This window comes from Cupressus sempervirens, chromosome 2 (genome assembly GCF_028749045.1).
Source record: "Cupressus sempervirens isolate cs-2001-9-10 chromosome 2, ASM2874904v1, whole genome shotgun sequence".
Lineage (NCBI taxonomy): Eukaryota > Viridiplantae > Streptophyta > Pinopsida > Cupressales > Cupressaceae > Cupressus > Cupressus sempervirens.
The window spans coordinates 15,708,059-15,769,048 of record NC_143119.1 but is presented as its reverse complement, the minus strand read 5'-3'; the positions used below and the strand labels follow the sequence as shown (position 1 = coordinate 15,769,048).

Here is a 60,990-nt window from a genome sequence, read left to right as displayed (position 1 = left end):
GAAGTGGTGCGGGAGAGATAGAGGTAGAACATACTACAATATTTGTAAAATGATCTTGTCAATATTTTATAAAAGAATGCAATTAAAACTACATGCAGTATACATATATATAGTAAATACAAAATAACATGGATTACCTTAATAAATGTATGTCAATCGTGTGTTTTCAACCCTGGCCCAAATTCACTTTTCTTTGATATAAGATTGTTTATGCTTGCAGCAAATCTTGTGGGAAATCGTATTTTTTTTATGACTTCTTTTATAGAATTTCTCTACTTGCTCTAACAATAACCAACTAAGGGAACTTATATCAATTTGGTCTCCATTGTTATTTGATTGAATGCCATTTTTCATTGCATGGTTGGATTCTTCAATATCACTACAAGTTTTGACAATTTGGTCTTTGTCAAGCCTTCCATCCAAGATTTTCCATAATGTCTCTGTTACATTCTTTCCAATATGCATAGGATCAAACAAATGCACAATTGGGAGTTTCTCATAGCATCAACCTAGTAAATTGCATAGGATAAAAATTTAGTCCTTTTGAAAGTTGGTCATTGATGCCTTGATGACCTTCACAAGCATCAATTAAATCATCAATAAACAAAACACAATATCAAAATATAAATTTGAAACAAAAACCATCAAATGGAATGACATTACCTCGATGATTTATTTTATTGTATGCCAATTTCCATAGGTGAGATGTCATTCTCTATGGCTTTGATGTAGTCTCTTCTTTCCCATTGAAAAGATATTTTTCAAAAATTCGGTACTTATGATTTCTATGCAAAAAGTGTCTATTCTCATCGAACACCTGCTTTCTTAAACTTTTTGAATGACAAGATTTCATCTTTGGACCACAAAATGGACATGCAAATTTTCTCTTTCTCTAAAGACCTACAAGATCATTTATAATTGGATTAAATGTGTTAACTTTGACATACCAAAAAAAAGGTGTCAAGAAGAGAACATACCACAAAAATATATTAGCCCAAGGGCATCGTGTATTGTCCATACAAGCATTGCATGAAATTGAAAATGTCTTTGTCCTATTCATCTATAGATGTCATACATAGTAACCCCATTCAATAACACCATCAACTTGTTGATAAGGCATTCAATATATACATTGATATCTTTAACTTGGTACTTACCTAGTTGAACGAACAAAAATATTACATTATTATTATGACCATTTTGATGGATTAGCAATAACAAATGAATTTAGATGACCATTAAATCAAAAAATACCTGGAACAATCAGTGTCAACATTATGTTCTCTCTCTTTATGGACAACCAAGGAGGTATGCTATTGTTGATAAAAAAAACAAGCCAGACCGAGTAAGTGGATCTCATCTCTCCAAAAGTATTGACACCGTCTACTGCCAATGAAAGCTTGAGATTACGAGGTTCTTCTTTAAAGTGTGGCCATTTTCCCTCTATTTCCTTAAATTCCAAACCATCTATAGGCATTTGCATAATGTCATCTTGACTTTTATTGTGTGCATGGTAATCCATAAATTGTGCCTAGCTATTGCACCTGAATAATCGTTGTAGAAATGGAATAATGGGAATATGCCAAAGAACCTTGCAAGGCACCTTTTTTATTAATTGATCTAATTGATATCTACTAATATGAAAAATAGGGAATTTTGTTGCAAATTCATGTTGTTTATGATATATAATATGATCGTTCAGACATGCATATATTCTTTGATACTCCATTCCAATATCTTCCATGATGGCAGATAATTCTTAGTATGAGCGAGGTAGAATGTTTGATGGTGGTAACAAACACTCACTTATCAACCTATGACCAAAAATATAATTTGTTAATTTAAAGAATAGTAATTGCTATACAAACCTGACATTAATTGTAAGGGAACTATAAGTAAACTAATGAAAGAAGATGGCATACCTTAACATACATGTCATTGCTACGTTAGATAAACCATTCATAACCTTCAAGTTCACCAAAAACAATATAGTGGCAAGAAAATTTGTTTTGTAGCCTTCATATAGGGACTCGTGTGCCTTCTCAAGTATATTTACATCAAGCTCTATGTGAACATCATCATCATCATCATCATCTTGATCATCGTGATCATCATGATCATCTTGATCATCATGATCTTCATCATCGTGGTCTTCTTCCATGGTATCATTACCTTCTAATTCAATATTCACACCTCTATGTTCCCTCATTTGGAAATCCACATTCTCTGAATTGTCATGGTCCATAACATGAAACTCAGGGACGTTGACCTATATAAAAATGATGACCTTATATTAACCATGACCGTGATGTCATCATCAAATCATGTCTTATGTAATTTATAAATTATTCAAATACATACCAATGAATGATATTTGTTTCCCCCTTCACTGTGACCATGTTGCCTACAATGTTCCTTAGCTATTTTGATTAGATATCTTTGAGTCTTTAAACCCTTACAAATTTTGCAAGGACAATAACATTTTCCATCACCTTTTCTTTTTAAGTTAAACCATATTCTAGCAATTGTCTCCCTATTTTTTTATGTGTTGATATCATCATACATGGTCTTTCTTGAATGGAATGGCTTGTTGGTGGAAGAAGGATGATTTGTTTGCAACCTACAGATGGAGTAGTAAGAGGAAGACACATATAGAAATGAATACTAAAGTGAGATAGATAGAAAGAGGTATAGATAGAGAGATAGATTGATAAAGAGATAAAGAAATATAAAAAAATGAAAAGAAACAAATACTTAGTTGACCTTCCATAACTCTATCTCTACCTATTGCACTTGCTACATACAAGCACTTCCTGAGAAAATGAGCAGCAACAGCCAAGAAGGGAATAGGAGAGTCCATTTGGTTCAAGAGGAGGAAGCACAAAGTGACCATGGGGCAAGAGAAAATGTTGATCCAGAGAGAGGAGAGTCTCCAATGTTCAATAAAACCTTGCTGAAGACTGTCACAGAGCAAGAACCTCCCAAATGAAACACATTATTTAGAATTCCTTGCAAGATAAGAAGTAAGATCTGCAAAGTTATTGTAGGTTCTGGTTCAACTGATAATATAGCCTCAGTAGAAATGGTAGAGAAGCTTGGATTGAAGAAGTTGCCTCAACCTAACTCTTATAAGGTTTCAAGGCTAAATAAGGAGCAGCGGGTCATAGTAAATGAACAAGTTCATGTTCAATTTCAAACAGGGGAGTACAAAGACAAAATTATTTGTGATGTTGCAGAAATGGATGCTTGTCACCTATTGTTAGGCAAGCCCTAGCAATTTGATGTCAATTCTAAGCATTATGGAAGGAGCAATGTTTACATCATCTCCAAAAATGGAAAGGAATACATCATGAGACCATTGCCAAAAGATAGGAAGGAGATCCAACATGCATCTAGTGTGATGATGGTTGGAGAGAAGGAGCTTTTGAAGACCCTTAAGGTGAAAAAAACCCCTTGCTTTTCCATAGTAGTAAAGCCAAAACTTAGAGAAAAAGGAAAGGAGTTAGGTTTGTGAACCAAGTAGGAGTTAGGACATGCTGGAGTGGGGTTAGCCCAAGATATTTTGGCATATTCAAGAACCTAGTAAAGGGTATTTGGAAAGGTGAAAATAAAAAATTATTTTTACAACTACAAAGGAGGAATCAAGGGCATTATAAATAACAAAGAAGAAAGTTAAATCCATACGACTTCACCTCTATTTACAATTTGACCTTTCTACATGTGAAATATGACAATATACAAAATTTCCAATCACATTTTCACGTAAAAAAGAACACCAAATATACCTTTGGTACAATATCTTTTTCAGATTCTTCACTATCAGATTCTTTAGAACTGCAAGCTCTTGTGCAAAAAAAAGATGAGATGTACTAAGTAATTTTTGATGGGAAATATTTAAACAAATCAACTATCAAAAAAAAAAGTTATGAAATTTAGTTTCTTTATTATGTATTGAAGACTTGTCTTAACCATCGAGTACCTCATCAAAAGACTCGTCCTCACTTGATTCTTCTTTACCATTTTTTAAAACTACAACTAACCCATTCTTCACTACAACTGAGTTATTCTTTCCCAAAGCACTTGGTTTTTTATGTGTTTCCTATAATGCACATTGAATAATATTAAACACAAATTTCTTATCTCTCTTTCAAAAAGTACCAAAAAATTTGATAAAATGAAAAATGTCACAATAGTATAGCAATATTTAAAGATAAAAAACAAATATCTATTAATGTTATGCTAGAAAAGTACAATGAATGTCTTTATCATTTAGAGAGCACCAATTTTTTAATTTTTTTTTCAATTTGAAATAAGGCATTTCAATTAACCATTTGTTCACTATTGAACATCAAAATTCCATAAGCTTGTGATTCCACTGAAACATGATTCTGTTCTACAGATAATTATCCACAACAAAATGACTAACCTCCTTAGAAGAAGAATCGACATGCTAGAATCTTTTGTTGGTAGCTTCTTTGTGATGGAAATTTTTTTTCTTATAGGATGCTTCACCTTTATATATAGAGCATTAACACAAAAATGAGTACCATAAAGTCAAAACATATGTTATATTATCAATATTATCCCAAAAAGCAACAAAATAACTCGCATTCTTCAGATCTGGTATTTTTTTCAACATAAATGTTCTAGTTTGGTCATTTAAAATGTCAGTACGAGGGGTCTCAAAATAGTTATATATGTTATTGAAACCAAACTCGACCCTTTAGGAGTGATCATGACTTTCCAAGTCATCAAAGTGAAAAAAATACAAAAATTGTCAATGACAACTTTGATAGCAATATTAGGAAGTCACCAAGACATGGTTGGGGATTGATGAAGAAAGTTGGTACTTGGACAATAGAGTTATATAAGCTCATTTGAAATCATTTTGAAGGGTTGGAGTTCCTAGTGTATGAAATATTGACTAATAAAGCAAATTGTTTGATGAATCATTCCAAGTAATTTCTTAGTGCATTAATTAAGTTCCCATTTTATGTTTTGTTAGTTGTAAATAATTTTTTTCCTTCTTGGCTAGTTCATTAGCCTAGGTAGAGTAGTTGGTGCAGGAGCCCCACACACAACTAAGCCAATGGTGTAGCTTATGAAGACCACAAAGACAGCTAGAGGAAATCAGGGAATTAATTGGCAAGTTATAAGAATTAGACTAATATGATGATTCAAATATTTGTAATGTCCTTAATAGGACTAAATTAAATTCTAATGGACTGTCATTGTCAAAGCACAAATAATATTGGAGTGTTTAGAGTCTAGGAATGTCAGTGATCATAAAAGATAAAAATTTGGTTAATGGTCTTTTTGTTTAAAGGGATTCCATAAAATATATGTCGACATTATTTTGAGTTTGTTCTATTTTTAAATCAAACCATTCAATTAACCAATGACAGTTGTATTAGTTTTGAGTTAGTTTTAGGCATTTCTATATTTTTGTTTTGAGTCTCTGTTATAAGAGAGACAGTCGGGTGTACAGACAGAGGAGAAAGACATCAATAAGAAAACTCTATACTTTGCAATTGATTTCCATTACTTTGGATCTCTAATTGATTGGTTTGTATTAAAAAGACTTTGACAAGGTATTATGCATGAACTATTATGTTTTATTGATATGTTTCATAACATTGTAGGCTTGTTGTCATACCAATCTTGACTTAAAATAGTTACTCTTGATTTCAATTTGCTGTTGCAGTAACACCTTAGGTAGAATGAGGATCATCCCATGAATGTAGGGGCCTAACTTTCATGAGATGAAATTGTTAACATGTATTATAATCCATTAACAGTGCATATGCAATTTTGTGGGGTGCATAAGTGATCATAGGTTGAAGATATATTGGAATTGAAGGCCATATATAGTAGGGAATATTTTTCCCAAATGTGGAGTGAATCCTATGTTGGAAAACATATAACATATTGAATTTGTGTGTGGAGGTAAGAGTTTGAGGGAACTCTAGTCAAATCGGGTTTGAGTCAAGATTCAGGGACTATGGTGTTGCAGGGCCTGATAGGTCAATCATTTATGAAATGTGATCATTTGTAGTCATCTCATGACTCTAGTGTGAGTTTGGAGAGATAAGGATAGTAGGTGTGATGTCCCTTATTAAATTGATGAATTGTCATGCAAAGATGTGGGGTACAATTATGTATAATCCTATTGGTCTATGGTCACCATATACAATCCTTTGCTATGTTATAAAACTCTTTAAAAAGGGTATTAGGAAGTTTCTTTAGATTGTCAAAATTTTTGAGGAAAACCAAAGTTTTCCCCATTCCAAACATGTAGCAAGATTGACAAGTAGGGTATTGGGCATTTGAGCCAAATTTGTAGAAGTATGGTATTGTCCTAGAGTCTTAAAGATCCCTGTACCAGTTAATTGGGTGTTTAAGAAACCAAGTCAGCATCTAGGAATATTGTGATATACTTAAACAAGTTAATTCCTTGAAGAATTTTAAGTTTTTAATAGGCACAAGTATCTAAGTCTCTTAAGTTTGCAACTATTATTGTGTATTTAATACCAACCACTCTTCCTCTACATCAGTAGTTATTGTAGAAATTGCTCTAATTTGATTTATAATTGTTGGAACACAACAAACTTTAGGAATCTATTAGGAAACTATATATAACTTGGGATCAATATGAAATGATCTTCTATTTTTGGAATCAATCTCTAGGTGGATTCAGGCATACCCGACAAGGTGACATGATGGTTATAGGGTTTGGATAGAGGAGTAGTTTGATTGGTTTGTGCCAATCAAGCATTAGAGTAGGTATAGAAATATCTAAAGGTATAGTTTCCAAGAACTGAGAAGGATTTGAATCTTTTTGTGTTCATTTTGAATCTTTGTAAGGCCTGTCAACAAGTAAAGTCTTAAAACCCTTGTAAGTAGGCTATTTTATAGGAATGAGTTATATGGAGGGGTTGAAGAACTAAAACCTTGAAAATATTCAAGCTCTTTAAAACCATAACTTAATTGGTATATTCTTGAGTTTTTTTTGAAATATTTTCAAAATGGAAAATTTGGAAGCCTAATTAGGGCAAAAGGCTACTAGCCCTAAAATAAGGGTTTGAGGAGATTGATAAGAAACCATGGAATTTTCTATGAAAGAACACTTTGAACCTAATCAAATAGAATTGTATGGGATTCCTCCATCCTACTACAATACTAGTCAAGACCTTTCTGAGTTGAATTAATCTTGATGCTTTGAGTCTTGCATCTTGTTAAAGTGGAATATTGAAGTAGGAAATTGGTAGAGATATCCTTGGAAAGAATAGGAGGATTAAGTAAAGAATTATCCTAGTGTGGGGTCTTGGAGTAAACCCTAAGAAGGCTTATTATGAGCATTGTGAGGTCCTAGTAAAGGTTAATTAGTATTTTCTTACCATTATGACAAGCTGACAACTATAAACTTCTAACAACATTCCATACATTTTTTTGGCCCTAATTCATAGTTGTCAAATTATTTTTGTAAAAAGAGAAGTAGTCAATCTATTCAGCAAGAGAAGAGATTCAACCAATTTACTTCATTTCTTTACATTATTTGTAAAGATTGTAACTTCCAGATATATTTGAGATTGTTAATTTCTTAAGCTTTAATTTTGTTTCTTTATGTGAACTCTACTGTATAGATTCTCAAATGTGATAATAAAAGCATTCAAATTCAATATGTGCTTCAATCTTTTAGTGAAGCTTTCAATACTTACCTCATAGCCACTAGAGTCTTTGGAGGTCTTTGAGCTCCTATTTCTATCCTTTTCCATTTTAAACCTTACGAAGATAGTGCAAATGTATACACTTCAGAGAAGTTGATGGAGGTCATCTAAACTATCAAATTACTATTAAAATGGAGTTCAATTTATTACGATATAAGGTAGTTGACTTCATGTGAAAAATGCATCTATGATGACAATAAAATACTTAAGAAGAATTCATTACAGACACTAATATAAGAAAGACAATAAACTTATAAAGTATAAATCTCATATAACTACAAATTATACTTACTAAATAGTGTAGAGACAATTCTTCTATAAATTGGGATTTACACAGAGCAAGCTTTTGAATAAAAGAAATCACTACATGTGTAGGCTTAAGGATTAAGGTTTGTGTGAATTATATATTTCCTCTAGTATTGAACTTTGAAACAAGGAATCACCATTTGGCCTACAATATACACCAAGAATCATGCACTCCTTGAATTTAACATAGAGTTTAGTAGAGGAGAAGCACTACAAAGGAAAAAAATAATTCCATATTAATTACATAATACTTACTACCTAGCATAGAGGAAGCTCTTTTGGAAAAGTTCTACAAACCTCAATTAAAAATTTGTGAATGGCCCATTTCCTTCTACATAGACTCTTTCAAGTTAAAAGGTAATCAACCAAGTTGATTTGATAAAATTCATCATCGATTATGCAAATAAATATAAGCCTGAGATTTAATATCTAATATATACAAAAGCCAGTATAACTCCTATTAATTTAATAAATATACTTACCCATTAGTGTCATAGAGAAAATAAAATACTTGGATAAAGTACTACTGCCATTCATATATCAACCCAAAGCAAAACATTCAGAGTCATCTTTTTACAGTCTCCATGTAAAAAATTATAATCACGGCTCCATATGACCAAATTAAAGAAAAATGTGGCAAAATTCACAAATCTTAAGATAAGAAAGACCAAGACTCAAGTCACTATCTATCCGAGTTAAGCACAAAACAAGTTCATGTAGAATCATCAGTCATCCAAGCCTCCATATTTGTTTCAAAATACTCACCAAAATGCAAAGACAAATTCTTAAATAAAGGCCTAATACACCATAAAATCCCTTACAGTATCTAGAGACATTAGTGAACTCAATGAGTTTTGTGCGAATGATCTCTCCTATTGTGCGGTATTCTTTGGAAATAAGGTTTGACATCAAAGGAATTAACTAATTTTTCTCCCAAACCATGAATTTTGGTATTATTTTGGTCAACTGATCTTAGTTTATGTCTCAACTTACAAACCCTCCTATTTAGGCCCTCATAACTAGGGCTTCCTCAAACTACACCTTCCCCCAATCAATCCCCAATCAATGATTGTTTAAACAAGAAGGTATCAACTCACCTATTCACCTATTCACTAGTTGTGATGTGAAGCCAGGCAAGTTTGTGTATGCTTGAATAGTGGCCAACAGTTCGAGTTTAGGGTTGCAGTAGATGGGTTTCCAAATGCTCCAATGAAATGCTCCAAGGATGAAGAAAGCTAGAAATCCTCAGATTATCTATGTATGATGCTCGATTGGTGTGGCACTCAAGTGAAATGCTCAGATGACTTGCCACTCAAGTGAAATGCTCAATTGACATGCCACTTTTTTTTTGTCTTTATGTTGCTGTGTTGGTCACAATTGAGACCAACACAAAATAGAAAGCATTGGTCACAATTGTGACCAACATAGACATGTATTTAAAAAAACAAAAGTTTCCTTTATAATGACAACCAACCAAGCCATTTAAAAGAGTTGGTCAAAATTTAAGGTTAAAATTTAGGGTTTAATGTACTAGTGAAAACTAAAAAAATTACACCATGTATGCTTATATAGGCTAGGATTTTCAGGAATATGAGTTGGTCATGTAGTTCAAGTCTATAATTTATTGTGGTCAAATCATAACAATTTTCCTCTTGATTTCTCACATTGTGACTTGTGAAGCTAGCATTTTTTCTCTAAAAATCTTAATTATGAGTGGTTTTTAGTAAAGTTACCATTTTCCTGTATTCATTTTTTATTGTTGCATCTAATAAATTTGTAGTTTTAATGCAATTTTCTTTTAATTGGGTAGACTACACTTCATGAGGAAATGGAATTTATACATATGAAGTCATTTTCTTAAAAGTTTGGAAAGCTTGTTTAACAATTCCATCTTATGCATTTTGTGAACGCATCTGGTGTAATAGTTTATGTCACCTATATGTGGTTCCTTGTTTGCATTCCATTTTATGCATTTGGTAGGCAGATTTTATCTAATCATTCATGTTCTATGTTTGTGATTCATCATTTGCATTCATGTTGAGCTAGGTAGTTATACCAAGATTTAAGACAACATCAATTTGGCCTTCATTTGTTGTGAATAAATAAAGACATTTCTAAGAATTGTTATCCCTTGGTTTGCAATGATAAATGGTCTCGCAATAGGAATGAACTCATAGGTGTGGAATAATTTTTATAAAAGCTTTATAGTTTCATCATTCTCTATCAAAATGATGGCATCCAAAACAAAGTATTTGAAGAATGTTTTTGAAAAAAATATAAAGAAAATATGATTGGTATCTATAATGCTATATCCTATAGCTAGTGTCAATAGGCTCCCAACCTATGCAAATTCAGAAGCTTAAAAAATGTAAGGAAGCAAAGGTGCATAGAATCACTTCCTACACTAATATTGAGAGGATGATTATGCAACTTATGCTAACTATTACATAGATTCAATGAACAAATAAACATGCATAAATGAAATATCACAATAAGCACAATAATTACTGTGGGGAGACCCTTATAGGAGAAAAACCCCACCCTCCAAAACCCGCACAATGTATTATCAAATCAAGAAGATTACAATAGAATTGTAATGCAAGTTCTTAAAGGAGTGCATCACCATAACTCAAACTCAAAGAAGCTCCTTCTAGCACCCAGTCTTGCAAATGGAACTTGATAATCCAAACACCTCCCTAAGCCATCCTTTTATAGTGATTTACAACCTAGAAACTATTTGTGGTTTTACAAAACCATGGGATAAAACCATCGCAAACCCAACCATGCTACATGTTACTCACTTGTCATTTGTAACTCCAATATGAAAAAACAATCAAGTTAAAATAGCATTTTCATCCATAATTTTGTCCTCTAGTTTAGACCCCCATAAAAGTCATACAATGAGTTGTTTATACTCTAAAAATGAACCTCTTATATTCTACTAAGGACAAGGCACATTTTTAACAACTCGAACACCTTTCTCCAACACATAAACATATGGAGAATTACCACAAAAAAATTATAGAATTTTATGGAAAAAGCTTGCAAGGTTGACACACAATTCTCAACATTCTCCCACTTTTCAAACACCTTGCAAGAGTGAGGGGATCTAAAGTGTCATGAAATTAATTTTTAGGGATCAAGAGGCCCATAGACTTTGAACACCATCTGAATTTCTTTGTGCTCATAGACTTAGTTAATGCATCAACAAAATTCACCAAAGTTTCTACCATCTCTAGCTTTACCTTTTCATCTTCAACCATATCTCTCACAAAATGATATTGTACATCAATGTGCTTGGTTGTGGCATCAAATGTCAAGTTCTTCACTAGGCAGATTGTACTCTGACTATCAATATGGATTGTCATTGCACCCTGTTTGAACTCTATAATTGAACACATTCTCTTTAGCCAAATGGCTTCTTTGTAGGCATGAGTATCTACCATGTAATCTACCTATGTAGTGGACAAAGTGATCACAGCTTGTCTCTTTCTCATCCAACCGATTGCACCACTGAATGATGTAAACACATATGCATTGGTGGATCTTCTTCTACCAACATCACCAACCTAGTCTAAATCCACATAGCCTTAACTATCCAAGGAATTCTCAGTTCATAATCCATGGAAACATATAGAGTACTCTTAGGTACTCAAAAATTATTTGAAAAATCTTTTTTACTACATCCCAATGTGCTCTTCATAAATTAGACATGTAACAAGAAAGTACTCCCACTACTTGGGAAATGTCTAGTCTTGTATAGACCATAGCATACATCAAACTTCCAACAACACTCTGATATGATACTTGACTAATCTCTTCCATCTCCTATGGGGATGTAGGACTCTGTGAGCTAGAAAGATTTGTTCCTATAGTATCAAGAACACTCAATGGTTTGGTTGTTAGAATATATAGTCCATTGATATAACTGGAGGGGGGGGGGGGTGAATCAGTTATCCAACTAATATGATAAACATCAACCATAAAAAAACTTAAGCATATGAGTAATATAAATTGAAACCACGACATGATACTCATACACAATTAACTCTAGATATGTTAACTAGGGAAACCATTGATCAAAGGGAAAACCCTGGTGAGGATGGTACCCACAAGATGATGTACTAATATAAATATTCCTTGTTAGAGGATAGAACCTATTAGGAGACTATTACAACATTCAATGCCTATGAGTCCATGCTAGGAGACTTTGAATCCCTGTTGGGAGATTCCAACCTGATTAGGAGTTGTGAAAGACAGTTGGACCCACTGCCCAAATAACTTCGAGCTTAAAACCAATGAACCCACTTTCCAAATGATCTTTGTATTATTCATTGTAGAATAATAGAACTAAAATGTATTTCCTTCAGCTATCTCTATCTTGTCAACTTGAATTATGCTCTTTTAGATCTTGTAACTAGATCTCACATTCAATAATCCCTTGGATTGCTTGCTCACATTTAGTAAGCACTCAGCTCCTTTTTGCACTTTGCACTTCACTTAATTGTGCTTCATACAATCCATCCACATTACAAAAAAGGAAAACAACTTTCCTTTGTACCATATCTTCATAATAATTCCTTGACTCGACCTTGAGTCTTTCACAATTAATTATAATAAGATAATTAATTAAATTACAATTACAATAGCACTATCAGCTCATAGTTTATACAAAAATTCACGCGTGCAATACTGGAGCTTGCACACTTTTTGATGTCACCACATGACTATCCTCTATCATTGTGTGACTATATACTTCTTCATTACATCTCAAATAAAAGATAGCAATCAAACATTAGAACATTGTTCTTCAATACATTGTTTCTGTACTACTCTCAATAAATCACTTAACCACATCATTGTGACATAGTCTAGAACATGTCCTTAACTATGTATCATCAAACAATCAAACCATTGTTTGTACCAGTAAGATCTCTAACTGTTGTTCTCCCAGTCTTTACAAAAACTATGCTATGTTGACATCAGTAACAAACACAATCATGAATGCAACATATCAATACTCTCAAATTCTTAAGATACTCCCCCAATGTAGTATCATCATTATTCATGCTAATAATCTCCCCCTTTGGTATTGATGGAAACATAGATGAAAAAAATCTAAGTTCCAAGAATACCAAACTATACTTTATTGTTGTTGCTGACAACTTCTCAAATTCTCTTCACCAATCTGAAATCCTCTAGATTCTAGAACATGCATTGGTTGTTCACACACTAAAAGATCTCAACACAATAGATGAAAATCCTTTGTTTGGATAGACATCAATTATTCACTTCACACTAAAAATTCATAATACATCATATGCACATCAGGTGCATACTCTTGCTTCTTTTACATGAATCTTTCTAAATCTCCCTAAAGAGATATCTCTTCCTCATACATACTTATGAGTTCTTCTCCCCCGTAGCTTAGGAGATGTTTTTCATGCAAATTCTCTCCCCCATTAACATCAATGCCAAAGGCCTCAAACAAATATAGAATACCAATTGTTACCAATTGTTATAACTACATCTTCAACTCTTCAATTAGCTCAAGTGTCCAAAGACATTGTTCAATACCAAATACCAAATGCCAAGATTCCTCAGTTACTTAGTACATACCAGATACTCCCCCATACAAGAAGCATCACAATTTAGTCGAGTCTAACCATAGTGCTCTGCACCACTAGATTGATGAACTCTCTGCATCATCTACTTAGAAGTAGGCAAAGGCATAACATCAAGCATACCTCTTAGGTACTCAAAAGTATCTTTAGGAAAAGGCTTCATAAATATATGAACAATCTGATCTTTAGTACTTACATACTTCAATCTAATTTCCTTTTCTATTCTCTTCTCTCTCAAAACATGATATTTGATAGATATATGTTTTGTCTTAGAATGAAATACGAGATTCTTAGACATACTTCACTATACTTGTGTTATCATAGTAAATGATAACAAGTTTTGTAAACTTAATCATAATATCCTTCAATATTTACTTCATCCACATAACTTGATTATAGTTATTTGTTGCTACAACATATTCTACCTTAATTGTACTCTATGAAATATAGTCTTATTTTTTACTCAGCCTAGAAACCAATCTTCCTCCAAGAAAGAATGCTTCATTACTGGTGCTATTTCTATGATCCATACTGCCTTCCCAATATGCATAAGTATATGCGTACAAAGTAAAATGATATGATTTGTCATACCAAATCCCATAATTAGATGTTTGTTTCAAATATCTAAATATCCTCTTTACTACCACCTAATGATACTCTATAGGATTTTCTTGAAATCTAGCTACAATCCCAACTACATTTTCTATATCTGGTCTAGAATGGGTCAGATATTGCAATCCTCCAATCATAGATCTATACATTTTTTGCTCAACTATAGTTGTCTCATCTTTGCTAGATAACTTATGACTAGTTATCATGGGTGTACCAATAGGTTTACAACTCTCTAATCCAAATCTTTTCAACAAATATTTTAGATACTTTTCTTTTCAATTGAATATCCCATCAGTATTCTTCACAATTTGCAATCCTAGGAAAAACTTCATTTCTCCTATCATGCTCATTTCAAACTCATTTTTCATCTTTTCAACAAACTTATCACTTTCTTTATCATTTCCTCCAAATATTATGTCATCCAAAAATATTACAATGATAAATAAATCATTATCATTTTTTCTCAAATGCAAATTACCATCCTTATCCTTGATAATCCAGGTGTTCTCTGTGTACTGCAATTGATATCCCTTGTCCACCAACTGTCCAACACTAAAAAAATTGTGTTTCAAGCCATCAGCAAAATAATAGTGTTAGTCCTTCCATCTAAAGTAATGGATCCAATCCTTGTAATATGATAGGCTGCATTGTTACCAACCCTAACAATACCTCCATCATAGTTTTTGAATTTAACAAATTTATTCATATCACCACTCATGTGATGTGAACAAATACTATCAATTACCCAATCAGACTTATTTTTAATTTGAGAAATTAGAGCTCTTTCTTCTCTAATTTATTTATCAAGATTATCTTCCTTGATAGCCATAAACCCTAATTCATCACCACTTTCACTTTGACCTCTTTCATCAGATTCTTCATCCTCATTAGCATACAAACAATTTTTATCTCTATCTCTTCCAGGATTAAACTTTCCCTTATACTTTTTATCTCTCTTAGGACATTTAGATGAACAATGACCAAATTCATCACAAGTCCAACATTTAAAGATTTCCTTACCATCTTTCTCTCTTCTCACAAGAAGGGATATTCCTTCCTCAATCTTATTGTCTCCATTAGATCTATTGCTACCAACAAAATCTCCTCTTGTTCTTGTATTGCTAGATAGATTGGGTTGAATGTTTAGAGCACTAAAGGTTGTCTTAACTCTAGCTAGATCTCCAAATTGTCTCGGTTCTACTTCTGTAGACTCTAGTCTTCCAAACAATGTTTCCTTTGTGAAATCTTTAGTGCAAGGCATTACTAGCTGAATCATTTGAGCTATTTTCTTGAATGGTGGTGTCAAGCTTTTCAAGATCTTCCATATAATTTCATCATCTTCTTTAGTTCCACCAAGAAATCAAATTCTTGCAACAATTTCTAATATTCTACCAACATAACTTCTCATAGATTCATCTTCCATCATCTTAGCATCTTGAAATGTGCAAATTCAATTTTGCAATCTCATTCTTTTTGCATGATCATCACTTTCAAAAGTAACTTCTAATGATTACCAATTTCATAAGATGTTTGAAGTGATTTTACCTAATTGTATCAATTCTCTAGAAGAGCTAACAACAAGGCTTCTCTAGCTCTCATGTTACACATGAATATATATCTTTCTCACTCACTACACTCCTCGAGCTTTCCTTCATCGATAATTATCTTGTTAGCTTTTGTCAAAAGAAAATATCCTAGACCCATGCACAATAGATGAGTCTTCATCTTTTCCTTCCAACTATCATAGTTGACCCCATCAAATCTTGGACTATTTTTTCTGAACACATTCATGATTGATCTCCCAAAGTTGTTAAACTTATTCTTCAAGGACCTAATGCTCTAATACCAATTGTGAGAATATATAGTTCACTAATATAAGTGAGATGGGGGGTGGAGGGTTAGTAGTTATTCAAATATTATCATAAACATCAACCTTAAACAAACCTAACCATATGAGTAATATAAACTGAAATCACAACAAGATACTCATACACAATTAATATGAGATATGTTAACTAGAGAAACCCTTGATCAGAGGAAAAACTTTGGTAGGGATGGTACTCATAAGATGATGTACTAATATAAATATTCTTTGTTAGAGGATAGACCCTATTAGGAGTCTATTACAACATTCGATACATATGAGTCCTTGTTAGAAAACTTTGAATCCCTGTTAGGATATTTCAACCCTGTTAGGAGTTGTGGAAGATAGTTGGACCCTTTGCCCAAACAACTTTGAGGTTAAGACCAATGAACCCACTATCCAAATGACCTTTGTATTATTTCTTGTAGAATAATAGAACTGAAATTTACTTGCTGCCTCTATCTTTTTCCTATCAACCAGAGTTCTGCTCCTTCAGATGTTGTAACCATATCTCACATCCAATAACTTTGCACTTCACTTAGTTGTACTTCATATAATCCATCCACATTACAAACAAGGAAAATGACTTCCCTTTATACCATATCTTCATAATAATTCCTTGAGTTGGCCTTGAGGCTTTCCTAATTAATTATATAAAGATAGTTAATTAAATTACAATTACAATAGCACTATTGGCTCATAGTCTATACAAAACTTCATGCACATGCAATACTAGGGCTTGCATACTCACTAAAATCACCACATGATTGTCCTCTATCATTGTGTGATTGCACACTTCTTCATTACACACTTCTTCATTACATCTCATATGAAAGATAGCAATCAAACATCAGAACATTGTTCTTCAATACTCTATTTCTGTACTATTCTCAGTAAATCAGGTACAACTGTCATATGCCATTGACTTAGACTCTGTGCACTTAACCACATCATCAATACATAGTTTGGAACATGTCCTTAACTGTGCATCACTAGAAAATCAAACCATTGTCCATATCAATAAGATCTCTAACTATTTTTCTCCTAGTCTTTACAAAAACCATGTTATGTTGACATCAATGACAAATACAGTCATGAATGCAACATATCAATACTCTCCAATGCTTAGGTTACTCCCCTAATGTAGTATCATTAGCATTCATGCTAACACTGGAATCCTATTGTCATGACCCCTCCTAAAAGGGAATCCTACAATTATAACTGAAACATTAACATATATACTATCATCAATTATTCACAAAAGGAAACATTATTGACAAACTATATAGATAAATATTTATAGTCCATTTATTCTAATTAATTATTAATTTATATTATTCATAATAATATAAATTTATATTATTCATAATAATAATAATTATACGAATTATTAGTAATAAACATTATTAAAGATACCTAACCGATTGCATTGCTATTATAGACATTTAAATATAAACCAAATAAATAAAATACTAACAAATATACTAACAAAATACAATTAATGCATACACTAATCCTATTGCCGAGAATATTGAGGGACATGTCCACTCAAGGAAAGATAAGTAGTATTAATGTGGAGTCAAAAGGGACAAGGGGGAGATATGTCACATCATTAAGGAATCACACTAGCGTAAAGAAAAGACTGAAGCATATTCAAACAAGGAGGTACAAGCATCACCGTCAGCTAAGGTAAGTTGATTGCTGACTACCAAGGACCCATGAAATTGGGTAATGTGTTGATCGGGCATCACAGCCAATCAGTCCTAACTATCCAATGTGCACAACTATCATACAAGTCTATTGTATAGACCCACCAAGATACGGGCAAAGCATAAATAGGGGTGGCTACCACATAAGCAAGAGAAGTATGCCCAAAACAATAACATCATCATCAGACAATGCAAGTAGTTATAAGGTTGATAAGTAGGAGGTTAAGTATCTATAGGAATATATTGTTCATATGTATATATAATGGTTATTTCATTCTTTAGGGATGATAATAATAATAATAATAGTATCATTATCAAATTAGATTATATAATGTAAAGTATATTTAATTATTTTATAATAGTGCTATTACTAGTATATAGTAATAGTATTAGTATTAATCTATTTTATACCATTTAAATATGAGAATTGTTAAGATCAATTAAATTATGACTAGGATTCACAATAAAGGTGAATATAAAGAATAATAAATGTAAATTATTTTAGGAAGAGTATTGATTTACATTAAACATTTAATATGAAACTATTGAAGGGATATGTAGTAGATGTGTTAAGATGATCTTGTAGGTCTTTGAGGGATAATTTCTAACTAATTGAGGATCATTCTGAGGAACCTAGAGGGTCTTCCCAAAGGATTATGAAGCCTGACTTGAAAGGTAGTTTCAAGGAAGAAGGCAAAATAATCGAAGGTTGTTCCTCATGAACATAGGGGATCCTCCTAGAGAGTTAGGATGCCAGATTAAGGATCCTCAAAGATGTGTAGAAATGTCATAATCCCTAGTTATCAATCACTAGAATTGAATTTAATAATCTATACTTCTCATAATTTCTATATAAATTTGTCCTAAGAAGTGGGGACATTACACTTGCATATTGAATCTTCTTAGAATAGTACCAACATACTTACTCTGGCCTAGCCAAACCTTTTTGTTTTTCCTATCTCTTATAAGCTCCATTCCTAGAATGTGCCTTGCTACACCAAGATCTTTCATTTCAAACTTTGCTAAGAGCTAAGATTTTAATTTTGTAATCAAACCTTTTCTTTTGCCAATAAATGGCATGTCATCAACATATAGGGCAATAACCAGGAAATAATCACCACCAGACTTGTAATATATACAATGATTAGATTTAGATCACACAAATCCCAAGCTCAATACATATGTATCAAAATTTTGGTACCACATCTTAGGACTTTGTTTTAAACCATACAAGGATTTCTTCAATTTACAGACCAAATGACTTTTAACTTTCACCACAAAGTGCTCTGGTTGTGTCTTATAAATTTCTTCCTCTAAATCTCCATGAAGGAAAGTTGTCTTCACATCCATCTGCTCAACTTCTAGATCATAAGCTGCTACAATAGAAAGTAAAAATCAAATGGATTTCATTTTTGCTACAGGAGAAAATTTTTCACCATAATCAACTCCTACAACTTGAGAGTAACCATTTGCAATAAAATGTGCTTTATACTTCTCAATTCTTCCATCTGAACCCATCTTCCTTTTGAACACCCATTTATAACCAACAGGCTTCTATCCTTTAGGCAATGGTACAAGGTCCCATGTCTCATTCCTCTTAAGGACTGCCATCTCTTTTTCCATGACTATTTTCCATGACTTTGAATCATTCATACCAAGAGCCTCTTTTATAGATCTTGATTCATCAATATTAGAATTCAAAGAAAATATACATGTCTAATCATTAGGAGAATATCCATACCTTTTTGGTGCTTTCCTCTATCTACTAGACCTTTTAAGAAGATCTGGTTTAGGCTCCCCCTCTTCTTTTGATGATTTAGAACTCATAGAGCTCTCCTCAACATCTTGTCTTTCTAAGGGCCTTGATCCAAATTTCTTAGGTGTAGCAGGAAGTTGAATCACATTTTTCTTTTCTTCTATCTATTCTGATTGCACTGTAACAGAAGAAGGCTTAGTTTCTCTAAAAATAACACTTCTAGAATAAAATACCTTTTGTGCAACATGATCCCTGAGCTTGTATCCTTTAGCACCATAACTATATCTGATGAAGATACATTTGACAACTTTCTTGTCCAATTTTGTCCTCTTCTCCTTTGGCACATGAGCATATGCCTCACGACTAAAATTTTTGAGATTTCTAAGCGGAGGCTTGTGGCTCGATCATGCTTCCATTGGTGTCTTATCAACAAAAGCTAATGTAGGAGACTTGTTTATCAGGTAGCAAGTAGTGGCTATAGCTTCGGCCTAGAACTTTTGTTCTAGTTGAGCTCCACTTAGCATACTCCTAGCCTTCTCCATCAAAATCCTATTCATTCTTTCAGCAACTCCATTCTATTTTGGATAATATAGAGTCATCTTCTCTCTTTTAATACCACAACCTTTACAAAATGTGTCAAAATCATTAGAAAAATATTCACCATCATTATTGGTTCTCAAAAAATTTATCTTCTTTCTAGTTTGCAACTTGAAATGTCCCTTTACTGATTTTATATGATATTTCATGCCTCTAATTAGATTTTCAAGATCCAACAACTAATATCACAAAGATCCACCAAATTTCTCAAGAAACCCCAAATCGGGCATGCCAAAAATAGTACCAAAAGCTTCACAGCTTCACCTATTATTAATAAATCTGAAAGTGAAAATTTTTACAAAAATTTGAGCAGCATAACAGCCTATAAAATGAAATTTCCAGATCTGTATAACATGCACACAATAGCTCCCAAATGGACGACAAAAACAATGCTCATCGGGCTCTCGAAAATAGCACAAAATAGCCCAGAATCACCACAAAAACTTAATAATCTATCATATAAGAATAATCATATCCAAATAGATATATTTAGCTCTATTTTAATATTTAAAAGTCTGATATACAGCAGCAACCCAAACTGATATGAAATACTCAACTGGAAACACCAAACTCTTACAAAATATACACCCGAAAACTCACAAATTTGCACTGTTCAGCACAAAGGCAAACTCTGCATGAGCATGCACATCGAATGGCTTCAAACTCCCATCCTTATCCTTCCTAGAAACCTGAAAACTCTCGTTCCTGTGTCTCCTTCTCCACAGGTTTGGCAGCCTCTGAAGAATAACAAAGAAATGAGCAAAAATCAAGTTCTGGAAACAGCCCAAAATGCCTCCAAACTCCTTAAAAGAGGGCATAACCCTAACTGACATCCAAGAGGGGTTAATAAAACATATTTTAATAATAATTTTCATTTATTAGTCCATTCGCTTCCAAAGATTATCCCCTTTTGCTGAAACTTCACCTTTTTGGGCCTGCCTGCCTTAGCAAAGATTATTATTTTTAATTATTTGAAAAGGGGACATGACACAACTCATCCATCGCTTTAAATTCTTTGAAATGACTAAAAAATTCAACTTTACTCTTAATGAAATAAACCTATGTTTTTCTACTAAAATCATCAATGAAAGAAGCATAATAAAATGATCTACCAATAGAAGGAACATCAACTAGACCAAATACATCTAAATGGATTAGATCTAAAATACATAAGGACTTATAAGAACTTGAGTAAAATTGAATGTGATTTTCTATACCATAGATAAAATGCTCACAAAAATCAAACTCAAGATTGTAGTCATTCAACCCATCAACAAGGCTTTTATTTTTTAAGGTCTGTAGACCCTTCTCACCTATGTGGCCGAGTCTAGTGCCATAACATAGTCTTCTTTGCAAGAAACATTGATTTAGTAGATAGAGCACTCTTGGGTATCCAGAACCCATGACCATGTATTGAAAGAGAAACCCTCTCCTTCTCCAACAAATTAATCCTTTTCATAATCTTATTAGAAGTACTATTGCACTCAATCATGCATGCATCAAGCTGGTACAATGTACCCAATTCACTTCCTCTTGCTATTACCATAACACCTCTCACCATTTTCACACCTACTTAAGAACAATGTACATGCACACCCACATCTATTAGTTTGCTAATAGATAATAAATTCCTTGCGATTCCTAGGATATGCAAGACACCATCAAATCTTCTAATCCTATAATAATAAAATTTCACATGAATACTTCCATGACCAACAATATCAAAAATTGAGTTATCACCAAATACGCCTTACCACCATATAACTTTTCATACTTACTAAGAAAGTTTCTATTAGGAGTCATGTAGAAAGATGCACTTGAGTTTATCAACCATGAATTTTCACTTGCATGAGTAGCCAAGGTTGCGATGAAAGCATCTTCATCTTCCTTCTCGGACTCAAAATCAGAATCTTGTTTCTTCTTTTCCTTTTCTTTTACTCTTTGTAGTCCTTTCGAAAGTGTCCAAATTTGCCACAGTTCTAGCAGATTGCCTTTGACTTACCAGGAGATTTTGATCTTCTCTTATTCTTGGACTTAAAATGACCATGCTGCTTTTCATTCTTGCCTCTTTCTTTTGGTCTTCCTCGAACACTCAAATCCTCTTTGGCATTCAAAGAGACCTTCCTTCTCATATCTTCAAAAAGTAGAGAACCAACAACATCCTCCATTTTCATGGCAATTTAAATGCTCTTTTTAGCCATGACAAGGATGTCCCATGAGTTTGGCAGTGAACATAGCAAGATTTGGTATCTTTCTTCTTCATCCATCGACACCCCAATGGAGCTCAACTAATTCACCAACATATTAAAACTTTCAAGTTGCTCAAAAATCTGTCCACCTTCCTCCATTCTCAAAGAATACAACTTCTTCCTCAGGAAAGTCTTTTTCGTTAGTGATATTGCTTGATAGCTCTCACTTAGCTTCTTTACAGTAGGTTCTTCATGGACATTTATCAGAATTAAGTATGCAAGACACAGTCTAATGAGACCTTTAGCTTTATTGCCTATCACATCATATTGCGTGGCTAAATTTGGATCTATGGGCATCTTCTTATTCTCATCAATCACATGCCATAGATCCCAATTAATCAATAGATCTTCCATCTTTAGTTTTCACATCTCAAAGTTTGTGCCATAAAACTTCTCTACATCAATCCTCCCTAATATGATTGCCATCTTTGCAATCCTACAACATAGAAATGAAAACCTCTGCATAACCTCCCACTCAAACCTTGATTACCTCAAAAAACCTTGTACCCAACAAATAGAACCAAAACTATCCAGGCTTTGTACCACTTGTAAGGAAGAAAAGGTGCATGGAATCACTTCCTACACTAATTTTGAGAGGATGATTATGCAACTTTTGCTAACTATTACAAGATTTCAATGGACAAATAAACATGCATAAATGAAATATCATAATAAACACATAACACAATAATTATCATGGGGAAACCCTTCCAAGATAAAAACCCGCACAATGTATTATCAAATAAAGAAGATTACAATACACTTGCAATGTAAGTTCTTACAAGAGTGCATCACCACAACTAAAACTCAGAAAAACTCCTAGCACCCAGTCTTGCAAACTGAACTCGATAATCCAAACACCTCCCCAAGGCCTCCTTTATAGTGATTTACAACTTGGAAACCATTTGTGGTTTTACAAAACCATGGGCAACCCAACCATGCCACATGTTACCGACTTGTCATTTGTAACTCCAATATAGGAAAACAACTAAGTTAAAATAGCATTTTCGTCCATACTTTTCTCCTCTAGTTTAGACCCCCATAAAAGTCATACAATGAGTTGTTTATATTCTAAAAATAACCCTCATATATTCTACAAAGGAGAAGACACATTTTTAACAACTCATACACCTTTTTCCAACACATAAACATGTAGAGAACTACCACAATTTGTTTTTAAAATTTTCCAGAAAATGCTTGCAACGTTGAGACACAATTCTCGACAAAAAATAGGGCTAGTGGATTGGGTTCAATGAAAGTGGTTTGAATATTGTGTGGAATGACTGCAAGAAGAGGCCCCTACAGTTTTGAAAAATGCATTGGTAGATTTGAAGAGTAGATTCACTTTTGTGCTAGTTTTTTCTTCTATACACATGAAATGATGAAGGTTTTGGCATAGAGTGTGCACTTCTATTAAGGCCTAAATGACAACTTTGTAAAAGTTACGCAAAAATAAATTCTAGATATAATTTTGTATAGTACCTTGAGGAGATCTTGAATAAAGAGTCAAGAACTATGAATGGTCTCCACAATGTCTTGTAGGAATTCCCACAAAATGGATGAAGAAACAAATTGTCTGAAGTTTGTCAAGACAAATTCAAGGATGTCAAACTAATGATATACTTGGAGTTAAAGGGGATAAATGAATGTCTCATTCGAAATAGTGAAATATATTACTGAAAGAGTATTATATTTTAAATTATGGTTTAATCTCAATTTTAAATTTTATCGTATAACAATTTCTAAGAAGTAATTTCCTTTGTAGATCTTGATATTTTCAATCCAATCACTTAGAATTTTTTAAACTAGTTCCCAAGTGTGGTTTAGATAGAACCTTTCTACATATAATTAGAATATTTGATCATGGTACTTATATTTCTAGTTTTAAAAACATCTTTAATGCAACAAAGGAGTTATAAATGATCTTTTATTATACCAATTGAGATGCATCACCAAGGAAGGAAGATGATTCAGTAGCTAGCTTGGGTTAGTACTTTAGTGCATTGGTTGTTGAATGCTTATTATTTGTCCCAATTTCTTGGCTTACTTGACTTACAATTCTCATATATCAAAATTAAGTTGTAGTTAGTTGGCTTGGTTTAGGAATACCCAATGCATTAGTTAATGAAAGTTGAATGAGAAGGTTGAGCAATATTTGTTGAAGTGCATTTGATCTCAAAATGAAGTTGTAGTTAGTTGGCTTGGTTTAGGAATACTCAATGTCTTAGTTAATGAAAGTTGTATGAGAAGGTCGAGTAATATTTGTTGAAGTGCATTTGATCTTTAAGTGTTCATGGATAACAAAGTTTTGGTCAATGGCATTTTTGGTGGTAGTGTTGAGGAAAAAGTTAGCAATTGTTAGAAATGTCCCATCATTTCGAAGCTATTCAAGATATACATACTCTATGTACTATATTCTGCAAAGACTCAAATGTAATCATGAAACAAATTTTAAGAAAGTAGATTTGCTATTTTTTTTATATTTGTCATGTTTGACTCGTATAGATTTAAACAAAATAAAATAAATTGTTCATTCATGTATTCACAACTATTAATGAAAGCTATTTCACTTCATTCTAGCTTATTCCAATTATTATTTTCCCCTCTTCATTCCAACCCTATGTTTTCCCCAATCTACAACACTTCAACAATTAAATGGGAAAAACTATGACACAATGCATCTTTTTTTTAGACTAACTATTTTACCACATTCCAATGTTGAATTTTTACTGGGATTATATACCTCTCAACATAAATATTTCTAGATTCTATTATAAAAAATAAAACTATAAATTTTTATTTTCCTTAATATTTCTGACTTCCAAGCAATTTTAAAAGAATTTCTATTATAAATATTTGGAAATAGCGGGAATTCAAAGCCATCACTGCAGGCCAGCTCAGAAAGACGTTACAACTAATACAAATACAAATGCATGTAGATGTTTAAATGCGTAATTCATGTTATTGTAAGAAGATTGTAAATTACAAAAATGCTGACTTTGAACGAAATTATTTGAGACAGATTTATAAACTCTGGATTTTAGAATTCTTCTCTGAGAGATTTTTGTTGTCTCAGTGAAGGCGAACCGAAAAAGGTAATGGTTTAGAAGGAAATTGGGAAACTCTTTTATGATATCTATCAATTTCTACAATTTATACTGTATCTTGATTTCATGCACTTATTTTCAATTTATGCTAGGTGCAACTGGATAAGGTCATGGGCACTATCCAGAATCACGCAGATAAAGTGTCGGAAGAAACTATTTTTGATATATCAAATACAGATGGTAATTTTTTCTTTGTTGACCTGGGCTTGGCTATAGATCTCTTGAGGCCATTGGAAGAGCTCAAGGATTCTTGTATCAAGTTATGCTTTGCCAACCACATTTTCAGAGTGGAGACAACCCTTGTTGCAAAAAGAGCCCTGAACTATGTTCAGAAAACTTTAAGAGATGTGCAACTTTTACATTTTTTCTTTGGAAGACCTGTGCATGAGGCGCTTCTGGTTATGTCAATATTTTCATTTGCGTTATGAAGATGTCGGCTGAGATCCTTGTTTCTTGACATAGGAAAAATCGGGGGAGGAGGGTGTCAGAGCTTTTGCACCACTCTTGAAATCTCAGAAAGCCCTGGAAGTATTGGGATTTGCTTGTGGCAAGATTTCTGGAGAAGCTACTAGAGCCATTTGTGAGCTGCTTCCATCTGTTGAAATGATTAAGAGTTTGTGTTTCACCTACACTGAGTCAGGAGACGGTGCAGCAAAGACCATTTGAGAGCTTTTTACGAAATGCATTGCTCTAGAGAGTTTTGAGTTCTTGGGAAACAAAATAGGAATTCGCGGTGCTATGGATTTAGTAAACACTTTGGGGAGAAGCAGTGGGTTGAAGATGCTCTGTTTAGGAGCTAACATATTTGGGAAAGCAGGCGGGGTTGCTCTGAGAAAAGTCATCTCTGGACATCTAGGTCTCACAATAGTTATTTTAAGCTATATGGATCTTCATGATAAAGGGGTGATTGCTATTGTCTACAGCCTCAAGGATAAAGCTCCATCTTGTTAATTATTGTTAGTTGGACAGCTGTTATTTCTGACCCAAAAATAACAGTAGTATTTATGGGTAGCTTGGATAGTTGTTCGTCCTTATCTATGAATAGCATTTGTATTTATGGGTGGTTTGGACAGCTGTTTGTCCACTTGCCAAGAATTAGTAAATGGTTATTATTTACTAATTTTAGAGATTCCCTTTTGGACACCTTGCAACCAATTCTATTATTGGCTATCGAGTTGTCTTAATCTCAGCCGTTGGTTTGATTTAATCTCGGTTGTTGGTTTACCAACAGGAGTAGTATAAAAAGGGGTCGTTGGGTCATTTGGATAAGAAGTTTTGGAAGAAATGTTTGCAATGTTACCAAATAGTCTTGCAGTGTTAGCAAGGGCGCAGTGTTAGCATGGAGATAGTAGTGGGGAATATCAGCGGGAGAAATTAGGAGGTTGTCGGAGTTCTGCCAGTGAGAGGCAAGGAATTTTGTATCTCTTGATTTGCTGAAGTTTAATATAATTCCTCATCTGTAGAACTAGTTTTCCCTTAGGGGTTTTTTCTAGGGACAATTTGTCCGAAAATATTGTGTTCATTGTGTTGCTCATTTCTTTCTGTATTATAAGTGAAATTGCAGTTGTGTTATTATTCAATATTAGCTAAGAATTTATTTTCAGTAGTTCAATAATCATTTATGATAGGTGATTAATAATTAGTGACTGCAATAGTTTGATTTTTCACATGATATCAGAACATTGTTAAGGGTAGAAGAGTTTTGCCCTAGGAAAGGAATTTTGATCTCTTTAGATTTATTATTGCTTTAAACCCTTGAGATGGCTTCAGCTGGTTTGAGAGATCAAGATAGATTGGATGGTGCCTCAAATTTTGGTGTCTGAAAGGCTAAAATTTCTTTATTGTTAGAAGAGAATGGTATCAAGGATTATGCTACCAGTGGTGTACCTGTACCAACGGATGCAACACAGCTTGCAGCATATAGGAAGGACGATGCCAAAGCGAGGAGGATTATCCTTGATGGTGTCAAGGATCATATTGTTCCACATATCTCGAAGCTAGATATAACGAAGAAGATGTGGGATGCCATTCTAAATCTGTACCAGAATGCTACCACCAATAGGAAGTTGATTCTCAGAGAGAAGCTAAAGAATACCCGGATGAATCAGGGAGAAGATGTCACAAGTTACCTCACCAGGCTCAAACTTGTCAAGGATAAGTTAGCGGCTGTTGGAGATAGCCCTAGTGATGATGAGCAAGTGAGAATAGCCCTAAATGGGTTTACTAAACAATGGAGTGTCTTTGTTCAAGTTGTCAGTGGATGAGATACTTTACCGAGTTGGGATTGACTATGGACTGATTTCACTCAGGAGGAGTTTAGACTAAGTCTTGTCAATGGAGCCAACAACAGTAAGAAAAATGAGGTGGAACAAGAGAATGTTGCCCTAGTGGGTAAAGGGAAAAAAAAGAAGGGATCTAGCAAAGGATCAAATTCAAAAAGTGAAAAGAAGAAGGACCTTTCTAAGGTCAAGTGCTTTGGATCTCACGAGTTTGGCTACTATGTCAGTGATTTCCCAGAGAGGAAGAAGGGTAAGAAGCAGGTGGCAGCTTCAGCAAGTGCAGAAGAACTCTCCAGTAGAATGGAAGATGAGTTTGCACTCATAGCTTGTATGGTTAGCTCAACCTCACAGTGTGTTTGGTATATAGATAGTGGGGTGTCATTTCATATGGCAGGAGTTAGAGAGTACTTCTCTAGTTACAAGGAGGAGGACACCAACATCCAGATTTCTATGGGAAACTTGTCCAAACTCAACCCTATTGGGAAAGGGACTGTTCAGTTTTAGAGGGAGAATAGAAAGATAATTCCACTTCATGATGTGTTATATGTGCCAGGCTTAGGTATGAACTTGATTTTTGTATCTGTTCTTTAGGATAGGGGGTATAATGTACTCTTTAGAGTGACACATGTGTTGATTAAGCATAAGGATTGGAAATTGCCCATAACTATTGGAGTTAGGAGTGGTTGCCTTTATAGATTGCAGTTTGATGCTCCTAAGGCACTTATGAGCAACAGTAATCCTAGAGATCTTGGAGAGCTATGGCATAGGAGGATGGGCCATATTCATCATGGAGCACTTAGATTGCTTCGTGAGACCGTGACAGGTGTTCCAGAGGTGAGCACAGAGCATGACGATGTATGTAAGGGATGTGTGTTGGAGAAGTTTGTGAAAGCATCTTTTCCAAGGAGTGACACCAGATCGAAGGGTGTTCTTGATCTAGTACATTCAGATGTTTGTGGACCAATGTCGACTAAATCTCTCAAAGGATATGAGTACTATGTTACTTTTATTGATGATTTCTCTAGAAAGACCTGGATATACTTCTTGAAGACTAAGGGTGAGGTTTTCAGTCGATTCTAAGAGTTCAAGGCTCTTGTGGAGAACTTGACAAGAAAGAAGATAAAGGTTCTTCGGTCAGACAATGGAGGTGAGTACAAAGGAAATGTCTTCCAGGAGTTCTGCACTAGAGAAGGAATCAAGAGAGAATGGATTGTTCCTTACAATCCACAACAAAATGGAGTTGCTGAGAGGAAGAACCATTCTATATCGGAGGCAGCAAGAGCTATGCTACATGACCAGGACATGCCCCATTACTTATGGGCAGAGGCATGTAATACAATAGTCTACATTTAGAATAGAGTTCCACACAAGGTGCTAGGGAAGATTACACTAGAGGAGGCTTTCACAGGGAAGAAGCCATATGTTAGTCAATTCAGGATATTTGGGAGTTTGGCATATTGTCATATTCATGGAGATACACGTACAAAGTTAGATCAGACTGCAGAGAGGGGGTACTTTTTTGGGTATAGTGAGACCTCAAAGGCATATAGGATTTTCATTCCAGGGACTAAAAGAATTATTATCAGATGGGATGTCAAGTTCATGGAGGACAAGGCATTCAAGAGATCCAGAGATTTGCCAGCAGATGATCAGAGTGAGCAACCAACAGAAGCTCCAAGACCAAGTCAAGGGTAGCAAAGCTCAAGTACAGTTACCAGTATGAGTGTAGACTCAATTAGTGAAGATTCACAGAGTATGGAGCAATAGGTGCAACAGGAAATGCATCTAGAAGACTTAGAGGTTGACATTTCATCCTCTACAGTTGGTAATAGGAACCATGTGGTTCTAGATACACAAAGGGATACTCAAGAGTTTGTGGGAGCTCCTAGGAAGAGTACTAGACAGCGAAGACAACTAGCCAAGTTCAATAACTATGTGGCATTAGTTAGTCAGTTGGTAGATAGTGAGCCTTCTCGCTATCAAGAAGCTGCAGAACATTAGGTGTGGCGAGATGCTATGGTTGAGAAATATTCTTCAATAATGTAGAATGATGTGTGGGAGGTAGTACCTAGATCAATAGATAGGGTTGTAGTTGGATCATGTTGGATCTATAAGATAAAGCATGGTGTAGATGGTAGCATCGAGAAATACAAGGCTAGGTTTGTGGCAAAGGGGTTCTCTCAGAAGGAGGGAATAAACTATGAGGAGACATTATCTCTAGTTGCTAGGCATACTTCTATACGAGCTGTAATCTCACTTGTAGCATAGATGGGATGGCAAATCCATCAAATGGATGTCAAGACAACATTCCTCAATGGTGAGTTGAAGGAGGAGGTATACATAGAACAACCAGAAGGCTTTGTAGCACAAAGCAAAGAGACCCACGTGTGCAGATTGAAGAAAGCATTGTATGGACTCAAGAAGGCTCCTAGAGCGTGGTATGAGTGCATTGATACATACTTGTAGAAAATGGGCTTTGTGAAGAGTGAAGCAGATGCTAACCTCTACTACTTGATGGTTAGGGGTGAGATTCTCATTCTTGTTCTTTATGTGGATGACCTATTTCTTACAGGTTCACTAGGGCTCATAGTGGATTGCAAGAGGAACCTTGCAGAAGAGTTCGAGATGAAGGATTTAGGACTTATGCACTACTTTCTAGGCATGGAAGTGTGGCAAAAAAATGGGGAGATTTTCCTTGGTCAAGGGAAATATTGCATTGAAATCTTGAAGAAATTTGGGATGGAGGATTGCAAAGCCATGTCTACACCCATGATCATGAATTGGAGGAAGGTAGATACATCTAAGGAGAAAGATGTAGATCCCACTTTATATAGACAGTTGATTGGTTCGCTTATGTATTTGGTCAACACTAGACCAGATATAGCATTTGCAGTAAACTCTCTTAGTCAGTTCATGGTTGAACCAAAGAGAATGCATTGGATAGTGACTAAGCATGTGCTATGTTACTTGCATGGTACAGTCGAGTATGGGATCAGATATGTTTGAGGTGAAGGTATCAGGTTGATAGGCTATACTGACAAAAATTGGGCAGGAAGTACAATAGACAAAAGGAGCACTTTAGGGTGTTGTTTCAGCTTGGGATCATGAGTTGTATCTTGGTTCAGCAGGAAGCAGAAGTCTGTGGCTCTAAGTTCAGCAGAAGTAGAATACATAGCAGCTAGCATGGTGACATGTGAAGCTATATGGCTTCGGAAGTTGTTAGTAGCCTTGTTTGGTCAGAAGGTTGAGACTACTATGATACATTGTGACAATCAAAGTTGCATCAAGTTGTCTGAGAATCTAGTGTTTCATGATAGGTCTAAACATATAGATATCAGATATCACTTCATCAGAGATTGTGTACAAAGGGGAGTTGTTCGACTACAATACATACCTACAGATGAGCAGGTAGCAGACATTCTGATGAAGGCTTTGGGAAAGGCCAAATTTATCTTCTTCAGATATAAGATGGGTGTCATGCAGAACAACTTCCTCGCTAAGAGGGAGTGTTAATTATTGTTAGTTGGATAGTTGTTATTTATGACCCAAAAATAGTAGTAGTATTTATGGGTAGCTTGGATAGCTGTTCGTCCTTATCTATGAATAAAATTTGTATTTATGGGTGTTTTGGACAGTTGTTTGTCCACTTGCCAAGAATTAGTAAATGGTTATTATTTACTAATTTTAGAGATTCCCTTTTGGACACCTTGCAACCAATTCTATTATTGGCTGTCGAGTTGTCTTAATCTCAGTTGTTGATTTGATTTAATCTCGGTCGTTGGTTTACCAACAGGAGTAGTATAAAAAGGGATCATTGGGTCATTTCGATAAGAAGTTTTGGGAGAAACGTTTGCAGTGTTAGCAAACAATCTTGTAGTGTTAGCAATGGCGCAGTGTTAGCGTGGAGATAGTAGTGGGGAATATCAGCGAGAGAAATTAGGAGGTTGTCGAAGTTCTGCCAGTGAGAGGCAAGGAATTTTGTATCTCTTGATTTGCTAAAGTTTAATATAATTCCTCATCTGTAGAACTGGTTTTCCCTTAGGGGTTTTTTCCAGGGACAATTTGTCCAAAAATATTGTGTTCATTGTGTTGCTCATTTCTTTCCGTATTATAAGTGAAATTGCAGTTGTGTTATTTTTCAATATTAGTTGGGAATTTGTTTTCAGCAGTTCAATAATCATTTATGATAGGTGATTAATAATCAGTGACTGCAATAGTTTGATTTTTCACACATCTTTAAGTGTTCTTAAGGTAGGAGGAAATTATATCACTCGAAAAGCAGCTCTAGCTTTAGCAGAATGCCTTGCTGTAAATAACTTGCTGACCGGGTTTTATGCAATAGAAAATGAACTCGAGGATGATGGATTAGTTGTAATATGTGAAGCCATATTTGAAGGTCATGAGCAGCTCCAAGAACTTGATTTGAGTGCAAATGAAGTGACTAAAATTGGGGCTAAGGCTGTTGCAGAAGCTATTGCAAATGAGCCCAATTTCTGTTAGCTTTCTATTAAAGAGAATCTCATTTCTAAAAAAGGAATTGAGACCGTCAAAGATGTGCTGAGAAAAGTCATCAAGGGCAATTCTATACTTTTCGGAGAGTTGGAACAATATGAAGATAGTGACACCGAGTCAGAGTAGAAACTATCTCACGAGGATCTATAGTATACATGCACATACACTAGGACCATTTCGGACAATCTTAATCCCATGACGGTGTTCTTTAGTTTTAGGAATAATAGGTAATTCCTCAGCTTCCCAGAGTTACAAGCTCAAGTTTAATCTGAATATTACCAGTTTTCTCTTAATTAGTTTGTTTCACTCATGTCCGTAAAGGTATATTTTATTCTGATATCTTCTATAATGATGATGGGTTTCTGAGAAAACAATGAAGAAGATTAAGCGTGTGGCTTCTTTGTCTATTAAACTGCCAAGAGATCTATGTGACTGCGACATTCATGTAATTTTAGAGAATTTGATGGTTTTTAAATTTATTTTATGAACTATATATCAAGGACTTATCATGTGTTTATTTTGAGAGATAAGAAGTAACCATGTTAAGGCATTTTAATGGTTATGTATTATAATGAGGCCCATTCACAAGCTTCTTCAGAATCAATTTTAGTAAATTTAGTTTTGATGCAAAGAGCAAGTAACTCTCTGCCTAGCAACCTCAAATCTAAAGCATAAAACAAACACAATCTCTTTGTTCTTAGATTGCAACAAGAAACACATTTTAATTTAACAATCCATGGATAGACCATTTACATGCATAGCCTCTCAATGGCCTTTCTTGCTATATAAAATTTTATTATATATATATTTTTGATAAGCAAGAGGCTGAAGCCATTGATTAAGTCTAATAGATCAAATGAAACCCAACTTGAGGGGCACTGAGAGGACAAGGTTGGGCAATAGTCCTTCAGTATTGCCCTACGCAGATCAAAATATCCAATGTATTACAATTAAGAATAAGAAATCTGGGGGTTGATCCCAATAATCCTTTTGTAAACAATGTGCTCTACTTTCAGTCCTACCTGAAACCAATACTCTATGCTACATGTTAGGTGGTTAGAGAAAACCTAAATAAAGAATAATATATACCATCAAAATACCAAGGAAATATATACCAAGTTAGAAAATGCAATCATGAACTAAGAGAGAGGAAAAGAAAAATTGAATGAGCAATAAAATATAATAAAATATAACCATAAAACATATATACTTCTATTCAAGAAAGAGTTTGCCACAACATAATATAAACATCTCATTTCATTAAAAGACCAATAATACTATGGTCGAATGCCCCCTTCAATTCCATCCATTCAATAAGCCCCAATATTATTAGAGACCTTAGATTGACTCAATCATTTGAACACAGGATGGGCAGAATAGTCTACAGGCATTAGAGAGGACAATGTTGAGTCCTCCAATTCTGAAACCTCCTCTTCCTCTACAAGTGGAAATTCCAAACACTCTAAGCTCACCTCTATTTCATTTTCCCAAGCTCCAATCCTATCTTCTGCAAAATACTTCTGCAGCCAGTTTCTTACTTAGGTTCTCTTGACATGCAAAAAAAGGGGGAGGAAGTATACATTCCTATGAATAGTGGGAAACTATTCAATCACTCTAGTTGGATCAAAAGAAGAAATAATTGGTTAAAAAAAAACTAGCTATCGTCCATGCTAGGGAATGCCATAGTGATAGGGTCTGCAAATCAGGAGGTCTTCTCTCATGTTGGCCAGAACTTTTGCCAGGTTTCCTAAATATTCTAGCTTAAACAAACACCTAACCAATATATTAATACATCCTTTGTCAATGCAATCAAACTGGTCATAGCTAGGAACATCATTGGGATATCACTATGAACTCAACACCAATCTATATTCATAATAAATTCTTTGGCCAAAATCCTAAAAAAAGATTGAACCACTGGAAAGTGCTTGTTAAGGAGGACTTCTTTGAGATGAATACCTATTATGGGTTTGTCAAAGGCCAACTAAGAGTTAGGGCCTTTTATTTTAATGATGGTATTCATCTTGTAAGCCATGTGGCTACTTTTTCTAGACTACTCAATTTAATGACACAAGGAGACTTTTCAAATATCTTTTGATGATCCGAATACAATGTGTCTTTTGGTCTACTCAAGAGTAAGAGCTATAAAATTCTTGGGACTTGACTCTAATGGTCCCTTACTTCTCAGTCAAACACAATGATATGAGAAAGTGATAAAGCAAAATATCAATTTCCTTGTATGCTTCTAAAAAATATATTAATGATAAAAGAAAAGAAATTACTTTGTTCTTCATAAGATCATGCTTTCCGCTAATTCCATATGTTGAGTAGTTTACCAAAAAACCCACACTAGAAAAAACTAACATATATATGAAAGATACAAGTAACCTATTAATTTATTATGCCTTCTAGCTTTCTTTCTCATGATTTAGATAAGATGAGGCTTCAAATAGATGGGCACTCATTTGAATGACATTGGTCTAAAAACTACATTTATTTCTAAACAAAACCACCATGAGGTGATCCATCTTTCTCACCTTGTTAAAATAATTTAGGGGAAGCAAAATAACATTCTTCTTATTCACCTTTTCAAATATCTGAAGCTACAAAGAGGCATTAAAATTATATCCTACTGTTCTCACTTAGAAAATCGATAATCCATATAGAGAAAGTTTTAGAAAAACTTCTACTTAATCCATTCCAAAGGAAGAAAATAAAACCACAATTTATGATACCATTCATTCCACAATATCAGAGTCCTATATTGAAGTAGCTTATATTAATAGTATTTCAAGATTAATACATCTTCATTAAGTCTTTTAAACTACTAGAAAGCTTCAAGATTAGGGCATAATTCAAACAAAACCTACCCTTTTTCAGAGAAACTATTTCCATCTACATACATTTACTTAGAGACCAGCCTTTCTTGACTACTAATTAGCTAACCGGAACCCTACTGTTACCCAAATACTACAAATGAACTTTAACAAAAATGGGGTACTTTCTTGTGTTGATGTCAGTTTTGTACTACTACATAACATATTAGCAATTGAATACTTGATATGAAATATTGAACACTCAATTCCTCTCTTGAAAAGTTAATACTCATGAAGACATCAGAAAAAATACAATGTTCCTTACACTTATGGATACTAACTCAGTTATTGATGTGATTTTCTCATAATCACATAGGCAGCCTTACGTTGTTCATTCAAGGATGACTTGGGTTTTGGGATGATGGTGATGATGATGGGTTTGTATGAGTGCTAGATAATGTTGATGGTGGTGATGATGGGGGGTGTGTCCGCCAATAATGCTTCTCTTGACTTCCTTCCTCAAAACTCCAATTTCTAAATTACTTTCTGCTCTATTCCTACTCCCATGAATGGAAAGATTAGAAAATGGATGGAGATCAAATATGATGAAAGCTTATCAGCGGCTCTGCCTCCATAGATGCAATGATTCAAGGGAAAATACTAGATTACCATGCAAGGCTTCCTAACAAGCCGCTAGGATGTTAGTGGCCTAGTTGTAGATCCCTATCAAACATCTACTAATATCACCATATAACTATCCGTCTACTCTTACTCTTACTTAACAACTTCTTGAAATGAAATCTATTTTAATTACTTCAAAAGAAATCTAACTAGTGGAAGTAGAAACCATGCAATAACACCCAATGTTCTTAATCAGCATGCAAGTCACAACAATGATAAAGAGAGTGATTTTGGTATTATCTTAAGCAACAATTTTCTTCAACCCTTTGCAAATGAGAACAAATGGCCTTATATAGAGACCACAATTACAACCAATAGTAGAGATTAACAGGCAAAATCAACAATCCAGATTGGATCCTAGAAACTCTAATTAGGGTTGCCACCCCATCAGCCAATGAGAAGATGCCACCTCTCAATGGACCAATGAAAAAAAGGAAAAGTGGCAACCAATAAGAAGGCACCAAAATGGTAGCCAACCAGAATCAAACACCTATCCTACCCAAGAACAAGGAGAATTTTCCATTTGGGCTTACATCAAATGATCTTCTAATATAGTTCTAACCATTTTTTTCATTTTTTTTGCCAAAGTGATGAACTTGGCTATCTTTTCATTGACTTCCTTCATGGGAGGGCAAAGTGTATGCTTCATCTTGAGCTCAGTTGAATTCATCATGTTGCTCGCTGCTTGCAGTGTCTTCTCATGATCCTTCTCATATTTTTTCACATATTCGATAAAGACATTGAAGGAGGCAAGGGTTCCCAAATTTTTCTTCTTGATGGCAACCTTCCCCAACTCATATAATCTTGATCCAAACTCTGTCTCATTGACGTCCTCCTCCTTGATATCTTCAAAATCAAGTGCAGCCCCAACATCGCTCAACATGGTTGAAATGGAAATGTCAACGCCTGGGTTGTGCTATGCAATCTCATTCTGTATTTCTTCAAGTATCCTCAATTTGATGGTCAAGGCAATAAACCAAGGCTCCACCATACTCAATCCTCCTTCATCTACCAACTTGGCTATTTCCAAATATATCTTTGGTAGCTCAATGAATGCCTGTAGCCCAAGAATGGCTAAGTCCTTGTCTGGAAGGAATTCCTTCCACTCACCTTCAAATGTTTTGAATTTGTTTGTAACAACCACTAATGACCTGAATGTCAAGATAAAGGAAGGCAAGAAATTTTGCCCATCTTGGATTGTATTGCAGATCTAATTCTTGACTTCATGCAGCTAAGCCAATATTTCTTCTATGATGCTCCCATTGTCTTGAGGAAGGACTGCCTGGTGCAACTATTGGATAGGCTAGTAATATCTCCAATATTTATTTTTGGCCTCTAGCTCTACAATCCTTTTGTTTGCCTTCCTTAACCTTTCTCTAGTTGAAACTATGCCTTCATGGATCTCCTCACATTCCATGTCATCTAAGATTCTCCCCAAGTTATGCTCAACTATCTCATATTCTTGGGCTACAATCTAATCTACTATCTTGCTAACTTGTGGTATAGTAGTCTAAACTTTTTAGTGACCCTCATCATCTCTCTTAATTACCTTTGCCACCATTTTTGCAATTTGTCTCTGGTTCTCGCTATCACCCTTTTCCACTAACCCTTGGATATCTTCAACTGTTCGGGCAGTCACTACCTCGCCTATTGGCATAAGCACATGCCTTAACTATAGTGGTGCAGTGCATCTCCCCAAATCTAGATTTGGTTGGATTAGCAAAGCATCACCAATGACCTTAGGTGCCTAGCTCATTTCTTTAATATCAACTAGCTAATCCTCTTCTTCACTAATGACTGTCACATCTTCTCCACATTGGTTCTCTAAGAGAGGAGAGTACTCAGTGCTGTCACTATAACCACTTGATTCTAAATCAGAACTCACCTCTACCATGGCCCCTTGTCCACTTATATTAGCTTCCTGGATTCTAGCCTCATTTATGCTCTCCCTTGATGGCCCTGCATTTTGTTTCTTCACTAGAGGTTCCTGATGTTCTTTACTTTTCTCAACCTCCAAACTTCTCTTCTTGCTCTTAACTATTCTTTGTTGCTGGCTACTACCCTCACCTTTCTGTCTGATTAACTCCGCTAGACCTTCCTCCTCTAGTTTCATCTTCTCATAAGTAAGGTGTATCCTCTAACTTTGTAATTTTTTTAACTTCCCATTATACCACGACTTAGTGTGTAGATCAACTATCCTTGTAATTGCCTCTAATGAAGGATCCTGATGATCATCCCAATCCACTGGACCCAATTCTGTTCCATCTACTATATCATAATCCTCTCTTAGCACATTTTCATCATCTTCCAGTTGATCATGAATATCAAGGCCTTTCCATTTGATTTCCCTCATCATGCCCACTGAAAACCTTGAGAAAGCTAGCTTCCTCACATGAAAGTCATCCTGTGCATTGGCCCAAAAATCTTCTATAGTAGGAATATGTTTAAATTTATTTTCATGAGATGCCTTGATAAGACCATTAGGATCAAATCCTTGTCTTGCTCTATACCATCCTAGATGATACCATTCTAACTCTTTCTCTACAGTTGCAAAGGCAAAAAGATTGAGGCAAGTATCATTGCCTATTCCAAATGAGAAGATAATCCCTATCTCACCTCTAAGTTTCATCATTTTGTCATAATGCTCAAGTTGCCTAGCCAACTCCATCAAAACTACCTTGTCGGGTGGGTACCTTGGAAGTCTCTTGGTAAAAATTGTACTTCCTGCTACTCTAATATAAGTGAATTGCAAAAATTGGATGAATGTTCAACTCCCATACTTCTTAACTTTTACTTCTGCTTCCATTGAGAGTCTCTTAGTAGGTGTCCCTTGCAATATCCTTACTATTTTCATGGCAAAGGCATTACAAAACATTATAATCCTTGGTGTTGTGCAAATGAAGCTATGGATAGCACTTGTGCACCAAATATTGCCCCAGCCTATTGCCAACTACTCCTAAGGCCTTAAGTCCAGGATTTTCATATAATTTCGCAATTAGATAGAAAAGATAGGATGCCATATAAAATTGCTTTTGATTTTGCACGGTCCTAAATTACAATTCTAAATTCTTGCTTATGATCCTAGCCCAATCAAACCTTCTTTTCCATTTTCAATTCCATCAATAAAATAATACATCCACTTCTTAAATTGCATACCTTGAGCTAAGCCCATGATCCGGCTGAGAAGCACAATGAGATTGCCATACTCTAGTTTGGAATCTAACCTGGTGAGCCTTGATGACCTGCTGACTCCCTTATTGCCCTCATGCAACCAATTCTAATTTAGATGAATGAAATAAGCCTCTTGATTATTTTAAAATAACTTAGCTGCCTGATCCATCATAACCACTATCATGCCTTTATAATGGGGAATATTAAATGCTTCTTCAACCACTTTTCTGTCGATGTTGGCCAAGACTCTCTTCCCTTCATCAAAAATGATGGACTTACTAACCAAATAAAACTAGGATGCACACTCCATTACCAATTTTGGACAAGGCAAGGTAGGAGGGAAAGCTATTGCATGTACAATTGTGCTCTTGTAGATTTTCTTTGCCATGGGAGATTGTCCTTCCTTCAATCTATCCTTTAATTGTATTATGTTTACTACACCAATATTGGTATCACTTATTTGCTTCACTTTTGAGAAGAAGGTGGTCTTAGGAATCATGTCTTCCTTGTCTTTTTTGGTATTAGTTCCCTTTGGGTTCTTGCTTGCACTAACGTCTACCATCCTAAACACTTATTTCTACCCCTTCATTCTAAATGATATGGACTGCACTTATCAATCTCCAACCTTCTTTCTATTGATGGAAGCTAGCTTATTTCTGCCTTGCCAAGTCCTATCTCTACACTTATCAGTCTCCAACCTTCAACCTAGGGGTAGGACTACCACTTATTTTTGCCTCTTCGTTACCTTAGGATGGACTGCACTTATATCTCCCAACTTCAACCTAGGGTAGTCTAGCTTATTTTTGCCTCACCAAGTGTCTTATCATGAAATCTACACTTATCAATCTCCAAACTTCAGCCTATAAATGGAATGATGAAGTGGTGGATGATGGATGCAAGAAGAAAATAAGGGAAATGAAACCAAGTAAGAACAAGGAATAGAATTCGCCTTTAACAATCTTCACCTCAATAAATGAATATAATTTGTTTTTACCAATAATCGGGCCCTCTTCAAGTTTGGATCAGATTTTGGAAATTTCAACCTACTTGCAAACAATGATGCCCTAGAAAAAATTAGAATTTTTCCTCCTTGAAATTGCCCATGCACTTGCCAAAAATTAGACCTTGGACCATATAACATCTTCGCAAATAAAATCACCCAAGCTGGAAATTAAAATCGCAGCCCTTGAAGAAAAAATCAGACCTCCACAAAATTGCTCATGCAAGAGAAAATCAAATCTGCCCAAAAAAATTGCCTAGGGCAGAAATTTGCCCCAATTGGAAGAAGGAAAAATAACTAAGCAAGGAGAAAAATCTGCCTTAGAAGAAAAATCACTCAAACACTAGCAAGTTGCCCTTCAAGAGAAAATTGACGAGGAGGAGGAAGATGGAATGAGAAATGGAAGAGTGGGGGAGCCCCTCTTATACCACCATTTCACTAACCCTTCAAGTTGGCCAACTTGCCTTGGAGGAGAGAAAAAATTAAATTAGCCCTCTTAGTGGCCTAGATTTAAATGCCATGCTAAAATTTAATTTGCCCATAGTGAAATTTGCTTGTTCAATTGCTAGTTGTGATAAAAAATTGCAAAATAAAATGAAGAAAGCCTAGGAGATGCCAAAATTATCATTTAAAAGAGTTTTATCAATTCAAATATCATTATAATCAACTCTAGCGAGCCAAAATTGATTTTCAATTTTAATTTCACTATCACAAAATTTCTTTTTTCATTGAAAAAATTCCAAATTTTCCAAAACAATCAAATCTAAAAAATTTCATTTTTGAAAATGATCAAGTTTATGCAATTATATCGAATTTCCAAAATCCGTCTAAGTCCAAAAATTTGCAATTTTACCCTGTCAAATATTATTCTAACCATCAAAAACTATTGCTTTGAAATTTGCTTGGCCTGAGGATAAAATTACATGCTCCAGAAAATCAAGTTAACATCGGGTGAAAAAACAAATCATGACAAATCAAACCCCTCCTAGCCCGAAGATGTCCAAGGTGTGAAATTTTCAAATTCAAAACCTTTGGACCGAAAAAAATTGCTAAGGCAACCAAAAAAAGGGGGTCCCAAAAATTTTGGGGCGATGATGTGAAAACCTCACAACACCTTGTATGTAGGTTTTCTACAAAATGGGGTTTTTCCCCCTATTGTGATTACTAGCCATTGGACATAGAGGAACATAAGAGAGACATTATTCCCACACTTCAAGTTGACACTGACCCTTTACACTTTCAATCCTTCTCCTTGGAGCTTTGGCCTATTGTTGCTTCACCATCTCATTTCTTGATCTTCATCTTTCTTGGAATCATATCCTCTTTGTAGCTGTCCACATCATCCTCATAATCAAGACACGTTACATTGGCATAATCCAAGATGTCCTCATAACTCTCAACACCTTCCTCTTTTAAATATTTGAAAAACTAGTTAGGATCATATGGACATCTGACATGAAATAAGGCCAATAGGAAATTAAGAATCCTCATTCTCATGTCCACCTTATCTTGGAAAGCGCCCTAATCATCTATGCTTAAAATTGAAAATTGGGGACTGGCTTTCCATTAACCTCCACTTTGTCATAGTTCTTTGCATGTGGGGCCATAAGATTGGAATCAATGTTTCATAGATCTATATCCATGTTGACCAAGTATTTCCTTAAAAACAAATTACTATACAAATTTTTTTGTTACATCTATGTCTCTTTCAAAGAACATTGTTAGGGCTAAGAACATAGGTGTATGTAATGTTTCATTGGTCCCATGTGCCTGATAGCCAGTTACTTGTTGGTCCTGTGTGCCTGATAGCCAGTTACTTGTTGGTCCCGTGTGCCTGATAGCCAGTTACCACTTGGTCCCATGTGCTTGATAGACAATCCTGATGGCCATATGGTATAGCTGAATGGAGTGAAATAGTGATGTAGGGACTGTTTGGGTTGGGTCGTATGATAGTTTATGGGAGGCTTGTACGGTGGCTTTTGGGTCGTACAGTATGAAGGCCTTACGTTGGTGGTAAGGAAAGGTCGTGAGGTCAGGTGTGCAAGCAATATGGTTGTGCTAGGAGATGTATGGAGGGAGCCTATGCAAGGATGAGGTGGAGTACAGAATGAAGGTAGAGTCAATCATCCGTACAGTAGGAGGGAGGAAGTCGGCGGTGGTGGACGGATGGGAAATGCTCTGTCATGTAATACATAAACTTATAAATCTGAATTTATTAGATAACACCAAACAAGAATGGAGATTGAACACACATAACCTTCAATTAATATTTGCCACAAGATGGTGCTCTGATTTGCCAGATCTGAGTGAAGTATTACATGCAACAGAATAGGGTGAGGGTTGAATCCCACCAAAATTAGACAAGCCAAGTAGGGAAGATCTTTCACTTTCAAAATAGCGAACAACAGAGAATCTTAGTGAGATTTCCTAGTACAAAAGAAATAATCCAAATTACATGCCTATGACTACCTACAAGCGGTGCTTAACTACTTATCAGGGAAAACCTTTCCAAGGGTGTACAAAGATAGCCAACAACAACACTTACCAATGGACACTAAAACAAAAATAGGTCTGGGATATACTAAATCAATCAAAACCATGCACATACAAATATTAACTTGGACCCTATATTAATTAATTAAAGTAACTAATTAAAGGTCCTTTTATTATATTATTTAAATTCTGCAACTAGTTAATTAATTAATTAAATTAAATTATTACATTAAAATTGGGGACATTACAATGTAATGTCGAATCTTACCTAGTTCTATTAGTATTCTCTAGATATTCTTCCCCCAACATTTGCATTACATTGTCCTTTATTAGAGAATGGAGAAAACATAAGTCCTTGATTTCCATTTGCCTCTTCTTTCCTCTCAATTGTCGAATTCATCCATCTTCAACTCTTGTTAATCTGAAATGAGATAGTTAGTGTCTCTTTTAATAAGTGAAATGTTGGAGAAGAAATGATTGCAAGGTGATAGCTAGCACAAGTATGGATTAATAAGTGATCACCCTTCACAAAAACGATGACCAAGTATGTTGTTTCCTAGTTCCTAATTAAGATGGATTTAGTGTCATCACATGGGTAATACTTTCCCCATAGGAAGAAGATTTTGTTGCGTGTCAAGGGGATATTACATAGATTTAAGAGAAATGCATTATTAGATAAAGATATGGAAATCTAGGCCACCTCGTACTAACTATTATATCCCCTAGTGATAATTATTTACTAATAATGAGAGTGAATTTTGAACTATGAATGCTTTTTAATCGATTGCAAGGGATTTATCAATCCCCAAACTCGTTTGCTCATTTGCCATCTTAGGTCCCTCTCGATAAATATGGTTAAATAATACTCTATTGAAATATTTGCAAAGTTCTAATGCTTTTGATAGCTTCACATCTAACCTTCAGTTGGAAAGAGAGCCCTTTTTTAAAGCATTTATAATTATGCCAAAGTCTCCTTTTATTTCTAACTTAGTTAGTCCTAGTACTTTGCATAAAGAAAGACCTTCTACTAAAGCTGAAACTTCTACCCAATTGTTTGTGGCCTCCCCTATATGTTTTGCTAAATTTTCTATTTCTTCCCCCTATCATTATGAATGTTGCATCTTATACATGAAGTAAAAATTCCTCTGATTATGATATGATAAAGATCTTCAAAAATCAATGGAAACATATCCTCTATCTGCTCCTTCAGACAAATGTGTTAGACTCCCTCTAAACATCAATCTTCTGAGCTCTTTTACTTTTAAGGAAGTGTCAAATTCCCTCTAAATTTGATATCAATCTTCCTTTTCTTGCAAGAATATCCTTGAAGGAAAAGATCAAGGTAAATGGCTTTTATTTGTATTGAAATCATTTACAAATCTTGTGCTCATTCAAGCAAGCAACATGAGAATTACAAGCTTATTCAAGCTCCTTTCGAGAAACCACACTAGAAACATCATTTCGAAGACCAAGAGCCACAACTTAGAATCCACCTTTTACAATGAGACAAATACAATGAATAGAAAACCAAGAGTCACAACTTAGAATTCCACAAAGATGTCCTTTTTGGGATTTGAACTAGGGTCTCCACAATAATTATTGGCTCTTATTGTAAAAAAATACCTTTAATAATTTTTCTCAATAAGAATATTATAAGTGTTCACAATATCGCTTCATAAAATATTTGACATCTATTATAATCAAGTATATCTTAACTTTGCATAATATATTTAAAGGAATATTCAATAATACTATTCTTTAATATAAAATATATAAGAAAATATTCTCAACAAAGTATAACTATATCAAATATTACCTTTATACCTACTTGGTAGGTGGTGGGTCCCTAGTATTAGTGACCTGTACTTACCTCGGGCCCATTTGGTTACAAGAATTGCCGAAAATTCATCTATGCTAGAATAAGCTCTCTTTTGGTATTTTTGTATTCTTAAAATAAGTTTTGGAATATCATTTTGACCTGTTTGGTTGACTTGGAAGAGGAGTCGAAAGATGCATATTCTATGTTTGATTGCAACAATTGAAATAGGAATTGGAATAATTTTTTTTTAGTTTGGTAATATTTTAAATAAATGGCATTTATATATATGTAAATTGGCTTTTTCATTAATTTTTTAAAAGCCAAATAATTTTAAGTAACCTATGTATTATTTTTTAAATTGACTCTATCAGTGAAAGGTATATGACAACCTTTGAAATCCTTCAAAATTCAAAGGACATTTTATTTTTATTTATAATTTTAATTCTAAATTAAAGCAATTATTTTAATGATTATAAGATTAAAAAAAAAATCATTTTGTTTTTAAATACATTAAAGAGAATAAAAAATACAAATAAGTTGAGATCATTAATATCATATTTTGATGATCTTTCAACATAGTTTTAATTATAAGACTAAACACAAGATTTATTTGTAAAGATAATTTTATGAAAGTTTATAAAATATATCAAATCTGATATTGGTCTTTTTTGTCATTTAAAAAAATACAAATTAAACTTTAAAAAATGTTGACCTAGTTTATATCTTATGATGAACAAAGGAAATAGTCAAAAAATGCATTCTAGCGGCAAAATCACAGACCCGACAACCCATCAAATTGGGTTTATTAAAAACTAGAATAAGAGTAAGCTATTCTTATTCCACATTTTTTAAGGAATACTGCTATGCTCATTTTGGGGTCAAATTAGGATAGGAAAATTCTAATTCTAATTTTGTATTTTGCAAACAAACGTTAGATTGGCAAATGCGGGTATTTAGATTTTCCTATTCCTGCCCAATTCTTGCAACCAAATGGGGCCTTAATGTATGCACATTTTCCATTTAGAAATACCTAATATCCACACTTGTAAAACTCTAATTCTTATTCTGATATGACTTACCAAATTGAATTGGTATGTTACCCCTTGTATAGCTACCAACTGACATTCATATATGTGCACTTGTAACAGTTAGCAAGCATGATCCACTTATCCTCTCTGCCTCATCGATATCTATTGTTACTTGTACATCATTTCAAAGCCCTGCACGATGTGTATTTGAAAGTGCCCGACACTCATTGAAAATATACCTCAAATAAGCTTTCCCTTCTATCAAACATTCTGTGTAGGAACGATCTACTCAGGAGTTCTTGTGTGGAATGATTGAGACATACGCTACTAGCCTCTTTACAACCAATGCACTTTGTATCAACCTGGAAAAATCATCATAGCCATACACTAGCTATTGTTGTCCATTTGAGCATTTCATTTTCCATGTTACTGAGTGATCATTATATGATCACATGATTCTCTTTCACAATGTTCCACTGAAAACATGTGTGCGTCAATCCATGGTACCTATCCTGTAAGGTCCACATATGGATGATACAACTATGCATAAGAAATTGACCCTTTATTTACTCCATTGTAGCAGGTCTGAAAATACATAATTGACCCTCTATCTTTGGTGACAATTTGACATTTAGGGTTCACGAACAAATGAGGAGTAGTGGGTGCTACTAAACACTGACCGCCTTTGTATTTTGATACCTTTTGACTCTTTAATTTCTCTCCTATACTACTTTCAAACACTTGCTTACATTTGCAACCAGCTCTAATACCATGTTGAGTTTCAAGGATTGTTGCAAATGTAATAGCACTACCATATTTTTCAGTTTGTGTTTTTCAAATGGTAGTGATCTCTTATATATATTGAGAATAAATTAGGAGACATGTACTTTCATGGGACATATCTATTCATTAAAATAATAACAATGTGTGTGTGTGTGTGTGTGTGTGTGTGTGTGTGTGTGTGTGTGTGTGTGTGTGTGTGTGTGTGTGTGTGCGTGCGCGTGCGCGTATGTATGTATATGTATATAATATCTAACATATATATATCTTAATTTTTTTTGTCTCAAGGTACCAAACATTAGCAAAAAAATTCATAACTAGCAGGGTCATTCCTCAACTAGGTGATGTAAATGTGAAATCTTGAGCCTAGAAAGTAAAGATGATAAACAACAATAAAAAAGATACAAAGGGTACAAAAAAACACATAGGAATATCCTAGGAAAACCCTAACCACACAACAAAAGATCATTTTATTGATAATAAAATGTTCAAGTGTACAATGCCTATCACTTGGTGTGATATATATAACTTAGGGAGAGACTCTTCACATTCCAACCGAAGGGCTCAACAATTTTCCAGAATGTGACTCTTAATTACAACTCTTTGTATTTCCATGCCTTAATGCATGTTGTATGACACATGTCATTATGCTTAATATTTCAATTTAATCATAAGTGTCCTTTTTAGCTAAAGGTGGCTATAATGCTAATAATGTCCATATTTCTAGAGATAAAGATCTTTATCGTAGCTACAATCTTCAACACTACCTCTTAACTGGAGAGAGATCTTTAACTGATTAATCACAAAAGAATGCAACCAAAATGTCAATGATAAAATCTTTATATCACACGAGTCTTACAAAAAAATCATGGAATCACTCAACATAAAAAATTCTGCAGGAAACACATAGTTTTCACGGAGTCTCTAAACATGACACTAAGAGAAAAATTTGCTCATTGTAAATAAACATGAAATCACTCAACATGACATTTTTGTAAGAATCCCAGCTAAGCCTTTAATCATGGATTCTCTCCATGTGAATTGTCATGGAATCACTCAAAATGACATCCGACTGCTATCATGAATTCTCTCCACGTCATGTCATCATGGATTCTTTCCACATGATGAGCACTCCTAGAGGGAAAGAGTTATTTGTAATGTTCCCTTTTTGGGACATTAGAAATATTGAAGTCTTATTTTATATAATGTTAAAACTGAGCATAGACTCAAATTATTAAAAGGTCGATTAATGTTATAAAGAGGGAAAAAGGTCAAGGAGGAATAAGACAAAATGCTAGAGGAAAGTTGAAGAGTCACAAGGGAATAGGACTAAAGCCAGAGGGGAGTCAAAGAGTCTTAGTTTGTGTATTAAAAGGGGAAGAGGCTCACTCCTGGGTATACTTGTTTATGATTCATTTCTAGTTTTCTCTATTGTGAGAGTTATTCAAAAAGCTTCAGCTTTCAGCTAGTTTGAGGATGTAGCCCCTCATGGTGGTAGATAGTGGATGCAAACCCATTGTCCAAGGAGACATCAGCTGAGTGTTTCACATGCGCTTACAGGTTCTTATTCTAGTATTCCAATCTGACTGTTAAATCTATATTTAAGATTGGGTTTTCTAGAGTTGGTTATTGTATTGCTATTGTATAATGCAATAATGTATCTATAGAGTTGTACAAGAGTTTTTTGGTTTTATATTATTGATTTGTGATGTATTTTCATATGTTCAACTCTTGAATAGTATCTTGGAAAGATGATTATTTTTGGAGAATCTGCTAGTTTTGTTGTTACACCATATTATATCTGTCTATGTTGAGTTTGAAAATTATATTTAAGAAGAATTTGATTAAATATCAATTGGGATTTCTATTGGTTTCGATTGTGCCAAAAAATATTTGTAATGTTTTATTTCTGAATATATTGTGGAAAGGAAATTTTAGTAAATATCCAGTTAGGGATATTTCAATGGTATTAGAGCTATGCATCTTGCTATCCTGTGAGGTTATAGATTTTTTCAAATCTGGAGATTCATCTATGTAAGAGCAAGTGTGGAGATTTATTTTTTGTTTTGGGACTGTTACAAAGGGACATCAACTAAGGTAGGTATGGCTTAATGATGCTAGTAGAAGTCTATTATAAATGCAATAGTACACCATAACTTGGGGATATCAGAACTAGGACTGTCTACTCTTCATCGTAGAGCTGTTGGAGAGTCAGGGATTAGTAGACATTAGAGTGGAAACCGTTTTATGTTCCATGAATTATTCAGGAAGTTATGGTAGTGATAGCAGTAATAAAAAGGGTCCAACGTTAGAACTGGACACGTAGGGGCACAAGTATAGAAGAAGGAAGTCAGGCTACCCAAAGTTGAGATTGTAGAGTTGGGAAGTCTAGAATAAACACTTTGGAGAGCAGCATCTAAAATAGGTAATAAGGAAGTCCAAGGTTTTGGGCATTAAGGTTGGAGCCGAGATTAGTTTCTGTGTTGGACTTTGCAACAAATTTGAAATTTTGGTTTTAGTGTGGCGTAGGAGGCTTATGGTTTTAGAGAGCATTAGAAATGCTCTCTGATGGTGTACATCCATAGAATAATGCGTGCAAACCAGACCACCTCGCAGTCTTTCTGTGAACATCATTCAATCACACAGGTATACAACTTGGTATTTAATGAGCCCACACCTACAATATTAGTTACAAACCTTTAGGTATCAACAAAAGCCACTAATAGTAGGGGAGATTACTAGAAACAATGACTCCTAACATGGGTTGGGAGGCATCATTGTTTCACACCCTCACCATAGAGTGAGAGGAATATGGGAAGCCAAGAAGTTATGATAGTCTAAGATCATATCGTTTCAGCTTGATGGGCAAAAACCACGAGGGAAAATTTGGTCACACCTTCAACAAAGTGGCTTGAGAACAGAGCTACACCCACAACAAGGGAAGGAGTCCCAACAAAGATACCAAACATTAAGAAGCCCACGTGAAACACAAAACATTGGCAAACACAATCTAGTGCGAAGGAAGAAGAAACCTATCAGAAAAGCCAATGCCATGAACTACAGGGTGTTCGAGATAGTCACCACAAAGTTGTAGAAAAAGATTCACCCATTTCCAACATTGCTAAGAGAGCCATCAGTTACATTGACCTACCAGCCAAGCATGATTTGAACCAAGAAAGATGATGAGAGAATGATATCCAAACTTTAGTAATAGCTAATAACTTTAAAGACAGACAAAGGGAATTGAATAGATAGTAGTGCTAGCTATGAACACAATCCAATCTTCAAGAAGTTAGAAGGAATAAAAATGACTTCTGTATAAAATATGAATAGTCTTTGCCATTAGAAACCAAAGACAAACATCTACGGAGTGGGACGAATCTTGGTAGGAGTTCGAGGCTTTCTACACTTGTGTGGAGTTGGAGGTAATAAAGAAGTTTGTAGAAGAATCGTGTTGCATAATGATGTCTGAGTGGGCAGGGAGTGTTCGTTGTTATAGCAAGAGTCATCAACTCAATGGGAGTTAGAAGCCTTATGGCCAAGCGGGATAATCCCCTGAAAGAGTGTAATGCTTCTGATAAGAGAGATACATGTCAGGGGCAGACAAGAGAAACATAATGCTCAAAACTAATCAGAATGGTTTATGGAAACAAAATAAACATTTATAATCTATGGTGAAAGAAAATGTGAAGGCACCAGTTTTGAAGGAAATTGACTTTTATCAATAATTCTAGTTGGATAAGGAGCAGAAAATTCAAGCCTAGTGTCAAGATAATAATGAGATCCTGTTAGAGAAAGCATTATCAATGTAGTTGATTAGTAGAACAAAAATACATCAAGGTGCACATTGACACAGAAAGAAGACTTTATTGGAAACCATTTGGGAACAAGATCAAACAACTTGGTAACTCTGAAATTCCATAGATAAGAAGAGGAGTTTCATTCATTGGTCTAGGTGAAGTAAGGAATTCATATTCAAAGTTTGGTTCAAGTCAAACTTTCCAAATTGAAGGTAAACATTTATGATTTTGAAAGGGTGAACACATAGGAACACACAGCAGAAGACATGTCTTACAAAATAATTCATATTTGTGATAGATAATACAATGGAATAAGTAAATCATGTATACCAACATACTATTCTATGTAAAAAGAAAATAATGAATTGGCAATTCAGAGCATTAAGGTGTTGAAGTTGCCCCATCCTCTCAACCGAACTTCCTTTTGTATTGGGATTTTCACGAATGACATATTTTGATACAGTTACAAGTCATAGTCTTATTTCTGGTAGCAAAGCCTTTTTGTGAGAATCTTAAGAAATTAATGGAAAGTATTCATCACTGATTATAAGTAGATAAGCCCCTATATTCATTCTTTTAAAGAAAGATATAGAGGCGAGAAATCTCCATCATCATCCTCTCTTTATTATGATTGTGTATCACAAAATTGCATTGCCTCATCGTGCAACATATTACCACCAATACAGGCAATGAAGGTTTTGAGCAGTGGTCAATAAGTGTTGGGATTTCATAAATGACACTGTGAATTTAAGTTGTAGAATAGAATAGATTACATTGTGAAAGTGAGTCTATTGACATTTTTTGTTTAACAAGTTCATCATTATTCAAAAATTGTTGCAAAAAACAAATAACCAATGCCAATCTACAAAACTTAGAGGTTCAAGAACATCAAGGCAATTCTGGGATAGAATATAGTTGTTGGTTCGACTCACAGTTATAGGATAACAACATTCAGCAATGGGAAAAGATGTGAACAAAATCTTGAAAGGTACTATGAAACTACAAGTATACTTAACCCAGAATTTAGAATCCATTATAAGAGTAGAAATTCTCGACATTTATGGCGAGTATAAAGAACTTCCTAGCCAAATTCAAAATAATTTATCATTTAATGATTACTTGGCTTTTCATCTAGAGCAGCAAAGTAAGACTGAGATGGAAAAGAGGAAGTATTTGGAATTGGTTCAGGATCTTCTTGCAAGGGTCTAGGGCAAAACTGTGTACAAGGAATTTCTAGATCAGCGAATAGAGCTTCTTGAAAAAGAAGAGCAGTCAACTACCATTGTGTTATAGCCTTCCAGTGACCATGTAGAAGATGTTACATAGGGTGCAAGTTTTTATGTTGGTAAATGGGAGGTTAGTGTTGAAAAATAGGCTAATAAGGATGGTTGCACATGAAATAATAGCAAATTGGAAATTTTGTGTGATAAACCATATATCCCCAATGCCCATGACATGGAATTGGAGGAATAAACTAAGACGGTACTGTAAGATGATGAACAATGTCAACTTGACAACAATGAAAAGCATACCTTAAAGAATCAATTGAAGGTTAGTAATGACATGGTTGTGGCATTGTTGGTACATTATGGAAACACTCACAAGATGGTGGAAGATCTCTATAGGAAGGTTCAAAAGGAAGTGGAATCAGATTGGCTTGTTTCTAATTTGCAAGTGATCAAAACAACTCTTGAAACTATGAAATCAGATTATTTATATTTGTTGTCTGATAGGGATAACATTCTTAAGATTGGTGAAGTACATGTTGATTAGATGAAAAAGGAAAGGAATGGGATTATGGAGCTCAATAGGGAGCTTAAGTCTACTCAAGGGACATTGGATGAAACTCGATTTTCTCTTCAGGAAGCAAAAAATCAGATTAGGGTCATGAAACATTCTCAAGAACATGAGGGTAAGGTGAGGCAATATTTTTTCAAAGAAGTCATTGTTGAGCTTGATAGCATTCAACAAACTTATGACTTAGATAGTTGTCCTACAAGACCAAGTACCAAAGTTTTAGATCTCATTCAGCTTATTGACAACCCCGTGTTTGAAGTTGATGCTGATTGGATTTCCGATAATCCCATGTTTGAAGTAAATGAGGACTCTCCTTTTGATTATGATGAAGAAGTTGATTCTGATTTTAGGATGTGGAATCTTGGTATGATTCCTAGCAATGAATATGGGTCATAGGTTGGAAGTTGTGATTTGACTACAGTTGTGCATCATTGGATCAGTCCACATAGGGTTCCTGATATCACACCATACATGAGTTGGTTGGATTATATACATCAGCCATTGGATAGTTTTTGGTGTAGTATTGAGGAAAGTTATGTGTTGATCATAAGGAATGCTCTGTCAGCTTCATTCTTATTCATAGTACCTATGTACCCAGAGGTTCTCCAGATTGATGATGACAGTATGGTATTTGACGCACCTAGGGTGTTACTTTCAATTTTTGGGTGGTTTTTTTATTATATCATCTATTTAGGTCAGGTTGTTATCTACTGGGTTATGCATAGTTCACTGATAAATTTCTATCTTATCATATCGTCTGGTTATGATAATATGGTTTGGGATCTAGGTGTTCATCATATGTATTTATAGCTTGTGGAGGACATTGTTGTGATTCTATTCAGTTTGAGGTTGGATACAGTGATGATTAGAGTTGTTCAGTTTATAGGTGTAGAGTTTTTTTGGAGAGTTATATGAGATTGAGGGATCCAGTTGAGAGATAGATTGCAGAGTGACATCTTGTTTTGTAGTGTGGCCAGAATTTTTTTTAGTTTGGGCTACTAGGCTACTTGGAGACTCGTATGGGATCCTAGTTTTGATTGCTTGAGGACAAGCAATTTTAAGGAGGGGAGATTTGTAATGTCCCCTTTTTGGGACATTAGAAATATTGAAGTCTTATTTTATATAATGTTAAAATTAACTATGAGAGCATATACTCAAATTATTAAAAGTTTAATTAATGTTATAAAGAGGGCAAAAGGTCAAGGAGGAATAAGACGAAATGCTAGAGGGAAGTTGAAGAGTCACAAGGGAATAGGACGAAAGCCAGAGGGGAGTCGAAGAGTCTTAGTTTGTGTATTAAAAGGGGAAGAGGCTCATTCCTAGGTATGCTTGTTTATGATTCATTTCCAATTTTCTCTATTGTGAGAGTTATTTAGAAAGCTTCAACTTTCAGCTAGTTTGAGGACGTAGCCCCTCGTGCTGAAAAATAGTGGATGCAAACCCATTTTCTGGGGAGACATCAGTTGAGGTGTTTCACATGCACTTAAAGGTTCTTATTCTAGTATTCCAATCTGACTATTAAATCTATATTTAAACTTGGGTTTTCTAGAGTTGGTTATTGTATTGCTGTTGTATAATGCAATAACATATCTACCGAGTTGTACAAGAGTTTTCTAGTTTTATATTACTAATTTGTGATGTACTTTCATATGTTCAACTCTTGAATAGTATCTTGGAAAGACGGTTATTTTTGGTGTATTTGCTAGTTTTGTTGTTACATCATATTATATCTATCTATGTTGAGTTTGAAAATTATATTTAAGAAGAATTTGATTAAATATCTATTGGGATTTCTATTGATTCCAATTGTGTCGAAAAATATCTGCAATGTTTTATTTCTGAATATTTTGTGGAAAAGAAATTTTAGTAAATATCCTATTAGGGATATTTCATTATCATAGCTGATTCTTACAATCTCATTTAAAAACTAGGCATGATAGATCAAGATTTAGTTCCATTTAGGTCTCAAATTTTACAAATATCACAAGCATTACAAGCATATATGAGAATGAAGGGGATTCCATAAGCACTCTCTCTTAATTATGAAGCCTCCCTTTGAAGATAAAATCTCCCCCTAAAGATGAAAAAATCTCCCCTTGTACATGATCTTCCCACTTTTATGAAGATATCAAATCAGTTCAAGATTGCAGCCAATATTTCAACATTCCTCATGTCGTTTTATCCTGATGTGTCTTGACCAATAGAGATTTGTAAAGTTTCTTACAAGATTTTAATGTGAGGTTGATTGATGCACAATTTTGATTACAGGTTTGAACATTGATTTTCGTGAATTTGAATTGCTCCAGAATTTGTATAAGTTAATACAGAAATAACAGAGATAACAAAGATGTTCTTGAACTTGAGATACTATCGATCCTTTGATATACTTGCATTAATTGATTTTAATGCCTCATTATGTTGGGCAGATCATGTATACATATTACACAAAGGGGTGTGAGGTTAAATGGGCATGTCTCCAAATGGAGACATGACCATACCCAATTTTTGTTTCGATCATGGCTGAGATGTGATCTTAGATAATATATAAATGTTTATCGGTTCAACTATATCGATCATATGTAGAATTACATATATTGACATTATATATATGTATGTATATATAACAATATGTACATCATACTAGTATATATATATACATATGTATATATAGATCTAGATCATAATCATTATTAGACCGAAGCTACATGCTTTAACACTCCCTCTTAGCTAGGGAAGACAAAGTGCATATATATAAGTTCTCCTTATTTGAAAAGTGATATCACCTAGATAGTGATATACTTAAAGAAAATCATGTCATGATATTCTTTCCAGTTATGGTGTGTACATAGATATCAAGTCTCATGATATCTATCATAAGAAATCATGGTATATCCATAGATAATATGTCACATAATATCCACCATGATAAAAATGAACATACTGATCTTCTACAGATATCAAGTCACATGATATCTATCAACATGTTCTTTTAACTATCATGACTTGTCCATGAATATCAAATCACATTATATTCATGATGATAGTAATCTAATAATTATAAAGTTGTCACCTTATAATATTAGACTGAACAATTCATTATAAAAGATTGTCACCTTTTAATAATGTACATGGGGGAGGCCCATAAGTCATAGAGTCACACATATGACAAAAGAGTTTACACTGTAAACATCTTTATTAAAAATAATTCAAATTTAAAAAGTTGAGAGTTAATCTCAAAAACTTACATTTCAACTATACCAAGTTTCTTTTTGAAATGATCAACCTTCACTTTAGGAAGAGCCTTGGTGAGAATGTCAGCAATTTGATCACCTATATTAATATATTCCAACTGAATAGCTCTTGTTTCCACCATGTCTCTTTTTTACTGGTAAGGAATTTATATATGCTTGGATCTATCATGAAATATTGGATTCACAGATAACTTGGTACAACTTTGGTAATTACACTGAATAGTGGTAGGTTCCAGAGGCTCACAAAATAAGCTAGAAAGCAATTTTCCAAGCCACACTACTTCTCTTGCTCCCATTGTTGTTGCAATATACTCTACCTCAGTAGGACTCTAAGCAATTGAAGCTTACTTCCTATAGATCCATGAGATCATAGCTGATCCTAAGCTGAAACAACATCCTGATGTGCTCTTCTAATCCTTTACACTTTCGGCCCAATCAAAATCATTATATCCATGTAACTCCAAGCTGGTATTCTCATATTTAAGTTCATACCCAATAGTTCTTTGAAGGTACCTTAATATATGCTTCAAGACAACAAGATTTATTTCATGAGTTTTACGCATGATCTTAATACATTCATAGCATAGTAGATATTAGGTCGAATATTCACAAGATACATTAGAGACCCAATTATTCTTCTGTATAAAGTGGGATCAACTAGTCTAGATTCAACACTTGCTTCCTTTAGTTTGTGTTAGTTGGTTTCCATAGGTGTTGACATAGGTCAATAGTTCCACATTCCAAATATTTCAAAAAATGATAATATACTTCTTTTGATGTAGGAAAATATTTCTAGACTTTTGACGAACTTCCAATCCAAGGAAGTAATGAAGAATCCCTAAGTCTTTCATGTCAAATCCATAAGTCAATTCTTTCTTACATTGATTAATGAGATGGTCTTCTCCTATAATTAGAAGGTCATCAACATAAAGAATTAGAATCAACATATCACCTTTAGTTTCTTTAAAGTAAAGATTTGGATCAACATCATTCTTGTTGAATCCAAGACTTATGAGATATATATCAATCCTTTCATGCAAGGCTTGGGAAGCTTGTTTGAGTCCATATAGGGCCCTTTTCAATTTACATACATAGGAGGAAACATCATGAGTCACAAATCCTTTTGGTTGTTCCAAGTATAATTCTTCCTCAATTGTTCCATTTAGATAAGCAGTTTTCACATCCATTTGATGAATTTTCCAACCTTTAGTTGCTGCAATGGCTATTACAGTTCTAACTGAGGTATACCTGGCAATTGGTGCAAAAGTCTCTTCAAAGTCGATTCCTTCCTTTTGAGAGAATCCTCTAGTCACAAAATTAGCTTTATGTTTTTCAATGCTACCATCTGCAACATACTTAACTTTGAAGAGCCATTTGGATGAAACAATAGATTTTCCTTTACGTCTAGGAACTATATCCCAAACATCATTTTTTTAGTATGGATTGATACTCTTCCACCATTGCATCTTTCCAAACTCGATGTTTAAGAGCTTTAGAAGCATTAGATGGTCCAGAGTTAGGAATCTCACACATGAATGCATTGTATGTTAATTTTCAAGGTCTTTTGCTTTCTCTGAAAGTCCCTAAAGGTGCTGCAAATTCATCTCCTTCCTCTATAATTTTTCTTGCCCAAAGTGGCCTTTTATAATTATTGTCAAGACTCTCTTCTTGAGTCTCAAGAAGTGTCTCATTTTCATTTGAAGTTTCTTCAAGGTACTCCTTTTGAATCTTAGGAGCAAGAGCCTCTTCTAGGGAACAGGATAAGTCATCGATATCTAGTTCATTTGAAAATTTGGTTCCTTTGAAAGGAATGTCTTCTTGAAAGATGACATCTCTGTTGAGTTCTACTTGTTTTTGTCCATGTATGTAGATTTTGCACCCTTTTACTATTTCACTAAAACCAATAAGAATTCCTTTTCTTCCAGTAGGTTCTAACTTTGTCCTTTTCTCCTTAGGTACATAAACATACACAAGACATCCAAATATCCATAAATGGCTACTGTCAGATTTTATTCCTAAAAATGCTTCTTTAGGAGTTTTTTTGTCCAAATGTGAGTGAGGACATCTATTCAAAATATAGATTGCTATATTAGATGCTTTAGCCCAAAATGACATGCTTAAGTTTTGATCATATATCAAAGCCCAAGTAGCTTCTACAGTGGTTCTATTTTTCCTTTCAACAACTCTATTTTGTTGAGGATTGTAGGGAACTATAAACTCCCTCTTAATCCCAACAATTTTGTAGAATTCTTTAAATATTTTAGAAGTGTATTCTTTCCCATTATCTGTTCTTAGAATTTTAATTTTCTTTTCTGAGTAGTTTCGGTGATAGTTTTGAATTCTTTAAATTTAGAAAGAATTTCTTCATATTCTTAACACTTAAGAAAGTATATCCATGTCTTCCTTGAAAAATCATCAACAAATATCACATAGTACAAGAACCTCCTATGGATGGTATAGACATGGGTCCACATAGGTTTGAGTGCACTAGTTCTAACACATTTTTAGTTTTGCTCAAACTATGAGGAAATGACTTTTTAGCATTTTTCCCTAAGGCACAACCTTTGTAGGATTGATTGTGAATTTGACTTAATTTGGGCATTCTAGTTACCAACTTCTCCATAGATGTTAGAGCACAAAAGTTGATATGACCTAATCTTCTATGCTAGATTTCATTTGAATATGAAGTCTCATGAACAAGTGCAAGATTTGTCTTAGTGCAAAGCTCTTATAATAGTCCTTGTCATACTCCTATTGTTTGAGCCTTCTTTATAGTTGAATTCTTTACCCATGCTAGCACTTTTCCTTTCATAAAATTAATTATATAACCATCATCTTCAAGTGCTAATATAGATATTAAATTCCTTTTAATACTTGGTACATATAGAACTCCAGAAAGCTAAATAGATTTTTTGGATTTTAATTTGATGGTGCAAGTCCCAATTCCTTTTATAGAATGTGCAAAATCATCGACAATTGTAACTTCATCTGTTTCTATTTACATGTTGTCTAGGTTATCTTGAAATCTAGTGATGTGTCTTGAAGATCCACTATCAATTATCCAAGTGTTCGACTTGGTTGATATTTGACTAGACAAGGCTGAGTAGAAGGCATATTTCTCAGAATCTTGACCTTTGATTGATTTATTAGTTTTGACAAATGATGCTTGAAGTTTTGATTGATCAGGACAATTTAGTGCATAATGTCCATATTGATCACATCTGAAATATTGAATTTTGGACAAGTCTTTCTTCTTTTTTGACTGTCCTTTTCCATGAAAGTTTATTTTCCTTTTGGTGTTCTTCTTCTTACCTTTCTTATGAGAGTTGGTGTTAAGAACATGATGTCTTCATCTAAGGTTTTATTTTTTCCTTTAATCATTAATCTTGACTCTTCTTGAAGACAATAAGATCTTAATCAATCTAGTTTTGGAATTTTAGATCTTGCACTTATACCTTGTACAAAGGACTCCCAAGAATTTGGTAGTCCTCCTAACACTATTAGGGATAATTCTTGGTTGTCAATCTCATAACTGACTGAAGATAATTAATCTCTCAATTCTATGATTCTCATGAAGAAAGCATTTACTATTTCTCCTTTATTCATGCTGATATTATTCATTTGTCTTTTAAGAGCAAGTTTTCTACCAGTGTTATTTACTATGAATGCATTTTTAAGAGCTTTAAGCATGCACTATGATGTTGCATGTTTTGCCACAATAGGTTCTATGTGATCTTGAACGACATCCACAATTATCTTCATGGCCTTCTCATTATTCTCGATCCATAGAGTTTTCTCTAGATCATCTTTAGGTTCTTCATTTTCTTCTTTTAAAAGGACTCTAATTTGTTTTCTTTTAATAGCATCATTATATGAAGTTTCTAGGATTTGAAGTTATCAACACTTGTAAGGTGGTGTTCGAATCTTAACATGTTTGTCATCTTGAAGAGTAATGAGAGACTGCAACTTAATGTGAAATTTGATCTCTTAAACTTAATGAGATCTCTCCTTAACAAGGCTCTGATCCATGTAAAGTTTCTTACCATATTTCAATGGGCTGACTGTCAGCCGACTGGATTGTTGTCGGTGTTTCCATAGCCAATGGAGTGATTGTCATCGGTGTTTATGTAGCTGACGGGATGATTGTCGTTGGTGTTTCTTTATTTTGTAGCCGACAGGTAAATAGTTTGTAGCAGACATAATGTTTGTGGCCGACGGACTCCTTCGAGAAGGTTCGGCTAATAGTATTTATATCTCATCTGGGATCATTGTAAATCATCATCTATCATTAATCATTCATCTTATGAAGCATAATGTAATGTCTGGCATATGCAAATATAATCTAAAGGGTTCTTCTGTTCGTGTCCATTGTCTATATGCATTATTTTAATTTATCTATATGGTAAACATTTGGCGCTGTTGCCTTATGAATCTGGAAGGTGGGAGGAATGAAGATTAATGCCAAATCAGCTTAACAAGGATCAAAATAAGGCAAAGGGAAAAGATGGAATCCGTACTACACAAGAACATTTAATTCTGGCACAGCAGGCAAACCGCCGAAGGAGATTCCAGAAGATTGTCGACGGAAACATGAGTGCGGAGGCATTGTTGGAGGAGACTCGACAACGGGTGGAATTGGTGGAAGAAGCATGGGAGGAGTTTTTGAATTTGTGCTCACCGAGGGAAGAGAATCCAGATGGAAGAGCATCGACTCGCATGGCTCGGAGTGCCGACAGAGAAAAAGCATGGAGTGAACTCTTCGTCTAGGATATACTTTTGCAGGGGACAACTTCAGAACACCCTTCTTCACCAAGGTTCACAGCTGTTGAGTCTGACGATGTGGGAAAATAGTTCGCCGGTGTGGGAGAGCAGTCCACCGATGTGGGAGTGCAGTCCGTCGGTGTGGGAGAGCAGTACGCTAGTGTGGGAGTGCAAATTGTTGGTGTGGGACACTAGTCCGTCGGTGTGGGACTGCAGACCGTCAGTGTAGGAGTGCAGTTTGCTAGTGTAGGAGACCAGTCCGCCAAAGTGGGAGACCAATGCGCCAGTGTGGGAGTGCAGACCATTGGTGTGGGAGTGAAGAGTGCCATTGTTGTAGGACTGAGCAACGTCTGTTTATAGAAACCAATTGTGATGGCGGGACCAAAAGAGAAACTGTTGAAGTTCAATGGCGATGGTACGGCCGATCCCATTTGACATTGCAAAACATGTGAAACGATCTAGAAGGAAAATGGGATAACTGATGAAGACGACTGGATGAGGCAATTTTCAGCCACCCTACGAGGTAATTGATTGGTTCACTGATACAAATCCACAAAAGCTAAACAGTTGGGATAACATTAAAAAGGAGTTTCTGACAGAATTTAAACTGTTGCAGGATGATAATGAAATTGTAGCAGAGATCTTCAATACTAAGCAGGGGAAGAACAAAACCGTCCGCATTTATGCTAGGAAATTAAAAGATTTGATAAATAAAATGGAAAGTAAGCCAACAAACAGACTTTAAAAAAGATGGTTTGTGGAAGGCCTATGCTCGAAGTTATGAAAGAAAATGAAAATTGTGTCATCGTCATCATACATGGAAGCTTATAACAGAGCATTGGACCTCGAAAGTGAGTAGAAAACAAAGAAGAAGAACACTAGCTCATTTGATTTTGATGACAACGAGCCTACCGAAGAAGATAGTAGTGACGATGAAGGCAGTAGTAAGAAGGTCTGTGCCTTACAGAAGGACATGATCTGCATGATGGAGTTTAAAAACATGCAGAAGGAGCCAAAAGGCAGTGAGCTGTGGTGCACGGAGTGTAAGACCGACAGTCATACTAAAGGATCATGTCCAAAGAACCAATTTTGTGACATTTGTTAGATCATAGGCCATTTGACAAAAGAGTGCCCCTTTAACATGAAGACAAGAGGATCTTCGCAGGTGCTTTTTACATAGGAGGCTTCCCCGTCGGGCAATAGCAAAAATACGAATAGCACAGGTGCCACATCCGGAGGGTATATGAATAA

At 34.7% G+C, this 60,990-nt stretch overlaps 1 protein-coding gene across 1 annotated transcript; it reads left to right on the top strand.

The window, feature by feature from the left end:
- The first annotated feature begins 2,821 nt into the window (after positions 1–2,821).
- Positions 2,822–32,330, top strand: LOC149570858 (RAN GTPase-activating protein 2-like). Its single transcript, XM_089815647.1, has 5 exons — positions 2,822–2,962; positions 25,489–25,539; positions 25,644–25,949; positions 26,014–26,197; positions 32,086–32,330. Exons 1-5 carry the CDS (start codon positions 2,822–2,824, stop codon positions 32,328–32,330), a joined length of 927 nt encoding a protein of 308 aa, XP_089671773.1.
- The last annotated feature ends 28,660 nt before the right edge of the window (positions 32,331–60,990 follow it).

Coding starts and splice junctions, on each gene's coding strand:
- LOC149570858 (XM_089815647.1), top strand. CDS start 2,822: ATGAGCAGCAACAGCCAAGAAGGGAATAGGAGAGTCCATTTGGTTCAA. Junction 2,963..25,488: donor ATAAAACCTTGCTGAAGACT/GTCACAGAGCAA, acceptor TCTGGATTTTAG/AATTCTTCTCTGAGAGATTT. Junction 25,950..26,013: donor CTGTGCATGAGGCGCTTCTG/GTTATGTCAATA, acceptor TTCTTGACATAG/GAAAAATCGGGGGAGGAGGG.